Raw genomic sequence first — 72,089 nt, forward strand, 5'->3', positions numbered from 1 at the left:
AATCGGCGAGTTTTATAAAAAATGCCTTATAAACATGAATCCGAAACCACCTATTTTGAGAAGCCAGTTTAAGGTTCATAAAATTTCCCATCCCATCCGGCCGATCGTTGACAGTACCAAAAGTGCATACCACAAACTAGCTAGGTTCCTGCACCGTAAATTGAAAGAGAATTTTGTGTTTGAAAAAAATTTCTCCGTCAAAAATTCGGTGGACGTGGCCAACAAACTTAAAACTTTAGCCTGTTCTGACATCACAAAACTCGTATCATTTGATATTAAAAATTTATACACCAATGTGCCTGTTGAACAGACGATGGACATTATAGAAACCAATTTGCGATACCATAAAAAATTATCGGCCCCTGAGATCGATGAACTAATGGTTCTGTTACGCACCACCCTCAAGTACAATTATTTCTCTTTCAATAATAAAATATATTCGCAACCCTGTGGTCTAGCTATGGGCAGCCCGTTAGCTGGTATCATGTCAGATATTTTTATAAACTCAATAGAGCAGATGTTTTTTCGGAATTATCCAGATTTGGCAAATAATATAATATTCTATGCGAGATATGTAGATGACTTGCTGTTTGTGTTTGAAGGTTCCCATGAAGAGCTAGAACTGTTATTTACCACTTTCAATAACCTACATGAAAAAATCAGTTTCACACAAGAAAATCAGACAGCTGATAGGACCTTAGACTATCTCGATCTGACGCTATCCATTATTGGCAACAAAATAGATTTCAAAATTTTTCGGAAAGCAACCTATTCCGACATCATCATCCCAGCTGATTCCACCCATCCTCAGGCCCAAAAAATGGCCTTTTTTCACTCGAGTATCCATCGAGCTCTTTCCATTCCGCTTTCGCCAATCAACTTACAAAACGAATTAAAAGTCCTCGAAAACATCGCTCAGAATAATGGATATAATCCCAGTATAGTGAGACAGTTGTTCAATAAAAAAACACGAAAGAAGACTACCACCCTTTCCAGTTCAGATACTCACAATCAACACCAGGCAACGAAATACATATCAGTTCCCTTTATAGGTAATATATCCTATAAGGTAGGTCGTTTATTAAAAAACCTAGGGTGTAAAGTTTCATACTCTACCACTAACAACCTCAAAAAGAACCTAGTTCATTCTCTGGATAAAGGTAATGATAAATCATCGCTGTCAGGTGTATATAAAATCACGTGTGCTGAATGTCCTTCTTATTGCATTGGCCAGACAGGAAGGGCCCTGTCTTTTAGGTTTAAAGAGCACCTGCCGACAAAAAGCGGTGATGGAACTCGAGGATCTACATTTGCTGAACATCTGGTCCAAAAGGCGCATGCTCCTAAGCCTCTAAAAGACGCAGAGCTTTTGCATAATGAAGTAAAGGGATGCAGGCTAGACACCCTCGAAGAATTGCAAATTTTTAAACATCTTAGTATTGATAGGGACAACTTACTTAATGATCAGCTGCAATTAAAGAATAGAAGTTATTTCGAAGGATTTCAACCTTTACTTCAGTGAAGTTGACCCACAGTCTGCCTCGAATGGCCGATGCTGTTTCCCTATCTGCTTTGTCCCTTTATTATAATGTGATTGTACATGTGTGTCTTTGTATTTCCTTATATGCTTGGTAATGACACATAGTTGCTAAGGCCTTTTTATGTTAAAGACATTTTATGCTCAGCACGCATGGTTTTGACACTAATTGTTAGTTACTGTAGCGGGGCTACCCCCTCTTACTATAATATTTAAAAAAAAAAAAAAAAAATTATACCTTGGCTTTGTAGTTTGTTCTCAGGTAAATTGTTTAATGTTGCTATACCAATAGATAGGTATGTCCAATTGTAAGACAGCTTTCAGTTACATTTTGTTTATATGTATATTTGCTCTAAGTAATTTTGAGACAGTTTGTCTCTCGCGCTTGCGCTTGCGCATGCGCTTGGCCGCGGCCGAGCCTCGCCGCGTAACGGCTCACGACGCCTAGTTTTCGAGCCGCTTACGTGTGGTCCTGATTTATGGCCGGCGCAGCTCCGTCTACGTTCGCCCTAATGGTTTTAATTTTGACTGACATAATCTTATGATTATGCGTCTTTAATGTTTTAATTTTTAATCTGTGACATGGCCAGTGTTTGGCTCACAAAATAATTTCATTGTTGTAAGTATCACAATTTCTTCATTATTCAATCATTAGACTGATAATGCATTTTAGTGAGTAATATATGTCCATATGTGGTTTAATTTATAGGTTCTGAAGAAGATTCCATTACTGGAATCGAAACCTAGGTAAACGAATAAAATTACCTTGCAACTGAAGGCTGAAAATATTGTTTATTTGCTGAAAAATAATATACTGCACGCATGTCGCTGGAACTTTTACTAATACTCAAACTTCAACTGCCATACACTTTCGTCGATAAGTACGGCTTAAAATAAAAGGTACTCATCGCAGAAAGCTTGCTAGGAACAAATTTCCCTCTTTTGATCGAAGATAACCATTTCCTTCACGTATTCTCATCGACTGGAAATTTAAAAGTGCGAACCTTCTTCTTCTCGCCGTAATTACCGTCATAACCAGGAACACAACACTTATTCACTATGGAGATGATCACTTCTGAACTTCTACGGGAAGTATACATTTCAAAGAGCACAAAAGCAAACGTTTACACAAGGGAATTCAACTCAGTAACACTACGACTCCAAAACTGTTGCCGGCCGCGGTGGTCTAACGGTTCTAGGCGCTCAGTCCGGAACCGCGCGACTGCTACGGTCGCAGGTTCGAATCCTGCCTCGGGCATGGATGCGTGTGATGTCCTTAGATTAGTTAGGTTTCAGTAGTTCTAAGTTCTAGGGGACTGATGACCACAGATGTTAAGTCATATAGTGCTCAGAGCCGTTTGAACCATTTTTGAACCAAAACATTTGTTTACACGTTTCCACATAGCATTGCTACAGGCTGCTACCGGTAGGTGGCAATGAACTTGATGACATCACTCCTCTATTGGCAGAGAGCTGTAAGGCCTTGTGGTGGTGTTGATCCAGCTCACGCCGCTGGGCAGTCGGTGAACCATGGTGCAGAGCACGGCGTGCCATGCCAGCTAACCAGACAGACGCCACCAGAGAGAGGGCCACACCCACATGGTGCGCACCCAGTCTATGGCAGTATTCGGTCAAGGGCAGTACGGCCTCAAGGGCAGTACGGCCCCAAAGTACCGTTATCCAAGATGGCGGCGACGAAGTCAGCTGATGACACCATCCAAGATGGCGGCCATGACGTCAGCTGATGATGCAAATACTGTTATCAAAGTTGGCAGGAAAGTGCCACGCCCCACTGCCTCACTCACCCCAGCAGGAATTCAAATTCCATCAGGACAATGCAACCTCTACTAACCTAAGAAAATAGCGGCAAAGAAAGGTCACTTGGGCTACCTCCACTAAGCAAAGTTATCCAACCGCCACCTCTTCCTAGGAACTGGCACCAATTTGAATTTCGGCAGTAAGAAAGGTCAATTGGGCTATCCCTACTAAACTAAGAAAATGGCGGGAAAGAAAGGGCACTTGAACTACCTCCACTAACGTACATCACCTGACCACCACCTCATCCTAGGAAATTGTGGGGAGTTTGAATTTTGGCGGAAAAGATAGGTACTTGGGCTACCTCATCTAACCTAAGAAAATGGCGGCAAAGAAAAGGTACCTCCACTAACCTAAGTCACCCAACCGCCATCTCATCCTAGGAAGTGGCGGGCAATGGACTCGACCTGTGCTTGACATAAGTCTTTATTTTGCATGCACTGTTTATTTAAACAATTAGAGGCAGTGCCACCATCAAGTGTGATCAGCGTAAGGTCTGGGTCAAGTACACAGTACCACCACTAGAGGCCGCTCTCGTCCCTTCGGTGGCATAATCCAAGATGGTGGTCTGATGGTGGCGGGGAAAGGCATCGTAACAGGAAATTCAGGGGTATACTGTTTATTTATAAAAATAATCAGTTTGTAGGGGTTTGATTTCTGTTGCTCATCATTCTCCGCTGTTTGGAAACATGTAGATCTTGTAAGAAGTAATTACATGGAGCAAACATGATTCATAACCTAATGTTCGCCACTGTACTCTGGGTGTCTTAACCACATGTTGGGCCCTCTGTCGGCACTAACCTATTCTTCCGTTAACTGGTTTTCCATGTCAACACACATTTCCTGAAAGTATTCTACTGCCATTGATAGCAAATTAAGTAATTGGTTATGTCCTCCCATCATTTTCTGGTACACTTTCCGAATTTCACATGTTTTTGAATGCCAGTTCTGACGCTGTTTTTTTTTTTTTTTTGTCACCACCACCTTAAAATTTTGAACATCGCTTTACATAAAAATTATGCGGATTAACCTAGTGTTCTGCACATAACCTGCTGTTCTGCTACGTGTCACCCACTCATGTACACCCTCCCCTCAACTATTGTACCGCTAACAACACGTTGATATAAAAAATTTATGCAAATTTCGGGCAGAACGATTTGTACATGAGAACAAGTATGCGGCAGCATGAGGAACCCGACAAATTGTCGACATGCAAGCGAAGGGAATCAGGGAAGCAGCTATTTTTCTCCGTCGAGGTAGCATTACATTGTATGTCTATTGAGGAACCAGTGATACCCTCGAGTTGACTACTGTCTTTGATGGTTTTCAGGAAGACAGAACCATCTGCCTCTAAAATTGCTTGCATCTGTGTTAAAGGATAACAGAGACTGGAAGGGTTGATCTAATGAGATAGAGTTGTAACGAGGTACGATTTAGTGGTTGACTGATGATGCATTCTAGAGAGGGAGAAATTGCTGCAGGTCAATTTCTCCACTGTACTGTCAGGATGCATCAGTTGCGTGACATCACCTGCGTTCTACTCATATACATCCATGTGTTCTGTATGTGGTTTAAAGCACTGTCTACTTGCGGCCGTTAACGGTAAACCTGTCGGTCATCAGAGGACTTCCATCTCATGTGTGATGAAACGTGACACATTCCTCAAAATGAAATTTGATTTATGCAATGTACTCCATCCCTCTTTCGCATCTTGGGTGTAAAATCGAGACCTCCGCTTCATAACTAAGTTAGCGATAGCTGCTTGTGAGGCACTACAATCCCCATGCACACATTTACCCGGCAGATTTGTTGTTATAGAGTTAGTAATGGAATGACATATAATTTTTACACTTTTTATGCTATTGCTATGCGTTTACCTGTTTCCTTGTAAGAGGTATTTGCCATTACTAACGATCATTTTATATAGGGTAGATGCAGGCATAGTATTATTTCCGAACCGTGATCGGATGTGAACAGTGGGTGCCATACATCTCCGGAAAGCTATATTGTACTCGTATCACACAGAGCCAATGTTTCAAGGGTGTAGTTTTTTCATTCTACGGTTCGATAACATGGTTTATCGTAGAGAAACTGGAAGAAGGATGTATGTCAGCGCTTGAAACATATTTCTTACATTGGTATATGAACAGCGCTACATTCCATACGACTGATAGGTTGGAAACGCAAGTGATCTAACATTACAGCCCGTTTTATGTGTAGAACGTTGTAGCCTTAGGACTGTACATGTGTTTATGTTGTCTCTTACCAGTACCTTCCAGGTACTGATCCCAGACTCTAGAGTTGATAACTTGGTTGATTTACGTAAAAATGCGCCGAACTCCATCTGCTTGGAGCTCCATCGCGCATAAAAATCATCCGTTTCTGTTCTTCTTCTTAACTGTCAGCTATTACATCACTGCGTGAAGAGTTTGACAGAGCACTGAAAGACCTGAGTCGAAACAAGGCCCCCGGAGTAGACAACATTCCATTGGAACTACTGACGGCCTTGGGAGAGCCAATCCTGACAAAACTCTACCATCTGGTGAGCAAGATGTATGAAACAGGCGAAATACCCTCAGACTTCAAGAAGAATATAATAATTCCAATCCCAAAGAAAGCAGGTGTTGACAGATGTGAAAATTACCGAACAATCAGTTTAATAAGCCACAGCTGCAAAATACTAACGCGAATTCTTTACAGACGAATGGAAAAACTAGTAGAAGCTGACCTCGGTGATGATCAGTTTGGATTCCGTAGAAACACTGGAACACGTGAGACAATACTGACCTTACGACTTATCTTAGAAGAAAGATTAAGGAAAGGCAAACCTACGTTTCTAGCATTTGTAGACTTAGAGAAAGCTTTTGACAATGTTGACTGGAATACTCTCTTTCAAATTCTAAAGGTGGCAGGGGTAAAATACAGGGAGCGAAAGGCTATTTACAATTTGTACAGAAACCAGATGGCAGTTATAAGAGTCGAGGGACATGAAAGGGAAGCAGTGGTTAAGAAGGGAGTAAGACAGGGTTGTAGCCTCTCCCCGATGTTATTCAATCTGTATATTGAGCAAGCAGTAAAGGAAACAAAAGAAAAATTCGGCGTAGGTATTAAAATCCATGGAGAAGAAATAAAAACGTTGAGGTTCGCCGATGACATTGTAGTTCTGTCAGAGACAGCAAAGGACTTGGAAGAGCAGTTGAACGGAATGGATGGTGTCTTGAAGGGAGGATATAAGATGAACATCAACAAAAGCAAAACGAGGATAATGGAATGTAGTCGAATTAAGTCGGGTGATGCTGAGGGAATTAGATTAGGAACTGAGATACTTAAAGTAGTAAAGGAGTTTTGCTATTTGGGAAGCAAAATAACTGATGATGGTCGAAGTAGAGAGGATATAAAATGTAGACTGGCAATGGCAAGGAAAGCGTTTCTGAAGAAGAGAAATTTGTTAACATCGAGTATAGATTTAAGTGTCAGGAAGTCATTTCTGAAAGTATTTGTATGGAGTGTAGCCATGTATGGAAGTGAAACATGGACGGTAAATAGTTTGGATAAGAAGAGAATAGAAGCTTTCGAAATGTGGTGCTACAGATGAATGCTGAAGATTAGATGGGCAGATCACATAACTAATGAGGAAGTATTGAATAGGATTGGGGAGAAGAGAAGTTTGTGGCACAACTTGACCAGAAGAAGGGATCGGTTGGTAGGACATGTTCTGAGGCATCAAGGGATCACCAGTTTAACATTGGAGGGCAGTGTGGAGGGTAAAAATCGTAGGGGGAGACCAAGAGATGAATACACTAAGCAGTTTCAGAAGGATGTAGGTTGCAGTAGGTACTGGGAGATGAAGAAGCTTGGACAGGATAGAGTAGCATGGAGAGCTGCATCAAACCAGTCTCAGGACTGAAGACCATAAGAACAACAACATTACATGACGACACTCTCAGATCTGTTACCATACATCGTTAAAGAGTGCTAACCTCCTCGACATGGGCGAATCTCGAGAAATGTTGTGCACATGGATGGGTGAGGACTCGGTAAGCTCCATTCATTCGCGAGACGTGGAATGCAGCGGTCTGCTTCTGATCGGTTGCGGATTAAATCGGTGACGGTGCTGCAGGGCAGTGTGAGGAGGGTCTCTAATTTTACCCTAAGACAGCGAGAATTCTTTGTAACTCCCATACTCAGAGAGACAGATCGTAAATTAATCAGTATGCTCGATGTGTTAGAAATTTGTAGAGAGCTGTCTGATATACTTTGATTGTGTTTGTGTTCGAGAATTAACAACGAATGGACATACTGCACAGTCATCTATCCACGTTCGCAATGATACTCTCAAAGTGGAGAAGGGGTGGTTTAGCTACGATACTGAAATAAATTGGGAAACACGATGTCACATCATTGTTTGGTGCTGAAATTTGTGAAAAATTGCTCAAATTGTACACAGCACCAACTGTGATGCTTATTATTTCAGGATATCGGCGGTGTCTTTTCAATCCTATCCGTCCACTGGCACGCTGTTGGTTACGACATAATGATTGACTGACAGCTCTTGTTTGAGTTGGAGCAGGAGTTGTGTGGCAGGGTGACACCTTCTGGGGGTCGCTAGCACCGAAACAGTGAATGCATACATGACTGCAATATGAGAAATCAGTCGAAACGGAACGCAGAGCCATCAGACATTCGGTCATTGTGACAGATGAGTTTGAAAACCCACGCCAACGCTGTATACTCGTCCAATTTCCATATGTTGTTAATGACTTTTATTTAAAATCATTCAGTGTGTGCAGTGTGTTATGGTAACAGCAGTAATAATATGATTCGAAGAGTGCGACGTCTAGAGGTAGCTCAATTGACCTATCTTCCCTCCAAAATTCAAATTTCCCGTCTGGGGGGCGTTGCAAGGGGGTGTGGCACTTTCCGGTCACCTTTGGTAACGGTACTCGCGTCATTAGCTGGTGTTGAAGCAATCATCTTGAATGACGTCAATTGTGACACAGTGTGACTTCTTGGATTACTGTGTTTTGGGGTGATGTACTTGTTGACTGTGAGAGGCCATGGATCAGAACGTCTTAATGAATGACGTCAAATGCGTCATCAGCTGATGTCACAGCAGCTATCTTGAATGACGTCAATCGTGTCACTGTGTGACGTCTCGGATAACTGTACTTTGGGGTGACTTCCTGGTTGTCTGCGAGAGGCAATGGATTCGAACGTCTTAATGTCAGTTTAAAAGCTGACACAGACCTCTAAGTCATGGTAGAAAAACAAAATGTTTGGCAGTGTACAGAAGGTGTTAGAGCAGAAAAAAATAACGTTTCGAGCAACGAGACAGGGTCACAGGCAGCGTGTGATGCGGCTTACAGTATGGCCTGCGCGATACGATCATCCTCCTGCAGCACAGGCGATGGAACTGTAAACTGGTCTGTGCAGTGATCAACACCTGTATATTTAAGAGGTTCGTCACATGTGCTCGATGCCTGCACGCATGCGGTATTTGTTTTCGATATATGGGAGGAAGGAGATGCTGTAAAAATCTTATCTAGTTATCTGTTGGATAAGTTAGTTGAGCTTTTATAGTTCGTAATTTTTCTCTGATGTATGGTACAGAATAACGAAGATAGCGTGATGGGGAGATAGATATGAATGAACGTGAATCAGTAGTATTTGTATGTAGTTTGGAAAAGCACCACAATGCAGTAGCAAAATCCAAGTCCTTACCCCAGTTCCCGTACTGTCTTTTATACCACTTCGTGTTGCAGGAGGAGGATTCATTTCCCTCGGATGGTCAAAACACAGTTCTGTCACAGTAACTCAACTTCGCCTGTTTCTACGCCGATTGCAGGAGGTGGTAGATATAGTTTCCTCTGACACCTGCTCAGTTCCGACTTACACTACATCAATCACGTGCGCAAAGCTACAGCGATGGTAGCGTAAGGTCTGAGGGCAGTTACAGGATCTATAGGAGCTACCTAAAACGAGGCGGTAATTTTAATGGAGCAGATAGGTTCGAGAAAGTTGACTCGTTACGAGATATGTGAGTGCCAGAAATATAGTTCACTAGTGGCTGTGATCATTATTGGACTTGTTCCTAGGATCCATCACAGGTATGTGCTTGAATGGAAAGACTTGATTCCAAATCGCTGACAGCATTTCTAGCAGATAGTGTGGCATTAGAGATCTGAAAAGCTTGCGTACATTTCTTACGACCTCAATCATCAAACCCTCTAGTACTGTTTGTGATCCTAGTGGATATATCACCAACCCTCTGACATTGCATCGAGACAGAATGCGTTACAAATACTGGAGAAATATCTAGCGGCGGTGACGTGAAGGAGTTGCAAATACCGGTTTCACACCACGCTCCTTAGCCGAATCGCTTTCAAAATGTGGTAATTTTATTACGAGGTTGCACCGTCGGCGAGGTGTTGGTCTAATACTATACACTCCGGCGATCACCGTCTCGGTATTGTCTGGAAAAACCAATTCATTCGGAGGTAATGCCATACCTCGATATATACAGCTTTTACCGTGGATGCTTGCGTGCATATGTAGAGCCAAGACCGCTTGTGACAGGATCGGGTTTTTTAACATCTGGCAGTTTGTAACACGATTAAACATCTCTTTCTAAGACAGGGTTGTAACACTCGTATGAAAAACTTATGAGACATGTCCAACGATGACTGATTTTCAGTCAGTATTATTTCATATTGCCAACGATCAGTTACTGACGAAGTATTATAGTAGTAGGGGGTGCGCGTCAGGTTTATAATGTATGTGTTCACTGTCGAATTTCGTTGAACTGAGACCGTTGTTGTAAGTGCAGGGATAAAATATATATGTGACCGATTTCTTAGGATAAACATTCTACCTGTGCTTGCTTGGCCTGCGGCGCTGGTGACCTGTGCAGCGGTGATTCACGTTTCCCGTTAATGGTAGGAGCTGTCAGACAAGAGAGACCTGTTGGAATGTAGGAATGTAGATGAATTAACCGTGTTGCCCTCTAGACGACCGAATAGCGAACTAATACTTAGTATGTGTTGGATATCTTTCATGATTGCATGGAAATTTGAGAAGATTGAATATGGAGGCGCATTTGGGCTGCATCGTTATTCCGTCCCATATAAATGGTTCGGTTGACTGCTTATGCACATTTCGCGCTTTTATTTAGTTAAGAGAAGGTCGATTGTTGTGTGTGCAACTAGCACTTGGAAGACACTTTTGCTGGTTCACTAGACGTGGGAAACACTGTAGTTGAACTTGTAAATTATAGGGACGATTTGAAATCTACTACATCACCGACATCAGTATTCATGAGTGGAAATATCAGTTTTCTCTATTTTTTTTCGAGTTGCCGAGTAAATGTCTTCACAGACATGACAAGTTTCTAGTTCGTCAGTGTTTTACAGCATGCCCCACGTAGCTAAGGTTTCGGCTACCTAGAGAAATAATTTCCAGTCTATATCGTGGGAAATATGTTGCACCAGCGGATGCTGCTGAGAGCTTGATATATAGAAGCACCACGAAAATGGTATCCTATTATGGCAAACCATGGGAAAATACATGTGTTCTTGTAAACCTAGAGTCTGGAGATCGGTGCAGAAAAGCGAGCAAGCAAGAAAGCAGGTTCGGACCAGAAACAGTAATGTGTTTGTGCTGAGGGGAAATGAGCTCGAATTTGTAGAATAGTTCTGCAAGCGACTTCGGCCCACTGAGAGTGCTCTGGCCGCACATTGGGGGTGGATGATGTGTGATCGTTGGCTGCGGGAAAAAATCCAGTGCTGTGAGGAGTATACACAGTGCCGTCCATCTTCACGGTATGTGTACAAATGATGTAAAACGTATGATTTTGTTTGGTGCAGGATACGAATTGTATGTTTACTATATCGACACAGTATGTGGTGATACATTTCTGGGTTGGATATCGGTTTTGTGCACTAATATTCAAGCTACTGTCCTCAGTGGAAGAGCACTGTAATTGTGCAAGAGTCCTTCTGTATTTGACGATATCTAGGGGTATTTTATATGGTTTAATTGTCAGTGCAATATGGCGATCTGTGTAAAATAGATTTTTTTACCCGCTGAAAGTCTCCTCTGCATAACGCAGAAAAAAAGGCGATACCAGCAGCGTCAGTAATTCGGCGGGTAAATTCGATAAGAGCCAACCATAATGCTAGATTCATTCACAAGATACCCCTTCGTGCTGGGATATAGGAGTCTCTAAATAGCGGTGGGGATGTTTGCGTATGTTGAACCCAGGAAGGGTAACACGTGATGGATGGGATACCACGTTAGAAATGTGAGAAAGACTGCATTCAACGTTATTCTGCGCTATTTTCGTAAACAGGTTCTGTTAGGTCAAGAATTTCAGTACATATAAGCTGAGACATCAAGCAATCATTAACTACGAGGGCAGTTCAATAAGTAATGCAACACATTTTTTTCTGAAACAGGGGTTGTTTTATTCAGCATTGAAATACACCAGGTTATTCCCCAATCTTTTAGCTACACAACACTATTTTTCAATGTAATCTCCATTCAATGCTACGGCCTTACGCCACCTTGAAATGAGGGCCTGTATGCCTACACGGTACCATTCCACTGGTCGATGTCGGAGCCAACGTCGTACTGCATCAATAACTTCTTCATCATCCGCGTAGTGCCTCCCACGGATTGCGTCCTTCATTGGGCCAAACATATGGAAATCCGACGGTGCGAGATCGGGGCTGTAGGGTGCAAGAGGAAGAACAGTCCACTGAAGTTTTGTGAGCTCCTCTCGGGTGCGAAGACTTGTGTGAGGTCTTGCGTTGTCAGGAAGAAGGAGAAGTTCGTTCAGATTTTTGTGAACAATTGTGACAGCACTACCAACAGAGATGTCAAGTTGAGCACTGAGTTGTTTGATAGTGATCCGTCGATCATCTGGAACGAGTGTGTTCGCACGCTCCGCCATTGCAGGAGTCACAGCTGTGCACGGCCGGCCCGCACGCGGGAGATCAGACAGTCTTGCTTGACCTTGCGGCGATGATGACACACGCTTTGCCCAACGACTCACCGTGCTTTTGTCCACTGCCAGATCGCCGTAGACATTCTGCAAGCGCCTATGAATATCTGAGATGCCCTGGTTTTCCGCCAAAAGAAACTCGATCACTGCCCGTTGTTTGCAACGCACATCCGTTACAGACGCCATTTTGACAGCTCCGTACAGCGCTGCCACCTGTTGGAAGTCAATGAAACTATACGAGACGAAGCGGGAATGTTTGAAAATATTCCACAAGAAATTTCCGGTTTTTCAACCAAAATTGGCCGAGAAAAAAAATGTGTTGCATTACTTATTGAACTGCCCTCGTATTTCTGGGACACCATACAATTTCTGAGAGTTTGACTTGGCTCTTATTTTACATAACCATACGGCATCAGAATAACATTGAGAAGGTTTTAGATCGTGAGCCGCCACACGGACGTTTTGTGGCGAGGTGACAGCCATGCTGGGGCACGTATGCACGGCTGGACGCAGCTCGCATGTTTTGTTAGGGTCGCTAGGGAGAAAGGAGCCTGTGCTATTCTGGAACAGATTTCTATAGCACAGTATGTGACATCAGTATCCATAGGTATAGTGGCAACAACAGTAAACACAGGTGGCACCCGGAGGCTTTTCGCATTTGGGATTGGTATGAGTGCACCTTTGAGTTTTGTGGTGAGGTGGATAGGGGTGTGTGCTGTACCTCACGTGATCGGCGACGACGTGACGGCGGAGGAGGAGACACTGCGAAAAAGGCCCGCTGAGAGCAGCCCAGTTGCTGCATCTCTAACCCACTAGCCTGAGGGAGGGCGACCCATGGACGTCAGAGCGATGCTGCAGCAGCAGCAGCAGCAGCAGCAGTGGTTGCAGTGGCGGCTGGGGGGCTGCACATTCGGGCATCGAGTGGTGGGATGTGTTTTTTATTAGCGATCTTACGTTTAAACTGTATTCCAGCGATTTCACTGATTCATAAGATGCTGTGAATTAAAAAAAAAGCTACCCCATTCATGTGGAAAATATCGATTTAATTAATTTGCATCAATTTTTTTATATCAGAGTGGTGTTAGCTGTACAATAGTTAAGGGGAGGGTGTGCATGAATGGGTAACATGTAGCAGAACAACATGTTAACTGCAGAACACTGGGGTAATGTGCATAATGTTTGTGTAAAACGTTGTACAAAAGTTTAAGGGGATGGGTGACAAAGAAGAATGCGTCAGAAATGGCGTTCAAAACCATGTGCAATTCGAAAACTGTACCAGAAAATGTTGGGAGGACATAACTAATTACTTAACTTGCTATCAATGGCAGTAGAATAGTTTAAAAAAATGGGGAGTGATATGGAAATACACTTAACAGAACAATAGTTCAAGGGCTGACAAAGGACCCAAGATTAGCTTAAGACACATGGAGTACAGTGCCAAACATTAGGTTATGCATCATGTTTGCTCCATGTAATTACTTCTTACAAGACCTACATGTTTCCAAACAGCAGAGAACGGCGAGCAAGAGAAATCCAACCCCTACAAACTGATTCTTTTTATAAATAAACAAATCCTGTTATGATGCCCTTCCTCTCCACCATCAGACCGCCATCTTGGATTACATCAAGGAAGGGACGACAGCACACTCTAGTGGTGGTACTGTGTACTATACTCAGACCTCATGGTGAAAACACTTGATGATGGTACTGCCTCTAATTGTTTAAATAAATAGTGCATGTCAAGCACAGGCCGAGTCCTCTCCCCACCATTACCTAGTATGAGATGGCAGTCAGGTGATGTAGGTTAGTGGAGGTGCCTTGTCTTTCCTGCCATTTTCTTAGGTAGTGGAGGTAGCCTGAGTGACCTTTCTTTCCTGTCATTTTCTTAGGTTAGAAGAGGTTTCATTGTCCTGATGGAATTTAAACTTCCCGCTCGGCAGGCATGGCAGGGCGGTGTGGCAAGGTGGTGTGGTACTTTCTCACCATCTTGGATAACAGTACTTATGTCATCAGCTGACGTCACGGCCGCCATCTTGGATGACAATCAACTGACGTCACGGATGCCATCTTGGAAATGGTACTTTGGGGCCATATTGCCCTTGAGGCCATATGCCCTTGCTCCAATACTTATGGACTGGCTGCACATGTCAGGCATCCCAGTGTGTGGGGCCACGTGCACCAACAAACAGTATGTTCGCCATATGCGTACCTCAGCCGTCAGCTGAAGAAATGCCACATAAGAGCAAACCATGCCTCACATTGAACGTCATGTATAGCAACGCACATAACTACAGACTATTAGCTCATGGCAGGCACATGACTCCCTACTAAAGAAACTGACTGAAATTCGGATCAGACACAAGCACATTTCTGCCATTGTAGTATCACAGCCATGTCAGTTACACTGGGTGATAATTGGAATTCTGAAACTGTTTACGATAACAAAAACAATGTCAAATAAACGCCAATGTCATTTGAAGATGTCAGATTCAGACAATAACGAATTAGTCTTGACAGATTCTATGAATTTTGTGTTAATGCCTGGTATGGGGACTTTAAAGACAATGGCACAACCTCAAGTGGGCGCCATCATAGACACTGCCACAATCCAGTGAAGTGTTCCCCTGTAGTTAATCATCCAAGTCGCTTATAGAAGAATCAAGTCATTTCCAGCAATGCAACAATTTAAAAATTTCTTTTAAAAACGGCAATCCAGTCATAGCAACACAACAGTTTAAAATTTCTTTTTTTAAAAAACACAGAAGCTAACAGTACGGCAATAACAGCCTTTCAAAACACGCCGCTAACGGCAATCAAGTAATTTATAGCAATACAACAGTTTAAAAAAATTAAAGAACATTAGTAAACAGGCTACTAAAGTAAATACAGAACTTTTTTAATAAAGTACGGTGAGGTAGTGAAACTACCAACACCGCCATTAAAGAAATATCAAAGGTCTCAGAAAACACACGATTAGTGGCAATAAAGGAATGGAGGAATTTAAAAAAAGTTTTAAACAAAGTGTCCTGGAACATCATTAGAACATAACAGATATGACGGACTCGTGTAAGGCGGCCACAAATCACCCACTCAGGGATGCTCAGGCTAGGCAGAATACTGACCAATTTAAATACGCCCGTAAACACAATTGCCACTCTCAGGCTGGTCACTGCACCGACTTTTAGCCAGTGAAAACTTGTTATAAGATGGCTTAACTTGCTGACAGAATTAGAGCTAACCTCGTGTAAAGAAACATTGCACCACACAGTCCTGAATGAGCGACCACATGATTAACCAACAAGAAGCATGAATTTACTTATAACACACGACAGAATATCGAAACAAACTGCCAAATCTACACCTCCCATCGGGCAGTAACGAGAGGAGGAAAGATCACTGTCTTCAATTACACCGGTGCCGGGGACAGGAAACCCGATCGCCGGAGGCCACAAGGCAGAAGAGACACTGGTTACGCAAACTTATTACTTAATGATTAAACCTTCCACTAACTTAACTTGCAATTATACTCGAACAGGCAGTACACGACCTCCGATGGCAAGGATCCACACATCCGACCGCGCACGCGTCGCCAGTGTACCCAACACGCCACGGTCGCGCGACAACACGCTCTGTCACCGGAGTTCACGTCTTCTCTGCAACGTTGACGGGTAGTGACCGCTCCTTCATGTTAGGTGTCTTCTTTCAAACTCCAGTGTTGAAACGGAGGATTTTAAGAAGCTTGTTAAAGTCCCACCAAAGCAAAATGAATAGCAACTACTCGTGGAGCGATTCTGTATACATCCAACAGGTGGGGAGCTCTTCCGTCAACTCGACCCGCTCGTTACACACAACCGACGTACATCACGTGGCGACTCGGTACAGCCGAACACGCCCGGGCCGCGGTGGCGAGCCACACTGCCCTCCCGTGTCCACCACACTCTCTCTGAGCACCACGCCCCTACTTCCGCGCCACCACACAAAGTTACAACCCTTCAAACACCTCACTTCCTCCATAGCAGTTTTCAGGAAGCAAACGCAGATATCGATAGCAGAGGGAAAAGACAACCAAGCAGCCACTTAATGAAAGACAACATATCAAACAAACATGTCAGGGGAAGAAAAGGAAAACCAATGCAATCTAAATATAAGGTGTAGCACGATACACCTTAAAAATGTTGTGTCTAGACAAGACAGTCTAGACACAAGGCGAGGAAACCGAAAGGGCACGCGTCAACTCACGCCGACTGGCGTGAAGTCTGGAACAGGATACGTTATGAATGCTATAAAGAAAAGTACGTAGCTGCGGTTATACTTAACTTTAATCCATCATTTGTATACAGCATTCTTGATGATACAAGTGAGACTCTCTATAGAAATGGTTAATGGCGCCTTGCTAGGTCGTAGCCATGGACTTAGCTGAAGGCTATTCTAACTATCTCTCGGCAAATGAGAGAAAGGCTTCGTCAGTGTAGTCGCTAGCAAAGTCGTCGTACAACTGGGCGAGTGCTAGTACGTCTCTCTAGACCTGCCGTGTGGTGGCGCTCGGTCTGCAATTACTGACAGTGGCGACACGCGGGTCCGACATGTACTAATGGACCGCGGCCGATTTAAAGCTACCACCTAGCAAGTGTGGTGTCTAGCGGTGACACCACAGAAAACAGTGTTGATCACGATTTATTTATTAGGGTGACCGGTTTCTGTCACTACTGTGGTCATCTTCAGACCATTGAGTAGGAACCTCTTTCTGCTGGAGAAAGAGGTTCCTACTCAATGGTCTGTAGATGACCACACTAGTGACCGAAACCGGTCACCTTAACAAATAAATCGTGATCGAGACTGTTTTTAATAGTAAATATTTGTAACTCATTGATCACTGCTACTCCCATAATGTATTCAAAAGTAATTCGTTTTTTAGATGTTTCAGTGATCATTATTTAGGGACCGGTTATGATTTTTAGCCGAATTAATCGAATACAGAGTAACCTGAGAATGTGATTTCCGTTAGGTACGACCGCGCGGTCTATAAATTGAAATCTAAATCTCCGTTAAACTTAGTAAGAAATGTTACAACTTGCCTTTTACTATCGATGAACATTTTTAATTTACCTTGACAAGATATCGGAATGATTTATTCAAAATTTGTACCGGGGGCTCGTTTTGTGAGACGGGCCCGTTTCTTTACAAGCGCTGCACCCTAGGAATACGCCGCCATAAAATCCTGCTCGATGCTATCCATGAAGTACTAAAACAAAAAATCTTCTCACCAAAAAGCTGTCGGTATTTGCCTGCCTGTGTTGATTATTTAGTGCATGTGAATGTCTGTCGTTATAATAGGACAGTGACCACGTGCTCTCTAAAACTTTCCCTACCCCACAGGTTGAAGCCAACACGGCTTGTAATTCTCAGGTGAGATATTGTGAAACAGAATTTCGAAAGGTATCTGATCCCCTGTGAATAATATCACGAATGTTTGTCAGACTGTTAAATGCAAAAAGATTAAACAAAAATAAAAATAACTTGTAATTTGAAAACAACTTCCGTTTATCGCTACCTTATTTCAAACCGTGCCTGAAAAGAGTCACGTTAATAGCATTTATGATTAGGCTACCCAAATCTTAAGTTCTTGCCACAAGATTAGTACAGGTCAGCACGTAGTTTTCTCTGACTGCCCCAAAACTCCTATTGCTTTATGTGTTGCGACCCTATAAAATATCAGTAGGTGCAAAAGAGCACCCAGGAATAAATTTCAGTCGGTGATAGATTGTTCTCAAAATTTAGGTAAGCCAAATCGTTAGTCTATTAACGGGCATAATAGTCAGAGAAGGTTACGTCGGCGTGTTCCCAAGATCTTTTATAACACCAGGCCGTATTAAAACAACGAAAGAAATTCCTGCTCTCAAAAGTAAGCAACTCCCTTCTTAGCCTGCCATTATAAATTCAGTAATAATCAGTATATGTAGAACAGACAGGCAGAGTTAACGAAATGCAAACAAAACGAGTAGTGTCGTCATAAGGGGGCCAGCACCCTCTTGGCGTCCCAAGCCCGTTCTTCTTGCGGCCGGACGCCCTCGTGATCAACGCTGCCAGCTACCATGTACAGTGCTTACATTCCTGCCAAATCTCCTGCACTATCGCGGAAATAATGTTCAGCTTCTCGCGTGTATTGAGGTGTAGATAATGGCGTCTTTGTCGCTTTCGAGGCATTCTTCACAAACAAATCACGGCGTCCAATCTAAAAGGTGCAGCATTTATTTGCGTCCCCCTAGTGGCGCTATCAACGCCACGATTATGCGAATGACGTGAAATTTGAACAGACATCACTTTTCAGATGTACAAAAAGATCTACCAACTTCGTTTATGTTGCACAACTCCTTCTTGGTACTACGACCTTTTGCGTTAGTGTGGATATGTTATCAACGAATCTTAACACTAATATCTTTTCACTCTGAACTTTTGTTTTACTACATTCATTGGTTATTCGAAATGCAGGTTGTGGAGTAAAGTATTCCTGTATTGTGGCTTATCCAACTCGAGCGCTTTTCTTTTTTCTTTCATTGTCCCTCTCACCCCACATAAAAGCGTAACTCTCAGCAGCAACACAATTATTTTATAGCCAGTTACATTTATAATATTGTCACGTAGAAGAAGGTGTAATTAGACTAATGATGAATACTAACATCACTTAAGTGGGTTTATTCAGCACTTGCACATACAAGAGCGCGGAACGAACTGCCTCCGGCCAGAACACATACGGTATATAAACAGTTACAGAACATTCCACAGAACGTACTCGAACCGAATATAGAAATCAAAATCTTACAGTTCACGTGAGTTTTCAGCTCACGACCCTCCATGCAATAGTCTAGTATCTTAACCACTACACCACAGTGCTACTCAGCTTCTTCTGCGACATTGCTCCCTCCTTACGTAAACAGCGTGTCGGTGTTATGTCCTCCTAGTCGGGGAACGACTCATCGGTCCTGCATACTCCAACTCCCGATGATTGATGTTCGCCCTGGCCGTGATCTCAGAGTTTCCTTTGTCGCTACGTCCTTCGTCACCCTCCGCTTGTTTGCCTGTCGCTGGAGCTTCGAATGTACCCTGGGTTGCAGGATCCTTATAGGGCTTCATTCGAAGGACGTGGACCGTATCTTTGATCTTCCGTCGTCTTGTGTCGGGATCGAAATCTTCAACAACAGACAACATCTTTCAACCTTCCAAGGTACAAAGCAGCGCCTGAAGAGCTTCTCAGAGAGAACAACCTTCCGAACAGGAGGTGGTCACCAGGCTGGTAGACAACAGGGCGGTGGCTCGCGTCATACCTTCGGCGATCGTTTTCTTGAGCCTGCAGAGTGCGGAATCGAGCTAAGTGCCGAGCTTCCTCAGCTCTGGTCAATACCTGGTCGATGTAGTCGTCGTTCGCGTCATCGGGATGTAACGAAAACACAGTGTCCATCGTCGTAGTCGCCTCACGCCCACGCATCAGAAAAAAATGGCGTAAATCCTGTGGTGTGTTGTTTGGCGGTGTTGTAAGCAAAGGTCGCGAAAGGTAGCACCGTGCTCTGCTCAACATAGACGAACATTGATAGCATATCGCCCAAGGTCTTATTAAGGCGTTCAGTAAGCCCGTTAGTTTGCGGATGGTAGGCAGTCGTCATGTGATTTGTAATGTTGCACCGACGGTTTATCACTGTCACAAAATTCAACTGAAAAACTTTCTCTCCACCCGTAATTAACGACCTTGGGGCACCGTGTTTTAATAATACGATGTCTTCCACGATGAATTTGGCTACCTCGAATGCTTCGGCTGTTTCCACAGCTTTTGTAATGGCATACTGTGTCAGATAATCAGTGCAAACAATAATCCATCTATTACCACTATCATACGTTGGAAATCGTCCGAGGAGGTCAATCCCAATACCGTGGAAAGACGTTTCGGCAGGTATGAGTCGGCCAGGTGGCTTCTGAGGAACTGCCTTTCTCCTCTGGCACTATCGACAGCGCGACACATAGTAACGGATACTCCTAAATAAACCTGGCCAGAGAAATCTCTTGCGGATCCTATCGTATGTCTTCATAAATCTAAATGTCCGGCCTCAGGTTTGTCATGGAATTTTTGTAGAACATCTAAGTGCACTCACTGGTAAGCCATCTCTTTCCAAACGGATCAAAGTTTTTGATGCAAAGTAATCCATTAACTACCTCAAATTGTCCTTTCACATCCTCTGACCGATTTAAGGCAAGCATAATTTGACATATCTTGGCGTCCTTCTACCGCTCAGCAGAGAGATCTTGGAGTGCAGCGAGACAGTCACTATCTTCATCAACTTCTCGATGGTCTTGCACAGGGTTTCTCGAGAGACAGTCGGCATATTGGTGTTTTCTTCCACTTTTGTACACTATGGTAATGTCATACTCTTGAAGACGTAGTGCCCACCTGGCGAGTCGTCCTGCTGGATCCTTAAGACCTGTCAACCAACAGTGATGAGCCTTAACAACTGTGAATGGCCTTCCATAGAGATACTGTCGAATTTTCACATGGCACAGATCACAGCAACATATTCTCTTTTTGTAGTTGAGTAGTTTTTCTCGGCTTCTGTAAGTGTCCTAGAAGCATGGGCTATAGCCTTCTCTTTTCCATTCGAAATTTGCACCAGAGCAGCACCGATCCCATATCCACTGGCATCTGTGTGTAGTTCTGTAGGTGCTCTCTCATCATACAGACCAAGTACAGGGTCAGTCGTCAGAGCTTCTCGCAGCACATCGAAAGAATCTTGTTGAACACCGCCCCAGATAAATTTAGCATCTGCTTTTAACAAATCTTGGAGTGGCCTGGATTTGATACAAAAGTCTCTGATAAAAAGACGGTAATAGGAACACCGAGGCAGGTGACGCAGTGGTTAGCACATTGGACTCGCATTCGGGAGGACGACGGTTCAATCCCGCGACCGGCCATCCTGATTTAGGTTTTCCGCGATTTTCTAAATCGCTCCAGGCAAATGCCGGGATGGTTCCTTTGAAAGGGCACGGCCGATTTCCTTCCCTGCCCTTCCCTAATCCAATGAGAGCGATGACCTCGCTGTTTGGTCTCTTCCCCCAAACAACCAACCAACCAACAGTAATGGGAACATAATTCGAGGAAGCTTCTCACATCTCTAATACTATTAGGAATAGAAAATTCCGTTATAGATCTCACCTTTACTGGGTCTCGCCGCATACCTTCGTTTCACACAAGTGTCCAAGTATTTTAATTTCTTTTGCTCCAGAGAGACACTTTCTTGGATTAAGTTTCAGTCCGCCTTGTTGGAGACACTTAAGAACGGCCCTCAGTCTTTTTATGCGTTCATCAAATGTCTCTGAGAACACTATAACGTCATCTAAAAAACAAAGACACATCTTCCACTTCAGGTGCCTTAGAAGATTATCCATTTTCCATTCAAAAGCTGCTGGTGCATTGCACAAACCAAACGACATTACCTTAAATTGATACAGGCGCTCAGAGGTGATGAATGCAGTTTTCTCACGATCAGCCTCATCTACTTCGATTTGCCAGTATCCCGAGTACATGTCCATGGTTGAGAAAAACTTAGCCCCCTTCAGACAATATAGTGTATTGTCCATTCGTGGAAGAGATTAAACGTCATTTTTAGTTATCTTATTAAGCTTCCTGTAATCAACACAAAAGCGCCAACTGCCATTCTTCCCCTTATGGGAACCACTGGTGACGAACATGGGCTCTCCGAAGGCTGAACGATGTCATTACTCATCATTTTCTCCACCTCGTCGAGAATTATTGGACGTTCCTTTGCTGACACACGGTATGCTCTCTGTCTTATTGGTTGATGGTTTCCAGTGCTAATCCGGTGCTTCGCCGTCAATTTGTCTAATTTACTCCTCACCTGTGTACTGAAGCATTCAGAGAACTCTTGAAGAATGGCAAGTAACTTCTCCTGTTGTTCCTTAGTGAGATCTGGTGATAGTCGAGCTAGAAGATCCTGTCTGGTACTGGTAGCGCTAATTTCGCCCACACACTCGGCATGGGAGGTTTGTATGACGCTCAGCTGTTCTGCAATTACTGGCTCAGCGTTTGCTACACACATGCGTCTTGGAAGGATCTGCGGTCTCGGTGACAGTTAACAACCCACAATTCACCGAATCCATTCTTAAACGAGACGACAGAGGCTGGCATGAACAAGTTATTCTTCAGTGGTATGCTTCTCTTACATTCCACTATAAGATCCATGGGTTGGTGCATGGCACGACACATGACAGTTACCTTTCTAGCGCTGACTGTAGGAATGATCACTTCATCTAGCACACACAGTCTCCACACACTCGGATGCGCATCTTCCTGCCCACAGTATCTCATCTCGTCTAACATAATCTTCGAGCGACCGCAATCTGTAATTGCCTGAGAAGTTTTGAAAAAGTCCCATCCGAGAATGACGTCAGACTACACTCTTGTAAGACGATGAGTTCTAAGAACTGTGAATGGCCACTTATACCCACACGAATGACACATCTTCCTGTAGGTTTTGCATATTTCCCATTAGCCACCTTCAGCAGAGATGTTTTGCTATTGACGAATACGGTTTTCTGCAACTGTCGACGGTACTTCTCCGAAATGACTGAATATGATGCTCCAGAGTCTACAGGAGGTTGGGTTGGTCGGCCATCCATGAGGATATCGACGTAGTTTCCTGTGATTTTTGTAGTGATCGACGGCGGAGGATTTTTCTCGTCGGCGGCCTCACCTCCAAGGGAGGTCGCACCCTTTAGTTTTCCAGGTTGCGGCGGCTAGGTGATCAGCTGGAACTTCTAAACGGCGGTGGAGACCTTGATCGGCGTGTTGGGGAGCGTCCTCTCCAGCGGCTAGCCTGCGGCGATGGTGACCTACGTCGTCCTGCACCCACACCTTCGTCGTCCCAGAGTTGGCGTCGGCTAAGATCGGTCTGCTGTCTTCATCAAATATCCGCCGCCTTTCTCGACAATAGCGCACCACATGTCACAGTCGTCCGCAGTGGAAACATACTGGTTGGTTATCCTGGGTCCTCCAGCCGGCAGTCTTCCTTGGTGCCCAAACAGGTTCCTCATGCGGCATTGGAGGAACGTAACTGCACCTGGGTCTCGACTTTTTCACCGTTTTAAAGGCAAATGAAGGACGAGACATTGGGTTCAATGTCTGTTCCACTTCCTCCCTTATGACCTCTTGGAGCGACTCGGTTTTTTGCTCACTGTGCAATCCAAGTGCCTTCTGAAATTCCTCTCTCAAGTGTTCTCAATTGTGTAATCAGTTTCTCCCTCCATCACAGACATCGATAGGACGTTTGGAAGCCGTTCAAACTTCTTGCGTGTAATTCTGTTTTGATACATTGTCTCGATATACTGACACAATTTTATGAAGTCGTCTGCTGTCGAAACCTCCTTCAGGAGTAGGGCTTGATACATTTCCACAGCAACACCCTTCATGAGATGTGCTACCTTATCTTCCTCCTTCATCCTAGGATCCGCTATTTTACACAGCTCCAAGACGTCTTGAATGTAGGATGCTGTAGTTTCACCTGAATGCTGTGCCCTGCACTTTATCTTCCGTCTTGTACTGCTCTTGTTGTGTGTAGCCGAAATATTTGCGCAGTTCCGCCTGTAATACTTCCCAGCTTCTCCTCGTTATTTTCATACCATTACTTGGCAGTGCCCTCCAAGCAGAAAAATACGTTAGCCAAACACACGGTGTCATCCCATTTGTTAAATTTAGCTACACGCTCATATACCTTCAGCCACTTGTTTTGATCTTGGCCATCGCCAGCAGAGAACCTGGAAGGATGTCTCATGTGGTGGCACACAGTTGCTGTCATCGTAACGTCCTCTTCTTCCTCTGTCTCCGTTAGATTCCGATCTGTTGAATATGGCTCGAACTTGGGTTTCTCGCCACGTAAACGGCGGCTCTGTCGTGACCTGATGGGAGCCACTGTGCGCTATCACACGTGCGAATACCCGGCGCTTCCACCAGAATAATGTCACGTAGGAGGAGGTGTAAGTAGATGAATGACGAACACTAACTTCACTTAACGAAGGTTTATTCAGCACTTGCACATACAAAGTGCGGAGCGTACTGCCTCCGGCCAGAACAAAATGGTTCAAATAGCTCTGAGCACTGTGGGACTTAACTTCTGAGGTCATCAGTCCCCTAGAACTTAGAACTACTTAAACCTAACTAACCTAAAGACATCACACACATCCATGCACGAGCCAGGATTCGAACCTGCGACCGTAGTGGTCGCGCGGTTCCAGATTGAAGCGCCTAGAACCGCTCGGCCACTGCGGCCGGCCCGGCCAGAACACATATGGTGTATATACAGTTACAGAACATTCCAGAACAATGATTCTTGACATTTGTGGATGCTTCTAGGTTGTACTCGAACCGAATATAGAAATTAAAATTGTACATTCCAGGGGAGTTTTGAACTCACGACCCTCCATGCCAGACTATAATACCAAAACCACTACGCCAGGGTGACTGTGCTGCTCAGTTTCTTCTGCGACAATATAATAATGCGATCAAAAAAATGACACTGAAATGGTATAAGATAAAATATGATGAATCTGTGAATTTTTTCTAAAAAGGTAAAAGACAAAATTTTGATGAGTTCATTAATTAAACTAACATCTTCCACTGGTCTTTATCATTGGTGACGGTAGTGCATGGATTTTGAATGTTATGGAGTGGAGTGGATGGAAAACTGCGACAGGTTAATTTGAGAAAGAAGGGAGTATTTCTGGTGAGAGAGTTTGTGAAAGAATGTTTCGGATAGGATGTAGGTGGGACTTAATGAAGAAGAGGATTCGGAATGCAACAGTTGAGGAGAGAGAAAGAACCACGGGGAAGGAGGAATTCTAGGAAGGAGAGCAATAACAGAGTTGCTAGAAAGGACTGACACCACGATGAGGTATGGGAAGTTGCTCAAAATTTCCTTGGGACAGGATGTGGGCAGCATTCAATCCTACTTGTATAAGCTTCAGAGACTACGACAAACAATTAAGAAGGAGATTCAATATCAACTTAAACTGAAGCTCCTTTATTTATCGCTATTAATTAATGTCTCCATACATTTACTCACATCGAAATACAGTGTTAAGCTTAGTCTCAGTAACACCCTCAGATAGTTCGAGTCACTCCTGAAGGGCAGCTACCATAACAGAAAACCACGTGTCCTCCACTCTTCTACTGTACAGGATTCCTTCATCATTTGCATACAACTACAGTGAGTTCCCTTTGGTAATTTACCTTTCACAGCATCCACTGCAGCTGAACAATTGTTTCACCTAGATCTACATTGGTCTCCGCCATCATCCACAAAAACCAATCAGAACTACAGTTTGCAGCATTATTACTCTGTACTAGAACATTAATTGCAACAATCAAGTTTAAAGAAGTGTGTGTACTTACTGCCTCAAAAACTACTTTGTGCCTACTGCCACCTCAAAAGTCTAGTGTCATATTATAAGACAGCGGATCAAGATGCTGTCGTTAAGTTAAAGAATGAAAAACATGTAGCCCATCTATCAATGTATTATTTGCAGCTTTGCAGTACCAGTCAATGAAACATTTCTCCACTGCAGATAATCCAGTGAGCAGCCAAGCAGTGAGCTCACATGTCCGTCTCTGTCCCCAGGAACCTGCTACCAATTGCTTGCAACCTGCCACTTGCCACCAACCACTAGCCACCTGCCACTGACCACTTGCTGCCAGCCACCAACTGCCTGCTATGTGTTGGCTCCTACATGCCAATGGCTAGAACCAACCACCTCCCCTCTGGTTCCTGCTGCCAGCCACCGATTGCTTTTGCTGCCTGCCATTTGTAACCAACCACTAGCAACCCCACCACCTGCCAAATGGCATATGTCATGAGGTACCAGCCACCATCTGACTGCCGCTTTCTGCCAGCCACCACCTGGCTGTTGTTTGCCACTGTCATACAACATCAGCCACATGACATCTTCCACCTCCCATCTGCTTCCTTCTGCCAACCCCCAACTGCTTGCCTCCTGTCATCAACTGCCTGCCACAGGCTACCCATCCACCAATTACCACTTGTGTCTTGCTAGCAGCTAACTGCCAACTGTGATGCACTGTCAGCTTCCACCTGCCCACCACCTGCCACTTGCACCTGCCACCTGTCACCTGCTGTCCACACCAGCATATGGCAGCCATTGATGCACTGTCCTGAGCAGGAAGCAGGTGGTAGGCAGCTTGTGCAGGTGCTGGCAGTTGGTGGCACCTGGCTTGCAACAAATGGTATGCAGAAGGCAACAGGCAGTTGGCAGTTGGCAGGGAGCAGGAGCCTGTTGATGATGGGTGGCATACGGCAGGTGGCAGCTGGCAAGTGGCAAGCAGCAGGCAGCTGTTGGCTGGCAGAAAGTGGCAGGCAGTTGGTGGATGTTGGCTGGTAGCTGGTGGCAGGTGGCATGTGTCAGGTGGTAAGTCGTATGCAATAGGTTGCTGGTGGCAGGCTCCCATCATAGGCATAGCACCACCCACTATCCGCAGACAAGTAGCCGCCGAGATCGAAAGATCAAAACAAAAGAATGATCCTCGACACCCGATGCATATGCACCGAAAACAACGTGTCCGGCTGAAATCCCGCAGGAGTTTCATTGAAACTACTGAAGAGCTCGCCACCAAGCCCGCCGCAAGGCGGCTATCTCTTTGGGAAGAAATGGTGCCACACTCCACAATGGAACTACTTGAGGAGGGATCTGCAGGATTTCAACTACCTTTTACAACTTGGAGGTCATTAAACCGGCTGCGCACTGGAGTAACTGGGTGCAAATCAAACCTATTTAAATGGGGTTATAGTGATGGCGACAGGTGTGAATGCGGAGCAATACAGGACCTGGACCATCTACTGATCTGCCCAGATATGTCTATAACATGCACTAAAGATGATATTTTGAAAGTCAATGACAAAGCAATCTACGTTGCTAATTACTGGGAAGGGAAGATATAATTGGTGCATCCGGACACGGAAGAAGAAGAAGAAGTGGCAGGCGACTAGTGGCAGGCAGCAAAACGTTGCTAGCTGGCAGCAGGTGGCTGAGTTAGTATGGGACAATACAACTTCCCATTCCATTCATGCATCCATTGACTGGGAGAATATATTACATAGTACAGCGTACACAGTGTACAGATTTTGTGTGCAGATCTATCTTACAGCAAAAACACATGAAATACTGATAAGAGTTTTTTCAGAAAGCGTAATTGGAAATTTCCTGAAGACACACATCTGTTCAGCATACATCCACTTCGCCAGAGAATGATGTGTATGACACTCGTCGAAACACCGTTGTATCTTAATATTCCCACCCAGCTGGAAACCAGAGAGTTTTTCGTCATTGTTCTACATGTCTGTCAGTTGTAGGCTGCAGCAACGGGAGTACTTCACAACATAGTTCTCATGGAAGGATTATCATGCACGCCAAATCGTCATCACTCGCTTATACTCGTACCAACAGAACTGAAAGATTTTATTTTACACAACGCTACTGCCTACGAGACCAGCCCCTGTGCAGCGATGATATTATAAAATGAGAGTAACAATACGTGCAGGAGTGTCGCACATTCAGTGAAACAAGTGTAATTATAGTTACTGTCTCTAATTCGAGGACTAGAAGATGCCAGTTTTAACGTTAGTTCGGAACTCAGTGCTCCTTTGTTCCCACAACATTTTGTGTGCGAAACTTTGTTATCAGAGGTTTACAATTGTCTGATATGTCCTTAATAAATGTTCGTGCTAGTTTCAGACTGCAGCACAATCTTTTAGAAACACGTAATTGAAATGCATAGAAAATTTGGAAATAATGATTTTGTTGTAGGAGCAGGTCGTGCTTACAGATGTATGTCAAAGAAAGAATGAAAATAATTTAAAAAATAATTTGAAATATCTGAGGGTTCATAATTTCTGCCTATCTGAACTTTCCCTCTTTTCTCTCGCCTCCACCACCAAAAGCAAACTCCCCGCTTCCCCCTCCCCCCGCTGCCCCACCCTTCCTGTCTCACTCTCACTCTCTCTTTCTCTCCCTGTCTCTCTCAATCCTCTCTCTGTCTCTCTCTCTCTCTCTCTCTCTCTCTCTCTCTCTCTCTCTCTCTCTCTGTGTGTGTGTGTGTGTGTGTGTGTGTGCGTGACTAATTATAAATTTGATAGATGAAGTAGGCAAATATAATTCACACAGTTCTCTTGTAAGTTAAGCTATACTCTTAGCCGTACAACTTAGACATGCAACAGAGTCAACGTGACCTCCTTTAATTCCTTTCCTTTTCCAGAGTAAAGAAATTAGTGACTCGTATCGAATATAACGTTAAATAATAAACAGTTTACATGAAGTACGTGACAGAGGAAATTTAGAGTATGGCGAGAGAAGGCGAGATTTCTGAAATTCTTAAGTGTTGACAGGAACTCACGGCATCTCAAGCCCCAGCCCCGCATCCACCAGGAAGCTCGCAGGCAGTGAACACCCGCCCTCGAGGTTTACCTGTGAAAATGAATACTTGTCAGCACCAAGTTACCCAGGAAACAAGGCAGCAAAGAAAAGACAATGTTTCAGAAACACTACTGTATTTGGATTATACCTTCAGCTACATTTCCACATAATGTGCACCAAAGTTCACATACACTGGTGAGCAAAAATCACTCATAATCAACAAAAAAATTCATATTTCGTTAACAGATGAAGATATCGATGCTGTTTATGATCGCTTCAGAGCGTTGTACGCGGACGCGTTCCCCCTCCCCGCGGACAGGGGCGGCTCGGTGCCGACGGCCGCCCCCTCCCGTGAGGAGAGCGCCTTGGAAAGTCGCGCGTGAGTCTCCTACACGTCGTTCACCCCAGGGAAATGCTGGACGTGCAGGTGCCACCCACGAATTCATTGGAATGCCCGACATCATCGACATCATAAACAGAAAAAGACGCCCCATAATAAAAATTCTCTTAATTCTCATAACATTACTTCAGAGACATCTCGTTTAGAACCGCACATGCCTGGAAACAGAGGTCGTGGAATCGAATCACCGTCGAACAACGGACTTTCAACCTGGCATTCACCTCTCAACGACGTGAAATTCGCCGACATCAACAAGCGATTTGGATTCGACGTTAAACTGTAGGTTGTCTTTCCCCGGGTTGGATAACTCTGGTAGGTCAGGGACACCCGAGCAGCCTAAGTGGCGTCCAATGAGCGAGCTGTGCCAGGCCATTGAACCGTACGAAATTATTATTACCTCGTTTAGAACAGCCACTGGAGGTATAACGCTAGCTCCTGCACCCTCCACGAATAGTATTCAGCACTGATAGCTAGTCCAAACCACTCCATCATACTTCCCCGTGTCATCATCCCATCTTCCATCAGATAGTCCTCTCGGTCTCCTCTTGTTTACTGGAATTTAGCAAAGACTGCGTTGGTCCGCCCTTCGCTACAGGAAGCCTCCCTACATGAGCCAACTATACATCCTGTCTAACGAGTCACTGTGTTGCCTAATTCACTTGTTTGCTTTACATTCACTTTGAATAACCCCTTACTCCAAACAATGATAGCAAGTAACCCCCAGTTCTTCAACTGTTTACACAGAAAATCTCTACATCTCACAACTAATACTCAAAATTACGAATATAAATTGTAAATCTTTCATCTCCGACATATCGAGGGCGTTTTTACTTTTCTGCTTATATCTTTTCGTGCTGTCTTCAGCTGCCCTAAATACAAAAACCAGTCACCTTGTTGTAAAAATCAATTATTAATAATACATTGATTATACACTAGCTCACTTTTATTATCTTTCCCTCTACCAACTACCCCTATAACAAGTTCTTCCATTACTTCTTCAGGTAGGATCCATTAATAGGAATTCCTTTTTCGTTTAACTGTTTTACGAATTAGGATGTTTCCTCTGGGATTCCTGGAAGCAAATTTTTTACCGTAGGGAATACCCCTGCCGAAACTTTCTGTCTTGTAAATCCTATTGTGTTGAAGATTTATAATGAAGGCTGTAGCTCTGGTGCATATACTGCTCAGTAGTTGCAAAAGTCTATTTTACTAGGAACAGGGCAGATCCCGTGGCCTGTACTCGGCACGCGGAAACACGCAGCTGCTTGTGCTTCCAGAGACACGGGGGGCGCAGCACACTGCTCCACAATCTTGAAAACCTGGCCAAAATTTCAAATCGATTTTCATACTACAGTTGAAAAATTCAAAATGGTGGATCCAACACTGCGAAAAGAATCTGAAAAAAATCGTTTTCGGTGAACATTTATAATTTTCAAGCTAAAGTTTATTACAAAATTGCTTCTATTAGGGTCTCCATTACAAAAGATATTTATTAGTAACAAAAGTTGAAAGTTTTATAAGTCTTCATAATCTTCCTCCTCTTGTGTTTTTTGTGTTTCATCTTCATTTCCTTCATCTTCTTCCTCACCGACATTTGCATCCTCCTAATCATCCTCTGAATCTGGTCCTCGTAATCCTCTCAAGCACATACCAACGGAGCAACAGTTCCAAAAATAGGGCTTGCATTTTCCTGGTAGATAACTTACTCAAGGAAGAAATACAGCCGCGCGGGATTAGCCGAGCGGTCTGGGTGCTACAGTCATGGATCGTGCGGCTTGTCCCGGCGGAGGTTCGAGTCCTCCCTCGGGCATAGGTGTGTGTGTCTGTTCTTAGGATGATTTAGGTTAAGTAGTGTGTAAACTTACGGACGGATGACCTTAGCAGTTAAGTCCCATAAGATTTCACACACATTTATTTTGAAGAAATATAGGGATCGGTTCTTGACAGAAGTCTCCGGAACATATCCTCCACATTTTTCGCGTAGAGAAGACGTTGGACCAAAGCTGAGGCGATTTTGTCTTATTAAACTGTTTGTTGATTCCTGTGCAGCTTCCGACAGCTGATCGATTGGTAAAATTTTGGTAATTGTATTACCAATAACTTATTAACAATGTTATATATATTAGTTGTTTGATTGTGTGCGCATATGTGATTTATTTCCATTTTAGTAAAATATTCAATTTACCAAATTTTCACAGTGTAAAGCTGGAGTCGCGGCTGGCAGCTGGATTTCTAGGCTGATTCGAGTTGGTAATAGGATGAAATGAAACAGAAGGCGAAATGTCGTGAAATTTAAAACATCTCTCTTTTTCTCTTGCGTTATATAAATGATTTCCTTGAATTCCGGTAAGAACTTAGTTAAGAAAAACCTAGAGAACGTTTGCCACAGAAACGTCGGGAAGAACAAACTACAGCATTTGGTTTCACTCCCGATCATACTCGACTGTTACATGTTCCAAAAATGGGTAAAAGTGTAGTGCCACTGTTTCTACAATGTATCGTACATCAAACGGAATTGCTGGAGATGCTTCTAAGGCTGACGTAATGAAGTACTATAATAGGACGAAAGGTAAGCTGGGCACATTAGAACAGATGTCATATAGTTACTCTTGCAAAATAAAAAGAAGAAGACAGCCGCTGGGAGTATTCAGTTGACGTATGTGGCGATGCAGCACATGTGATAATTTTAAGAAAAACCTGACATATCGCGTAAAAAAGTGAGATCTAGGCGTCAGATTATTCTTGCTGAACTCGCTGAACAAGGCACAAACTAGCAGTCCATATATCAGTTCTTCATTCTAGGAAAATGTTGTGCATGATCCTCAAGACTCCAGTACAACAGTAAAAGAGAAAACTCCACTAAACAAATAGCGCTGTTACTTGTGGGACCCTAAAAAACGAAGAATGCAAAAAACTGTTTGTAGTAACTGCAGAAGAAAGGTATGTGGTGAGCATTCAATATCTGTAGTGAAGTGGAACAGACACAAAAACATAATTTTTTTCAGGAATAAAATCTGTGAATATGATATAAATTCCACGGTTGGGGCCTCATCACGCAAGTGATGATGTCATCAGCACCCGTACAAAGCCGCAATGTTTACACAGTCCAATGTTTACACAGTCCAATGTTTACACAGTCCAATGTTTACACAGTCCAATGTTTACACAGTCCAATGCTTACACAGTCCAATCCGGCCACTGTCACGAATGATGATGCCTATGAAATGATGAGGCCAACACAAGAATTCAGTCCCTGGCACACAAAATCTGTAATCCGGCCGGGATCGGACCCGTGACCCCGTGATCCAGAGGCAGCAACGCTGGCTGCGGACTGGACAGTGTGATGGCACCCAGTTGGGGGTCCACGGCAGCGTTACAGCGAACACATCCACATCAGTGAAGGTGAAAAGCTCGGAACGGTGGAACTAGTGGAAGAAGCAACACAAGAGCAAAGTCCACGGTGCGTCTGACTTGCAACAAGCGACAAAGTGGTCGGCGTCTGTTCTCCAGAGGTGCGGCTGGAAACATGATCCTCGGAGCTAACAACCCCGAGTAGAATCTTCAGGGGACTTGTTCCCCTAACTCAACAAGCAATCAACAGTGGAGATGAACTTTGTAAGAGATTTTACCCCAGGGAGCATCCCATCTCCCACTTCCCAGGAAAAGAAAAGTAGGCATTCGGATTCTGGAGCCTACAATATCATTCAAAGAATGAGTTGGAGCATTCTGAAACCTGCTTTAAACAACAAACCCATAAACTAAAACACTGAAACATAAATTTTAAACGCAAATTCACTCTTTAAAAAAAGGAAAACTTAAAACTTCAATAAAGTTTCTGAAGGAAAGAAATGTATTGATAACAGCACTGCAAGATACAAGCTTTGTTGATGAACATCCTTTCGATATAGGAGGATTAAGGGCATTTAAGGGAAGACCAGGAAAAAGATTTATGAAAAACGTACTCCAACTTGGAACAGGTTTCATTGTAAACAAAAATACGAGATTAAACTCAATAATAGAATTTAAATCAGTTAATGAGAGACTTTCCATACTAAAGTTTAAAAAATCAAACAAAGTTTACACTTTGTTAAATACGCATGCACCAATAAATGAGAAAAACAGAACACAGAAATACCAAAGAGAAATGTTTTGGAAACTGTGTCAAACATCTTAGATCACATTTCATAGAAAAACACAGAATTACTACTTGCAGACTTTAATGCACAAATTGGCCGAGAACGTCAGCAGAGATCAATAGCAAGAAAATTCCTGCACATATCAGGCGTAGAAGTATGTCACCGGAATCTGGTTGCAATAATTAAATGTTTGTTGTTTGAAACTGATAAACGATATATTGTTCAAAATAATTTCCATTGCCACTTATACATTTCTCATACCTATCCGGTATGCTACGAATGCCATGCCAAAAAAAAAAAAAAAAAAAAAAAAAAAAAAAAAAAAAAAAAAAAAAAAAGAAACAAAAAAAAAACAGTGCTTCTTTTGAAGTGGACCAGTCAGCGAGCCATTTTCGTATATTTTTCTACGAACTGAAGCGTTGTTCAGCAAGAGCGTACCCCAGTCATGCAAACAGATGATAATCGGACGGAGCCAAGTGTGGAGAATAAGCTGTATGCCCTAGTATTTCCCAACTGAACGCCTCGATCGTTTTCCTGACCCAATTTGTTGTGTATGATGGGACACTATCATGAAGCAATATGACTTTGTATTGCCTTTTTCCATATTCCCGTCCTTTTTCACATAATGCTCGATTTAAATCTATCATTTGCTGGCGGTAGCGATAAGTGTTAACAGTTTCGCCAGGTTTCGGCAGCTCATAATAGATGACACCCTTCTGATCCCATCAAACAAAGAGCATTGTCTTCTTTCCAGCAATTTTGTCTTGCGGTGGATGTCGATGGTTTGGCTGGATTCACCCATGACTTACGACGCTTAGGATTTTCAAAATATATCCATTTTTCATCACCTGTCACTATTCGACGGCGACTTTCTTTCCTATCTGGCGAGCAGCGTTTCACTAGTGGTCTTTCGATTTGATTGCTGCCTTTCATTCAGTTCATGCGGGACCCATTTTCCCACTTTCTGAACCTTTCCCATACCTTTCAACCGAAGAGAAACGGCTTTCTGCGTCACAATCAATTATTCCGTGGGTTCCTGTCGAGTTTGAGTATCATATTCATCCAATAACGCCTGCAATTCGTTGTCTTCGAACTTTTTCTGTGATTTCCCGCGCTCGTCGTTTCTCGCGCGAAAATCACCAATTTTAAATGTTTTGAACCACTCGAAACACTGTGTTTTCCCAAGAGGATGCTGTTCGCCGAAAGCTTCTAAAAGCATTCGATGCGATTCTGCAGCAGTTTTCTTCAAATGATAATAGGAAACTAATGCTATCCGCAAATCGTAGTTCGTAGTCACAAAACTCGACATTTTTACGGGACTGAAACAGATACGGATGTATGGAACTCGGGTTACTGTGTGTTGACATTCGTCGTCAGCCGTTACAGGCGCTGCACACGAGGTGTCACGCGCCCCACGCTAGCGGCTAGCACCGTCTACACGGAAATTCCGGTTTCACACTTCTACACCTGGTAAAAGAACCAACGCTAACGGAGAAAGACTCTTTAGGCTATGCTATCTACGTTCTCCAGAAAACTTCCTAGAAAACAAACTACGTTGGTGTAATCAAATCCGATTTTGGTGGAAAGCAACTCGATCACGATGCTGTAAGCAGACAGTCTGCAATGGAGACACTCAAAGTAAAAACTGGCAAGAGCGCCGGCTAAGATTCAGTCCAGTACATGTCTATCAGTAAATTCAGAGTCAGATCAATACTTAGAAAAACGTAGGAATACCAACCCAGAAAGTTTGACATACAGAAGTTATCTAGAGAAAATGATTACAAAATGTAGTTGGAAAAAAGAATTCCTAAATGTTGTGTGCAAACTAAAAAAGACGGTATTAAGACCGCAGAAGAAACGATCCCTTTTAAAAAGAAATAGAAACGTGGCTGGTGAAATCGTGATGGTGATGAGTTAATTACAAGTATAAAGAGACAACAACCTTGGAATACTTGGAATGCAAATAAAAATGATAATAAGAGGAAATATTTTATAGAAACAAGGAAACATGCGTCAAAACGTCTCAAAAAGTTGAGAGTACAGCATATAAAATGTCAACTAACGTCACTTGAGACAGTCTTTAAGCCGAACAACACAATGAACTTTTATAAATCATTAACAAATAGTTTAAAGAAGGATTTCATTTTTGTAATGTAATCCAAATACAACCAGACTCCAAGCCACCAACAATAGAGTAAATCAAAGAAATTGTAAAATAACTTAAAAATAACAAAGCATCAGGTGAAGAAAATGTACTTGCTTAATTGTGCAAACACTCTAGTGACAACATTATTCCATGTCTGGCAAAAATCATTAATGGAACCGTGACAACAAACAGCTCACCATCAGAATAGACATCGGCTTTAATACATCCACAACATCAAAAAGGAAAGAAAACTGATCTAAATAATTATACAGCGAGCTCCCTCTTACTAGTGACATATAAGATCTTCTCCATGACACTTTAAAGAGAACTGAATAAATACTCGACCCACAACTAGGAGAGTATCAAGCAGGATTTAGGAAGGGAAGGTGTCGTGCATAGTAAATGTTAAATCTAAAGAACATAGTAGGAAGACGAAAACTAGAAACCCGAAATACGTGATAACTTGAGTAAATTTAAAAAAGGGTATGATTCAACTGACAGAAATACATTGATCAACTTTTAAAAGAATTCGTATTCGGCAATAAAACAACAAAAATAATTAAAGGAACTTTAACAAACATATCAGCAAAAGTAAAATTTATGGGGGAACTGTCAAAACCTTTTGAAATAAAATCAGGAGTAAGATAGGGAAATGGTTTATCGTCCCTACTTTTTCACTACGCATTAGAGAAGGTACTGAAAGAATGGCGAACATCCATCAATACTAAGGGTGTTCAATTAGGAGGAAACTCAAATAAAATGTCAATAGATTGTCTAGTTTTTGCAAATGATATGACATTAATTACTGACTCACTGGATAGTGCTAAAGAACAAATCACACAACTACCGAAACAAGCATACAAAATAGGACTAAAAATGTCGTTTGAAAAAACAGACTTCATGGCAATATCAGTGATGCCCCTCCAAACCTTAAAATTCATAACAACACCCTAACAAAAACAAACTATTTAAAATACCTAGGAGAATGGATGAAAAACATCACAAAAGAAAAGATAGCCATAGAAAATAGAGTATATAAAATGGAAAGGTCATTCCAAATGATAAAAAACACGTATAACAATAAAACTTTGTCGTGGAACACAAAATTAAGACACTATCAAATAGTGGTAAAACCTGAAGTACTGTATGCAGCAGAAACACTTAAACTAACAAGATTTGGGGATCTTGAAAAATTGGAAAAAGTTTAACTAAAGGTTGAAACGGAAATCCTGGGACCTAGAAGTAATACTAATGTTGAATACAAATTAAGATCAAACAAAGAGCTCTATTGGAAAAGGGAAAAGCTAAGTGATGTAATGAGGAAAAGAAGAGTACAGTTCTGTGGCAACATTTACTGAATGGATAATAAAGACTAACCAGGCATATCTTCCATTTACTAAACAGTTACAAATCCAAACACCCGCGGTTCACCGAAATGGACAAATATATGAGAAACGCAGGAATTACAATGGACGTAATAGATAACGGATTAATTTTTAGACAAGCAACAAAAAAGACAGGATATCAGGAAAGACAGAAGTCTGCAAAAGGAAGAAATTGGACCCAGGAAGAAAAGTAACGACACTCACCGAGGGTGAAGGAAGTCTGGGAGCAACGAAAATTGAATACGGAGACCTCACTTAAAACTTCCAGGCTAATAAGCCGTTGTCCATGAATAAAACTTTCTCCTAATTTCCTAACGTTTCCTCTCCCACTGCGGGAAACACCTTCAGAAGTAACTGTCTAAAAACCCTACAACAACGAAGGTCAAAATTTAATAATGATTGTGGTGTTGCTCACGCTGCTAAATACTGCATTTTCGGGCAACAACAAAGTTATTATCTGGTATTTGTCATTAGAGCACAGTTAATAAAGTCATTTCATGTAATAATGAATAAACTAGGCACTCATCTTTTCGAGTTTCCCACGCTGGTCTCGTAGTAAAATCATGGCTCAATCGTCAAAAATCTAGGTGGTGATGATTCCAAGCTCGGATCGTCAAAGAGGCCTAGGTTTTATGCTGCTATATTCAAAAGTTTTATAGATGTGTTTCACAAACCATCCTTGAAGATTAAACCTTTGAAAGTTAGCACAATGGTGATGTAAAAAATAATCAGCACTCCGAATTTAAGTTACACTTCCTTTTTATTGCTTTTGTTGCAATGTCACGTAAAACACAAAACTTCACTTCACGATACAAAACATACTTGAAAACATCTTCCTCACTGTTAAAGTTCACATTTTATAAACTGGCTACAATATGCGTCTTTCCAACATGACGTTCAAGACATGACTTTCTCAAGGTCCGACTCTCTAACTAGCTAATAATCGCTTACGCGCCCAAAAATCAGAGTTACAAGTACGTCAAAGATCATAGTGACAAAAGAAAGAATACACGTAAGAATAATATCATTGCAATATAAACATATCGATGTATCAAAGTACCTCTACATTAATGAAATCAAATCTGAATGTTGTCTCAGAAATATGTTGACTACTTTACAGAAACACAGTAGAATATTGCTGGTATCGAGAGGTTCAGGTGAGCTGCCCTAATGGTTACGTAATTCAAGTACCATTACAACTGCAACCAGAACTCGAGGGAATGCGAGTATATGGGCAGTATAGAGGGCATCAACAGTCCGTCATGCGACGTCGGCTACGAGATTATCTTCGGTAGTGCCAACATTCTCGACTGAAAGCAATCGATCGGCATTCGTACGTTGCAGTGTTGACATCCAAATTTTATCTAATTTAACACCTTCCTTTTTTCTGCTGTAATTATTACGGTGTTTATAAATCTCAGTAGCCTCTCGATATATACACGGCTATTACGAATGATTGAAGCGATTTCATAAATTCACTGTAGCTCCATTCATTGACATATGGTCACGACACACTACAAAAAAATGGTTCAAATGGCTCTGAGCACTATGGGACTCAACATCTTAGGTCATAAGTCCCCTAGAACTTAGAACTACTTAAACCTAACTAACCTAAGGATATCACACACACCCATGCCCGAGGCAGGATTCGAACCTGCGACCGTAGCAGTCCCGCGGTTCCAGACTGCAGCGCCAGAACCGCTAGACCACCGCGGCCGGCGACACACTACAGATACGTAGAAAAACTCATAAAGTTTTGTTCGGCTGAAGCCGCACTTCAGGTTTCTGCCGCCAGAGCACTCGAGAGCGCAGTGAGACAAAATAGCGACAGGAGCCGAGAAAGCGTATGTCGTGCTTGAAATGTACTCACATCAGTCAGTCATAACAGTGCAATGACACTTCAGGACGAAGTTCAACAAAGATCCACCAACTGCTAACTCCATTCGGTGATGGTATGCGCAGTTTAAAGCTTCTGGATGCCTCTGTAAGGAGAAATCAACGGGTCGGCCTGCAGTGAGCGAAGAAACGGTTGAACGCGTGCGGGCAAGTTTCACGCGTAGCCCTCGGAAAATTGGCTCATGCCACAACTGGAGACCGACAGCGCCGACTTCATCTTTCAACAGGATGGTGCTCCACCGCACTTCCATCATGATGTTCGGCATTTCTTAAACAGGAGATTGGAAAACCGATGGATCGGTCGTAGTGGAGATCATGATCAGCAATTCATGTCATGGCCTCCACGCTCTCCCGACTTAACACCATGCGATTTCTTTCTGTGGGATTATGTGAAGGATTCAGTGTTTGTTTTCCTCTACCACGAAACGTGCCAGAACTGCGAGCTCGCATCAACGATGCTTTCGAACTCATTGATGGGGACATGCTGCGCCGAGTGTGGGAGGAACTTGATTGTCGGCTTGATGTCTGCCGAATCACTAAAGGGGCACATATCGAACATTTGTGAATGCCTAAAAAAACTTTTTGAGTTTTTGTATGTGTGTGCAAAGCATTGTGAAAATATCTCAAATAATAAAGTTATTGTAGAGCTGTGAAATCGCTTCAATCATTTGTAATAACTCTGTACTGGCGTGATGAAGCAGTGTTTTGATATGACATTTATTTCATGATCATCCTCCTGGTAAAGATGTTCCCCAATAGTCAATTTATCCTTAAGTCCCAGGGGGCAATTCCTCTTGTGCTCAACTATATGGGTGTTAACACATCTTTTTGTGGTACCTATGTAAACCAGACCACAACTACAAGGAATTTTGTATACACTCGGTGCAGGCAAAGGATGTCGGATACCTTTTGCCGATCTGCCAGTGGGTGTGAAGGTAGCTTCTACACCGTACTTTCTCGACACGGAAAGGAAACTTTCCGTTTGGGCGGCCGGCGTTCCTCGTAGATCCTGATTTGTTCCTAGGACCAAGTGCTCGATCGCTCCCCCTGTTCAAATAACCATTCTTGTTGAATATCGACAGTAGATGTTCAACTCATCTTTTAAATAAGGCTATTCGCAAATTTTGTTCGCCCTGTCCACCAAGGTTTTAATCACACCTCTCTTTTGTCTGGGGTGGTGGCTAGAATCTTTGTGCACGTAACGGTCAGTATGCATGGTTTGTCTGTGTGTTTGCGCGTGCCCACGTCCCGTCTCGTCGCTTAGTTACAGAGAAGAAATTCCGTTGGCTATGACCAAATTGTTCATGGAGAACTTTGAGCAATGGGCATTGCAGACTGCCAGTAAGACCAGCCAGGTGGTACTGCTACGTCAGTGACGCTTTCGTAGTATGGACAAATGGTGCCGAGGTGCTGGATCCCTTCTTGATACGTTTCACCAGCATCAATCCAAAAATACAATTTGCTATGGAGACAGAGAATAATGGCCGAGTGAATTTCTTATATGTGTCTATTATGGCTGATGGAGCCGTTCCCCACCCCAACGCCACTAGTCCCCACCATTCCTACGAGGAACCCCCAGGAAGCTAGGACGAATATCTTCTATGTCTATAACACAACGTATCACAGCGTTAGAGGGACTAGAGAGTGGGGTCATGCGGGCTTTCTGATCACGAACTATGCCTGAACTGTTCCAGCTCTTGCAGCAGTTGTGCCCATGGACGGATCCGATCGCCCTGCCTTTGATGGCTTGTGACAACTTCTTACAGTAAGAAGAGTCATGTACTGTTGTTCCGAACATGATTTAATCAATATCAGTCATACGCAGCGTATGGGACCTATCTCCAAGGTCTCAGCCGAAAATGAATTTGTTTGAGACATTCGAGCTTTTAAGAAATAGTATCCCACCCCACTCATTCGGAACATTGTAATTCGGCTCTCACCAGATAAACAGTATCACACCGAGGTGTTAGAACACGGGAAGAAGTCCTAGGCATTGCTCTCTCGTTGTATGTTTTGCAGGGGCTGCCACTGGCTTAGCACACGTCAAGACTCAACAGCAGTGCCGCACTCCCTCCTCATCTCGCTCCCCCCTCATCATCAAATGGCTCGACAGCTACGCACTGGTGCTTATTGCTTCCATTGTGCTTCAAAATGTACCAACGATTCAACGTCTCCCATTCGATAGAGGGTCCGAGGAAATTCTAACTGTGAAGTTCATCCTGCAGTGATGATTCAGAGCAGTTGCACCTGTTTACACGCACCAGGTCCCCATGGGGAACACATGCATATAAACAACAAAAATGCCACAGACAGGAGGCCCACTTAGCGATAACGTGACTGTTTGTGGACCTAACTGTAGGTTTGCGTTTTCAGGCTGACACAGGTGCATCTGCAACGCTAATCAGTCTGAACACATTTCATCATCTGGGGTCTCCGGCACTGTCACATCCTTCAAAGAATGTAATTGGATATAGCCTAAGGGAATGTTTTCAGCAGATGTCACTTATAAAAATGCCATTCAATGTTTGGACATCCTTATCGCATAGCAGTAAAGATTTTTTTTCGGGACGGTGGGGGGGGGGGGGGGGTCAACGCATATATTCAGCTTCTCAGTTTACTATCGCTAATGCAACGAAACCTAGTCGCGAACATGATTTCATTTCAGTCTGCAAAGGTTCTGTGCCCTGCGTGGTAGCCGCGCCGTCTAGGGGGTCTTGCCACGGTTCGCGCGGCTGCTCCCGTCGGAGGTTCGAGTTCTCCTTCGGGCATGGGTGTGTTGTCTTTAGCATAAGTTAGTTTCAGTCATATTAAGTAATGTGGAAGTCTAGGGATCGATGACCTTAGCTGTTTGGTCCCACAGGAACTTACCACCACCACAGAGGCTCTGTGTAAAGAATTTCGTGCAGTATTTTCATCCAGTTGGGACTGTGCAGTTAGCCAAGCAGTCCATATAATTTTAAAGTCATCGGCTGTCCCCCATTTCTTTCAGCACTGGCAGATTCAGTTCACATTAAACGAGGCAGCTAGGCAGATTTGGATCAGCTGCGCATTCTCTAACAATTACCTTCTAGTCAATGAGAAACTTTGTTAGTGACCACCAAAAAACCAAATGGGAACCGAAGCCTTTGCAGTCCTGAAGAGCCCTTAGCTGGCATTCTCAGAGATTGGCCTTGCAGACGCATACCTGCAGATTCCCTTTAACAATTCCCAAATGGTAGCTTTGGTTCTTACTCAACTTGATTTCTTCTAGTTTTGGTACCTGCCTTTCGGAATCGCCTTTACACCACTGCAGTCCCATCAGTATTGCTAAGAGATACATCTCATGCGTAACATATTTCGATGACATCAGGATCATCATGTGAGCTAATCAACAGGAAGATCTATCGGGAAACTGCAGGGAGCAGACTGCGCTGCAACTCGAACAAAATAAAACTATTCAAGGTAAAAATGGAATATTTGGGCAGCATACTAAACAAAAATGGCAGCCATCCTTTGGAGCATCATTTAGAAGTCATCGGCAAGCTGTGAATACCATCCGTCGTGGCATACCATCGATGAGACCATCAAGCCAGCCCAGGTCAAAATTGTCCCACCCTTTGATACTGATTTAATGTAACTCAGGCAGAGTAGGTGGCTGTTATCGACGTCCAAGGACAGCTCGTTACAATCGAGCCCACTCTGATTCGCTCACTTCCAAGGAACATCCACGGCACTCCATTCTGATTATCCTAGTATGCTGAATGAATACGTTTACGAGAAAAGCATGATGGGCACGCGAATGCCAAAATGTTGGCGATACGGTCCCATTGTTGGCTGCAGAATCCCGTTCCTGTACCACTGAGTAGCGAGACTGTCCTCAACACCTCAACAAAAAAAATGGTTCAAATGGCTTTGAGCACTATGCGACTTAACTTCTGAGGTCATCAGTCGCCTAACCAACACATCCATGCCCGAGGCAGGATTCGAACCTGCGACCGTAGCGGTCGCTCGGCTCCAGATTGTAGCGCCTAGAACCGCACGGCCACTCCGGCCGGCACCTCAACAACCAAGAGAAGTGTACAGTGGCCCCATGTAATTATACCCCTGAACATTACGACACCATCATATTGATGCACATGTGGGTCGCGATGTTTCAGACACTCGATATTACCCACATGTCTCCAGACACGTTGGCTGCGATTTTAGGGTACAAACAGATCCGCATTTTGTCCATAAACAACACCGACGCCAATCCTGGAACGTCCATCCTACATTTGTAACGGAGTCCACGGTGTTCTGGTGTGCGACATAGTGCTCGCCATGGTCGCCGGGAATGGAGACTCGCACCAGCCTACCGTCTCCTAACATTTCGTTGCGATGTATGGCGTCCTGTACTTTTCGAACGCCGAATTCATCTCTGCAGCACTCAGCCCACGCTTACTTTGTCTCAAAAGTCATAGATACAGATCAGCCTGTGCACCCGTAGAACGTGAATGGTATGTGCAGTGTAGATAAGTCCTACACATCAACGAAAATGAGCACGAGCGACAACTGTACAATAACATAATATTGACACGTAATACGTCAGATACGCTTACACACAATGTACGTAATTATGCACGTAGGTACTTTATACTTCATAATGCGGTACAGTTAATGGTTACATACAGCAACTAATGAGCACAGTGTTATGTTTCGTAGACAGTCACACAGATTGAAAAGTTAAAGCATAAAAGCTACAAAAGTTTCACTGGCACAAACCTTCAGAAAAGTTGCACTGGTAGCTTAGAAAGGTTGAAAACTTACACTAGACAATCAGACAGATAAGAAAAGTTATAAGGGTAGAAAAGTTACACATCACGAAAGGAATGAGCCGACTGTGGGTACAGCAGAAGTGGAAAACTGGAGTCGGAGAACGAAATTCGTTTCTGATTTTCTGAGTAACTCTAGCGGGTGGAAGGGGCAGATTTTAGCGGCCGAGGTAGGGCAAAAAGAAGGGAAGCCGCCGTGCAGCCGTGGTGGCCACCCGCTTCCGTTTCTGTGCGCAGCTAGAGCCTTCGGTGGGGAGCAGGGGGTGAGCAAGCCACGTGGCACTGGACAGACACGAGTCAACAGGCATACCATGTCTACTCCTGCTTCCGTGAGGGCCCGTTCAAAAGTTAAATCACTCAGTGTACGAAAACATACTGCAGTTAAAAAAATATACAACACCCTCAAGAACAGGCTAATTTTATTGACAAGTGAGGTGGCAGATATTCCATCAGGTTTTGGAAGTGCATCCGGGATATTTTATTTCGCGTTCCGATATTTCGACTGACAGCATTTCAGCCGCTCCCAAGGTCAGTCGCCTGCGAGTTTTCAATTCACTTTACACACTGTGGAAAAAACTCATATTCCTCATGAATCACACTTGCTGACAGGAGCGCCAGTCGCATTAAATTTGACGCGTTTAAGAGCAAGACGAAACAAGCGCAGAATCAGCTAATCCATAGTGCTTACAAAATTTGTTGTCGGTAATTACGGATGACATGAAGACCTAAAATATGTCATTTGAGAGAGCAGATGTGAAAAGAGGGGTTTCCATGACTACTGAATCCCAGTACCGGAAAGCTGTGACCAGCATCTTAACTTTACCGTAGTCTGGAATGGCCAGTGGGAAAGCGGTGTTAGGCTGTAGAAGACTCAGGTATTTCTTGCAAGTGTATCGGTCCGCCCTGTAACTTTATAAGTAGGCTGTTTATGTTTTCTTTATGTAAGTAGGCTGTTTAGGTTCTTATATTGGTAACGCCGCCACGTAGCGCTCTCTGTATGAAAATCACTGGCTGTGCTGTGTGCAGCCTGTGGCTAGTTTGCGTTGTTGTCTGCCATTGCAGTGTTGGGCAGCGGCAGCTGGATGTGAACAGCGCGTAGCGTTGCGCAGTTGGAGGTGAGCCGCCAGCAGTGGTGGATGTGAGGAGAGAGATGGCGGAGTTTTGAAATTACATATATTATGACTTTTGATGATATTAAGGTAAATACAGTGTTTGTTCTCTATTAAAATCTTTCATTTGCTAACTATCCCTATCATTAGTTAGTGCCTTCTGTAGTTTGAATCTTTTATTTAGCTGGCAATAGTGGCGCTCGCTGTATTGCAGTAGTTCGAGTAACGAAGATTTTTGTGAGGTAAGTGATTTGTGAAAGGTATAGGTTAAAGTTACTCAGGGCCATTCTTTTGCAAGGATCTTTGATAGTAAGACTGCGTTGCGCTAAAAACATTGTGTGTCAGTTTAAGCACAGTCTTGTATAAATTGTTCTAAGGGGACGTTTCATATGTCGACCCTTAGCCTAGAATACCTCACTGGAATCTTCTGATCTTTTACTGGTAGTTTGTGCAATTAGTGTAGCTATTGTTTATTTCTAGCGCGTAATTATAGAGAGAGTTACCTTTGTAGTTGCAGTCTTTCATTGTTGTACAGTACAAAAGGTGTGGCACGCATGTAGATTCGCACCAAGTATTTCGCAGCTGCAATTAACTAGATATTATTTTCAGTGCTATGTTAATGTGTTCTATTATTTTTGCTCTTCAAATTGTGCTTTTCTGTGTTGTCGTGTGAAATATTGTGACAATAATGGCGTGTGAAAAACGTAATACTAGGCTTCAAAGTAAACTGAGAAATTACAGTGAAGACGAAAACAGTGTGTTAGCGCCACCGAGTAATGAATTAACTAATATTGAAAGTAGTAATTTGGTAATTGTACATAGGGAAATGGAGCGGGCTGCAAACAATGGTGTAGACAGTGAAACAATTAGTGAACAGGGAAGCATTATCGATCGATCGGTCGGCAACAGCTCGCCTCAGAAATCCGAAATGACAGAACACAATATTGCAAATACTGTAGACTTGGGTTTTGGGTCCTCACCGTTTTCTCAAATGAGTCAAGACACATTTTCTGCTTGTCAAAATGTGAATGTTGCCGGTGCAAATGCACTGCCGAAAAGCATAAAGGAACAGATTCCAGACACTAATGCATTGTTATTACAATTAATGCAACAAATGGGACAAAATCTTCAAACGTTAGACACAATGGAACAAAATCTTAAAAAGTTAGACACAATGGAACAAAATCTTAAAAAGTTAGACACAATGGAACAAAATCTTCAAAAGTTAGACACCACACTTGAACAAACACGTGAAGATTTAACCACTGAGTTACATAACATCGAATCGAAATGTCAAAAGGTCTGTAATGACGTAAAAACACAAATTTGTGAGCATTTCCAACCTATTTTTTCGCGTCATGAAAATGCATTACAGAATCACGAAGCAGCCATAAAAGAACTGCAAACTATTGTTCGTGAAAATCATGAGACTTTGCAAGCTAAAATTGACTCAGTTGCATCTACCGATTCGGTTACGCAACTTGCAAAAATTCAGGAAAACTTAAAGGACACAGTAGATACTCTGAACATTGGTTCAGAAAGACACATGGAGGAAATTAGTTCATTATCAGAGAAAGTAGTTGAACTTTCGGATCAGCTAAATAATTTATCTGCGAAGGTAGATGATAATCTGAATGACACAAAACCGGTAGTCTTCAATGACACAGAAGAGTGCGAACAAATTAGGAAACTGAAACAAAATCTGAATCAAATTAATACGCAGCACCAAAGAGAAATCCGGGAAGTACAAGATCAGCTGACACAGGTAATACAAGAATTACGTATTTCAGAGGACACTCGCGCTCCAATACGGGAAGAGGGACATAGAAATACGGAACAGCCACAAAATAATAACACAGGGCATTTCGGAAGTTATGAAAGAAATTGGCAATGTGCACCGAATTTTGAGATCGAACCGCCGACACGACGTAACAATGACCGACATGCTACTCGCCGACACGATGATTTTGACTATAAGCTGTTCATTACTACACGTAAATTCAAAACGTTTAAGAATTCTGCCAACGACATTCATCCACAAGCGTGGCTTCATCAATTCTCTCATTGTTTTCCTCCCAACTGGTCATTGGAGCACAGGTTAGAATTTATGTGTGGCTACTTGGAGAATGAACCAGCTGTAAGAATGCGATCGGTCATTCACGATTGTCACAGTGAAGGAGATTTTTATCATGCCTTCCTCTCAGCATATTGGTCTCAAGCCACACAAGACCGAGTAAAACATGGCATCATAATGATGAAACATTTCGAACAATCTGAATTTTCCAGTCTTGTCAAATACACTCCTGGAAATTGAAATAAGAACACCGTGAATTCATTGTCCCAGGAAGGGGAAACTTTATTGACACATTCCTGGGGTCAGATACATCACATGATCACACTGACAGAACCACAGGCACATAGACACAGGCAACAGAGCATGCAGAATGTCGGCACTAGTACAGTGTATATCCACCTTTCGCAGCAATGCAGGCTGCTATTCTCCCATGGAGACGATCGTAGAGATGCTGGATGTAGTCCTGTGGAACGGCTTGCCATGCCATTTCCACCTGGCGCCTCAGTTGGACCAGCGTTCGTGCTGGACGTGCAGACCGCGTGAGACGACGCTTCATCCAGTCCCAAACATGCTCAATGGGGGACAAATCCGGAGATCTTGCTGCCCAGGGTAGTTGACTTACACCTTCTAGAGCACGTTGGGTGGCACGGGATACATGCGGACGTGCATTGTCCTGTTGGAACAGCAAGTTCCCTTGCCGGTCTAGGAATGGTAGAACGATGGGTTCGATGACGGTTTGGATGTACCGTGCACTATTCAGTGTCCCCTCGACGATCACCAGTGGTGTACGGCCAGTGTAGGAGATCGCTCCCCACACCATGATGCCGGGTGTTGGCCCTGTGTGCCTCGGTCATATGCAGTCCTGATTGTGGCGCTCACCTGCACGGCGCCAAACACGCATACGACCATCATTGGCACCAAGGCAGAAGCGACTCTCATCGCTGAAGACGACACGTCTCCATTCGTCCCTCCATTCACGCCTGTCGCGACACCACTGGAGGCGGGCTGCACGATGTTGGGGCGTGAGCGGAAGACGGCCTAACGGTGTGCGGCACCGTAGCCCAGCTTCATGGAGACAGTTGCGAATGGTCCTCGCCGATACCCCAGGAGCAACAGTGTCCCTTATTTGCTGGGAAGTGGCGGTGCGGTCCCCTACGGCACTGCGTAGGATCCTACGGTCTTCACGTGCATCCGTGCGTCGCTGCGGTCCGGTCCCAGGTCGACGGGCACGTGCACCTTCCGCCGACCACTGGCGACAACATCGATGTACTGTGGAGACCTAACGCCCCACGTGTTGAGCAATTCGGCGGTACGTCCACCCGGCCTCCCGCATGCCCACTATATGCCCTCACTCAAAGTCCGTCAACTGCACATACGGTTCACATCCACGCTGTCGCGACATGCTACCAGTGTTAAAGACTGCGATGGAGCTCCGTATGCCACGGCAAACTGGCTGACACTGACGGCGGCGGTGCACAAATGCTGCGCAGCTAGCGCCATTCGACGGCCAACACCGAGGTTCCTGGTGGGTCCGCTGTGCCGTGCGTGTGATCATTGCTTGTACAGCCCTCTTGCAGTGTACGGAGCAAGTATGGTGGGTCTGACACACCGGTGTCAATGTGTTCTTTTTTCCATTTCCAGGAGTGTATTTTGAAGACATGTTGCACAAGAATCAGTACCTGTCAAACCCATACAGCCCCTCAGAACTCATCCGCATTTGCTTAATCAAATTACCTGAACATTTACGACATATTATTTTGGCAGGACGTTGCAGAGACGACATTGAAGCTTTTCAGGGACTCTTACAAGAATTAGAAATTGACACAGACAGTCGCGGGATGCAAAAACAGGAAAACAATCACTACAGGTTACATCCGTCACAATTCCGTGACGACGGAAGCAATAACTGGACACGACAAGGCTATTCTTACAACGCAAATCGTGACCAAAACAGACACCACCCATATGACAACCACTGGCAGAGTAATAGTTACAGAGAAAGATCGCATTTCCGTAGTAATGAATATGACAGAGACAATCATAGAAACAGACAATTTGGCAACCAGAACAATTATTATCACGGGAGACAGAATAACTTCAGATGCAACGGTCCACTGTGCAGTGGTGATTCAGGGAGAAATTCTCCACCACATGATCGACAAACAAGAAACTATGTAAACTACCGACAAAGCGACAGACCTGAATTTCATCAGAACTGGCGGGATTTAAACAGAGCAGAGCACTCTCGACAACGTGAATTTGTGGAAGTTAGGTCTCCTAATCCCAATAACGACGCGCGCCAACAAAGAGACAGACAATGACTCGCACCGCCGCCGGCCACTTGCGCCCGCTGGCTCAGGGAAAAATAACATAGACACTAACCTTGAGCAAAATTCCAGTATTCTTTACCAACGTATACCACATGATAATTGCGTTAAAGTTGAAACTCTGCATACTAGGAAGAGCAAAGGGTTACACCACATTTCACATGTAAAACCATTTATTGACAGATAATCTGCTCTTTAACTTAGTCTTTGCAATTTTCACTTCACGCTACTTGTACAATTTGTCACACTGAGAAACTGTTAACATGCAACAGTATTTGAAGTTCAATATCCACTTAAGAACCAAGAGAACTTATTTAAACAGAAATTACGAATGCATTGTTATTGCGAACAGACGACACAGTGTTATTGTGTGTGTACATTCTTGCTTGTTAGTTGCACGATTACGTAACGATTATAAGGCTCACATACTTAGAACATTTACCAGTACTGCTAATGAGATTTTAATGCAACATTTTGGTTTACTTGAAAATACATTCTGAATTAAAGTACTTTCTGAGAGATACCAGATGACACAGTGGTTAGTTTATGTGACAGCTACACGATTATATCACGACGTTACTAATGAGTGACAATTTACAATGTTGCTTTTGCGGTGTATCTGTTTCATATCTGCACAGTTTTTCTGAATTCTTCTGGAAAGTAAAACATGTTTTAGTAGTAACTTTTGTGGTATAGCTACAATGAGACAGCCTTTTCCGTAGCACAACAATACGTTACAGCACAGTAATTTCTTCATCACAACAATAAGCGTAATAACTAAGAAATCTATATGCAAAGCATTTCACTTTTGTTTATCATGAGGTAAGTACATTGGCTTCTGCTGAACTTAGCTTTCAGAGGACGATAACTACGACACTCCCACAGAGATTATCTTACAGCAAGACGCACATTTAGCGCTACAGGACATGTATTTGAGTGATTAATTTTGTACTTAAAACATTTATTTTTAAAGATTTTTGAATTACAAAGAAAGTTTTCCGTGATACATTTCATTCCATTGCTGTAATCTGTAACACCTGAGGGTATAATTACATTAATCCTCAGGGGGGTACATGCTTACTTTGTGTACCATGTGTTTGGCAAGCACAAGGAACCCTAGCTAATATGGTATTTGCTTATACAACTTTACACATTGGTACCATATTTCTCTAAAACATAAATTACACTGCTATCTAATCATTTAACTGAGAGATAAACATGTTTTTTACTACGTCAGGGACACATGTTTACGTAATTACACTGTTGGGTAACTTCACACTTACGAAATTGTATTTTGTCTGTACTGTGTGAACTCTTCATATTTTTTCGGAACCATTGTGATACTATGAGAGCTTTGAATGATGTATTTGGTATGAGATCATGATTTTTAAAGTACGTTTGAGGCAGATGACACTATTGAAATGAGCAGAGAATATTTTTTGTGGTTTGAAATTATTGCAGAAAGCTACGACTTTTTTGAGATTTGACTGAGGTGTTACGATGTTATTTTTACGACGATGATATGTATTATGCTGTTGAGGTATGTTTATGTCAATAAGATGATGCTACCACATATGAGGAATGTGATTACGTGTTTATATGTATATGAATAATGAATAGAAGTTAGGGACTCTTGACTTGTGAAAAAAGGATGTTGGAAACCAAGAATCGTACTTTAATAAGAGTTATGAAACGTGTGTAAATGCGTGAATGTATCACAATGCCGACGAAATTTTTTTTGGACACTGTTATATCAATAGGATTTTGTTTCTACAGATTTGTAACGCAAATTCTTGACCTGTGAAATTTTTTATATGAGACTGTCACTGTAGCGGAAACTGCTGTCGTAAATATTTCCGTAAGAAAGTTAAGTGACCACCTGCACATAATGCGTCGTGGGCACTCAGGTGTGTCAGACACCTGGAGAACAAGCCATTAGTGTGAGTGCCTCGTCAGAAGCACAGGTAGAAAAAAAGAAAGGGGAGGCCATTATCCTCACTATTGACATTTCCTTGTTGAAAGCATACTGCGGAGCTCGTAATTTATGATATTTACTAAAATGCCTAATGAAATGATTAGAAACATTTTACATCTATTGTCTTTGTAGTTACGAGATTGCTCATTTTGTTTAATATCTGGTTTCCAACTGTGTTGCAGCATTAGTTTTATAAAATAAAATGCATTTGCTAATGTGAACACTTTCTGTCAACAGATCTATTAAATAATAATTTTGTAATCCACATTCTTAAAAAAAAAAGGAGCACTTGGAAAGGAAAGAACAATAAGAAGGGACTAGTAACAATACCTGAACACATAATTTTCTTTTCAAGTACATGGTAATATTTCTTTTTACAATAAGTTGTTGTGGTGCACCAGTTTAATTACATAGACATTAAGATGTGAATATGCATTTCCCTTGTCTGCATTGTTGTCTTTAGTGTAATGTTTTTTTGCTTGAGCTATGTCATGTTTAGATATAAGTTGCTGCTGCTGTTTGCCAGGCATAGTGTTATTGAATTTGACTTTGTATTATTCTGTTAAGCCAGTTTTACTAATGATTTATTTTTATTATTTGCTGCACATTGCCTTAGATTAGTTGTAATATTACAATTGCTTTGCTAATTTCTTAATGCTGCTTGCTTCGCAAATATGCGTTTTTTTCATTGCTGTTTATATTAATTGTTTTATGTGATGCTGCATTGCCTCGTCCCTTGGTATATATATCTGAGCTCAGTAGATTTAAGTTAGCTTAAGAGGGGTAGACTATATAAGAAACTAACTATGATGACTTGGAAGAAATGTATTGAGAAGCTATATGAAAAGTTGTAATATTGCAATTGCTTTGCCAATTTGAATTTTTTTGTCATTGATGTTTGTGTTAATCGTTTTGCGCTGCTGCATTGCCTCGTCCCTTAGTTTAGCATCTGAGCTCAGTAGATTTAAGTTAGCTTAAGAAGGGGTAGACTATATAAGAAACTAACTATGATGAATTGGAAGAAATGCATTAAGAAGCTATAAGAAAATAGTTTGGCCAAAAAAAAAGTAGTGCACAGTGGAGAAAAACTATTTTTGAAAGAGGATGTGAACAGAATACAGACAGCATGCTTGGATAGGATTTTTTTGGTGGAAACAAATGTTGAAATAAGACGAAAGATCTATCGAATGAAGTTGTGGGGTGGACTGCAGTACCTATTGTTACACTGAAAACAAACCCTGTCCTTTCCTTTTGTGTTATCCCACTATGTGTTTGTGTACCCTTGTGTATTTGTTTTCTTCCTGTCTCTGTGTAGTTTCATAGAATTTTTTCTTCTTTTAATATTAAGCTACATTCACTATGATGAGGAATAATTCCTGTAACACTGATGTATATGTTTATTTCTATTCATTTGTAAAGCTTGTACTACAAATGTTATCTGTATTGTTATGTTTTTAATGATGTATTTTGTACCTTTGTAATTGTATTCTTATGTTATAAAATTCATATTATTAACTTGTAAGTTACATTTCACTGCACACGGTTCTGTTGGTAATAGTATATGGACAATATGTGAGAAGTAGGGAGTGTTAGTGTTTGCACGTGTGTTGATAATTCAGCAAGGGACTGGATAACAGCATTGCTGGTTCTAAGGACAATTCCAAAAACTTTGTGAGTGCACAAGTGGTGGTTATGAACTTGCTATATTCTCTACAAGACTCTTCGATGGTGATTGTGCACCTGCACAGTTGCAACAGATGGCTGCTGGCCGTCTCTACAAGGACTACAGTGGGTCTGCACCTCTGGTGGCCCACCAATACCGTAATCTCTACCAGGACTACAGTGGGTCTACTCTGTGATGACCTACCTACCAATCTTCTTCAAACTGTCGAATGACTCTGCTGTGGGTTTGCTCTGTTCTGGCCCATTACCTGTCTGCATGTCAAGAGTCAGCACTGTCTTTCCGTTGGAAGGACAACACTACTTGTTCAAGACTGCATGGAAATCCACTACTTCCATGTGCATTGTTTTTTACTGCTCAGACTTTGAAAAAAAAAACACTGAAATTTTACTGTGATGAACAATCTGGACTGTCTTTATGGACTGTGAGAAAATTTTAGCTTTTGACCAACATTGTATCAATAAGTGTGTGCATTTGATATCTTTGTTATTGTAATTATGAAAAAATTTTTCAAATCATTATTGGCCACTGCCCAAAAATATTTTGTAAAATTTTTTGTGGGGAGCATGGGGGCTATGTAAGTAGGCTGTTTATGTTTTCTTTATGTAAGTAGGCTGTTTAGGTTCTTATATTGGTAACGCCGCCACGTAGCGCTCTCTGTATGAAAATCACTGGCTGTGCTGTGTGCAGCCTGTGGCTAGTTTGCATTGTTGTCTGCCATTGTAGTGTTGGGCAGCGGCAGCTGGATGTGAACAGCGCGTAGCGTTGCGCAGTTGGAGGTGAGCCGCCAGCAGTGGTGGATGTGAGGAGAGAGATGGCGGAGTTTTGAAATTACATATATTATGACTTTTGATGATATTAAGGTAAATACATTGTTTGTTCTCTATTAAAATCTTTCGTTTGCTAACTATCCCTATCAGTAGTTAGTGCCTTCTGTATTTTTTTTTTTTTTTGTGGTTTTAGGGCGCAAAACTTCTATGGTCATTAGCGCCGGTGTGCCTTCTGTAGTTTGAATCTTTTATTTAGCTGGCAATAGTGGCGCTCGCTGTATTGCAGTAGTTCGAGTAACGAAGATTTTTGTGAGGTAAGTGATTTGTGAAAGGTATAGGTTAAAGTTACTCAGGGACATTCTTTTGCAGGGATCTTTGATAGTAAGATTGCGTTGCGCTAAAAACATTGTGTGTCAGTTTAAGCACAGTCTTGTATAAATTGTTCTAAGGGGACGTTTCAACTTGTCAGCGTCGGACTCCACCTACTCCCCATGTACTAAAGCTCTAAGTACACTCACTGTCTGTGAAAGATGGTGCCACCTAGACGCCTACAACTATAAAACGGTATGAGTTGGCACTGCAAACTAAAAACCCATCTTCCTTACATCGAAGAAATACAGCCATAAAGGTAACCAGCCATTCATTTCTCGTCCCATTGAAAATTTGATATCATCGTGAACGAAGTTTAAATGGATCTTGACATATTTTTAGTATCTGTTAACTACTGACTTCACAGCTTTCTGTTCAAATCGAGCTTTGAATTTTCGGGTTACCCGGCACAGTTATAGATCTTTGTTCCTTCGGTATTCAAACTGCATTTCACATTAACTTTCACGAAGTGCTCACTCGCGCTAGTTCCGTGTTTGCCTGCGAAATGTAATGTTCGGGAAGGAACAGGCTCACTGTACGCATATAAACTGTAACTGTGATGCTGCCACTTTCCAGGACAATATACACTGAAGTGCCAAAGCAACTGGTATAGACATGCGTATTCAAATACAAAAGATATTTAAACAGGCAGAATACTGCGCTACGGTCGGCAACGCCTGCATACGACAACTAGTGGCTGGCGCAGTTTTAGATGGTTACTGCAGCTGCGATGGCAGCTTATCAGGATTTAAGGGGCTCCGGAACGCCCTATACTTGCAATGTTAAAATAACGCTTATAAATTACATCTTTCCTCACAAAGTATTTGAGGTAGGAAGTTGAACTTTTTACAGATTATTTATTGGAATATGGGCTACAACTTAACATAAGGATTTTACAAAATTTTAGATCAGTTATTAAAGATGATTTTTTTTCAATTGTAATGAAAATTCACAACATTTTTTTTGCAATTTTTTATTTATATATTCAAAAATATACAGTTTTTTGGAAAAAGGCTGTGTTAAATTATGCAGAAGGTACTGTGTAACATTTACTGAAAGTTTGAAACAAATATGTTTGGAAGATCCTTAGAAAACATGTAATTAGTATGAGAAAATAAAAGTTTTGTGTATCGAGCGACAAAGATTGGATTAACTTTTTAGTGCATTCCAGGTCCATAGGATGGATTATCTTCATCCTCTGCAAACTCCTCCTCCAGCTTCTTGTTGTTCCTCCTCCTGTTTACTCTTGCTTGTATTTCTAGACTCTTTACAGCCCTGTCTGCAGCCCGAAGGCATTCCTTGTCTAAAGCAAGCATCGCTCGTACCATGTTAGAACCTATCTTCATTCCCATATTTCTAAATACCTTGCACCTTACAATGTTGCCATCATTGAAAGTCGCAACAGCATCATACACACCAAAGTGAAGTGTTTCTATTCCAACAAATACACTATTTACACTTTCATTGGGGTTTTGAGTTTTTCCGTGAATACACTTTTTCAACAGTTCAGGTGCTGCTAAGTCTCTGAAAATAGGTTAGCCACAACACATACTTTATCTCACATCACTAAAATGTACCTGATGAACACGGACGTTATTAATAACATCATTTGACAGCAGTTTAACAGCGCCACAGTGGGTCACGCCCATGTAGAACACATTTCAAAAAAAAAAATTTAAAAATAGTTGTAGTCTTCGGAATTGAATAAATTATATATCTATTAAAAGGTAATAGTCTGCAGATTCAGAAAACGCAAAAAAGTAAAAATTGAACTTTTCATGATTTTGAGCCTTTCCGGAGCCCCTTAAGTATGTAAGTTTGAACATGGTCCTACAGTCGTCGCATGAGCGATGGGACACAGTATTACCGAGGTAGCGATGAAGTGAGGATTTTCCAGTATGTATTTCACGAGTGTACCGAGACTATCAGGAATCCTGTAAAGCATCAAATCTCCGACATCGCTGCGGCCGACAAAAGATCCTACAAGAACGGGACCAACGACGACTAAAGAGCATCGTCCTACGTGACAGAAGCGCGACCCTTCTGCAAATTGCTTCAGATTTCAATGCTGGGCAATCAACAAGTGTTAGCGTGCGAACCATTCGACGAAAGATGATCGATACGGGCTTTCGAAGCCGGAGGCCCACTCGCGTACCCTTGATGGCTGCGCGACACAAAGCTTTACGCCCCGCCTGGGCGGGGTAGACTGTTGATGACTGGAAACATGTTGGCTGGTCGGACGCCTCGTTTCAGATTGTATATGGAGATGGTGGAAGCTCTGTAATGGTGTTGGGCATAGGCAGTTGGAGTGGTATGGCACATCTGATACGTCTAGATACGACTCTGACAGGTGACACGTACGTATGCTGTCTGATTACCTGCATCCATTCATGTGCATTGTGCATTCCGACGCACTTTTGTAATGCCAGCAGGACAATGCGACACCCCACGCGTCAGATTTGCTACACAGTGGCTCCAAGAACACTGTTCTGAGTTTAAACACTTCCGCTGCCCACCAAACTCCCCAGACATGAGCATATCTGGGATCCCTTGCACCGTGCTGTTCAGAAGACATCTCCACCCCCTCGTACTCTTGCGTATTTATGGACAGCCAGTAGGGTTCATGGTGTCAGATCCTTCCAGCACTACTTCAGGTATTTGTCGAGTCCATGCCACGATGCGGCACTTCGGCGTGCTCGCGGCGGCCCTACACGATAGGCTGGTGTACCGGTTTCTTTGGCTATTCAGTGTATGAAATTCGATTGTAAGCTATTTTATTTCTTGACAGTGACTTGGATGTACAACTTAATAGGACATGACTGAAACGGAAGTAGCCAAGCTAGATTATTATTACTTGTATTGTCTTGTTTGTGTTTTGTATTGGGCAGTTTTAGAGACTCTCATACGATTATTCTGATGGTGGACGCGTAAATACGGATTTTCTTTTTTTTTTCACTGAAAATATGTGGTTGAACCGACGATTTAACATTGATCGAAGGAGCATATGAGAACAAATACAGGTCAAATGAAAGAGACATGTCACAGTAAAGGATGGCCAAACAGTCGCATCGATACACAGTCTCTCTCCATCCGGCCGGAACGAGGGCGTGTATTCCCACACGCGAACGATCATAAAGATGAAAAAAAAGTATTCGGACTTGGCAATATGATTAGACTTCAGCTGCGCATTATACCGGGTGATCAAAAAGTCAGCATAAATTTGAAAACTTAATAAGCCACCGAATAATGTAGATAGAGGCGTAAAAATTGACACACATGCTTGGAATGACATGGGGTCTTATTAGAACAAAAAAAAATAAATAAATAAAGTTCACAAAATGACCGACAGATGGCGCTGGACAGCAAAACGTCAGTGACTGCACATGACAATCGTGTATAAAAGGAGCTGTAATGAGAGAGAGAGAGAATCAGATGCGCCAGCAGTCGCAGCATGTTCACGTTACCTTAAAAGGCGGTTTTAGTGAAGCTGCACTATCAGAATGGGAAATGTGCCAGTTCAGCGTTACGATCCTATCGCCATGTTGTTGTTGTTGTGGTCTTCAGTCCTGAGACTGGTTTGATGCAGCTCTCCATGCTAATCTATCCTGTGCAAGCTCCTTCATCTCCCACTACCTACTGCAACCTACATCCTTCTGAATCTGCTTAGTGTATTCATCTCTTGGTCTCCCTCTACGATTTTTACCCTCCACGCTGCCCTCAAATGCTAAATTTGTGATCCCTTGATGCCTCAGGACATGTCCTACCAACCAATCCCTTCTTCTAGTCAAGTTGTGCCACAAACTTCTCTTCTCCCCAATTCTATTCAATACCTCCTCATTAGTTACGTGATCTACCCACCTAAGCATCAACATTCTTCTGTAGCACCACATTTCGAAAGCTTCTATTCTCTTCTTGTCCAAACTATTTATCGTCCATGTTTCACTTCCATACATGGCTACACTCCATACAAATACTTTCAGAAACGACTTCCTGACACTTAAATCTATACTCGATGTTAACAAATTTCTCTTCTTCAGAAACGCTTTCCTTGCCATTGCCAGTCTACATTTTATATCCTCTCTACTTCGACCATCATCAGTTCTTTTGCTCCCCAAATAGCAAGACTCCTTGACTACTTTAACTGTCTCATTTCCTAATCTAATTCCCTCAGCATCACCCGACTTAATTCGACTACATTCCATTATTCTCGTTTTGTTTTTGTTGATGTTCATCTTATATCCTCCCTTCAAGACACCATCCATTCCGTTCAACTGCTCTTCCAAGTCCTTTGCTGTCTCTGAAAGAATTACAATGTCATCGGCGAACCTCAACGTTTTTATTTCTTCTCCATGGATTTTAATACCTACCCCGAATTTTTCTTCTGTTTCCTTTACTGCTTGCTCAATATACAGATTGAATAACATCGGGGAGAGGCTACAACCCTGTCTCACTCCCTTCCCAACCACTGCTTCCCTTTCATGTCCCTCGACTCTTATAACTGCCATCTGGTTTCTGTACAAATTGTAAATAGCCTTTCGCTCCCTGTATTTTACCCCTGCCACCTTTAGAATTTGAAAGAGAGTATTCCAGTCAGCATTGTCAAAAGCTTTCTCTAAGTCTACAAATGCTAGAAACGTAGGTTTGCCTTTCCTTAATCTTTCTTCTAAGATAAGTCGTAAGGTCACTATTGCCTCACGTGTTCCCACATTTGTACGGAATCCAAACTGATCTTCCCCGAGGTCGGCTTCTACCAGTTTTTCCATTCGTCTGTAAATAATTCGTGTTAGTATTTTGCAGCTGTGACTTATTAAACTGATAGTTCGGTAATTTTCACATCTGTCAACACCTGCTTTCTTTGGGATTGGAATTATTATATTCTTCTTGAAGTCTGAGGGTATTTCACCTGTCTCGTACATCTTGCTCACCAGATGGTAGAGTTTTGGCAGGACTGGCTCTCCCAAGGCCATCAGTAGTTCTAATGGAATGTTGTCTACTCCCGGGGCCTTGTTTCGACTCAGGTCTTTCAGTGGTCTGTCAAACTCTTCATGCACTATCGTATCTCCCATTTCATCTTCATCTACATCCTCTTCCATTTCCATAATATTGTCCTCAAGTACATGCCCTTGTATAGACCCACTATATACTCCTTCCACCTTTCTGCTTTCCCCTCTTTGCTTAGAACTGGGTTTCCGTCTGAGCTCTTGATATTCATACAAGTGGCTCTCTTTTCTCCAAAGGTCTCTTTAATTTTCCTGTGGGCTGTATCTATCTTACCCCTAGTGATATAAGCCTCCACATCCTTACATTTGTCCTCTAGCCATGCCTGTCTAGCCATTTTGCACTTCCTGTCGATCTCTTTTTTAAGACGTTTGTATTCCTTTTTGCCTGCTTCACTTACTGCATTTTTGTATTTTCTCCTTTCATCAATTAAATTCAATATTTCTTCTGTTACCCAAGGATTTCTACTAGCCCTCGTCTTTTTACCTACTTGATCCTCTGCTGCCTTCACTACTTCATCCCTCAGAGCTACCCATTCTTCTTCTACTGTATTTCTTTCCCACATTCCTGTCAATCGTTCCCTAATGCTCTCCCTGAAACTCTGTACAACCTCTGGTTCTTTCAGTTTATCCAGGTCCCATCTCCTTAAATTCCCACCTTCTTGCAATTTCTTCAGTTTTAATGTACAGTTCATAACCAATAGATTGTGGTCAGAGTCCACATCTGCACCTGGAAATGTCCTACAATTTAAAACCTGGTTCCTAAATCTCTGTCTTACCATTATATATTCTATCTGATACCTTTTAGTATCTCCAGGATTCTTCCATGTATACAACCTTCTTTTATGATTCTTGAACCAAGTGTTAGCTATGATTAAGTTATGCTCTGTGCAAAATTCTAACAGACGGCTTCCTCTTTCATTTCTTAGTCCCAATCCATATTCACCTACTATGTTTCCTTCTCTCCCTTTTCCTACTGTCGAGTTCCAGTCACCCATGACTATTAAATTTTCGTCTCCCTTCACTACCTGAATAATTTCTTTTATCTCATCATACATTTCTTCGTCATCTGCAGAGCTAGTTGGCATATAAACTTGTACTACTGTAGTAGACGTTATCTTCGTGTCTATCTTGGCCACAATAATGCGTTCACTATGCTGTCTGTAGTAGCTTACCCGCACTTCTATTTTTTTATTCATTATTAAACCTACTCCTGCATTACCCCTATTTGATTTTGTATTTGTAACCCTGTATTCATCTGACCAGAAGTCTTGTTCCCCTGCCACCGGACTTCACTAGTTCCCACTATATCTAACTTTAACGTATACATTTCCCTTTTTAAATTTCTAACCTACCTGCCCGATCAAGGGATCTGACATTCCACGCTCCGATCCGAAGAACGCCAGTTTTCTTTCTCCTGATAACGACGTCCTCTTGAGTAATCCCCGCCCGGAGATCCGAATGGGGGACTATTTTACCTCCGGAATATTTTACCCAAGAGGATACCATCATCATTTAACCATACAGTAAAGCTGCATGCCCTCGGGAAAAATTACGGCTGCAGTTTCCCCTTGCTTTCAGCCGTTCGCAGTACCACAACAGCAAGGCCGTTTTGGTTAATGTTACAAGGCCAGATCAGTCAATCATTCAGACTGTTGCCCCTGCAACTACTGAAAAGGCTGCTGCCCCTCTTCAGGAGCCACACGTTTGTCTGGCCTCTCAACAGATGCCCCTCCGTTGTGGTTGCACCTACGGTACGGCTATCTGTATCGCTGAGGCACGCAAGCCTCCCCACCAACGGCAAGGTCCATGGTTCATGGGAGGGGATTTGAACGGGTAAATGTCCGTTAACAAATGCACCTGTGGCGAGAATGATTTCGAAGTTCGAAGCCACGGGTTGTTTAGACGATAGACCCCGTAGTGGCCGACCGAGCACAAGGCGTAATGCTGCTGAGACAGTTCAGGAAGAAATGGAGACTGTAGCGGGTTCGTCTATGCACGGGGCAGTCAGCGCTCGTACAGTCGAACGTCGCACCGCCATTCCATACACTACTGTTTGGTTGCCACTGAGACATACCCTCTGATGCTATCCGTACAAAATCCATCGGCATCATGAACTGTTACCTGGCGATTTAGTGAAGCGAAGGGCATTTGCGGTGTGGGCGATTCAAAAGATAGCGGAAGATGACGATTGGTTGAGTAACGTGTTGTGGACCGACGAAGCTCATTTCATGCTCCGAGGGTCTGTCAACGACCACAACTGCAGAATTTGGGCTACCGAAAATCCTAGAACGGTCGTGGAAACTCCATTGCACGACGAGAAAGTGACGGTGTGGGTTGGATTTACCACATCTACCGTAATCGGGCGTTTTTTCTTCGAAGAAATGCGTGATTCTGGTTTTATAACTGCTACCGTGACGTGTGAGAGGTACGCCGATATGTTACAGAATCGCATCATCCCCAGCCTGGCTGATAAACACTTGCTGGAACGTACGATGCTTATGCAGGATGGCGCTCCACCCCATATTGCTAGACTCGTGAAATATCTCTTGCGCACTTCGTTCGCTGATGATCGTGTGCTCAGCTGCCACTTTCGTCAAGCTTGGACTCCCAGGTCCCCAGACCTCAGTACATGCGATTATTGGCTTTGGGGTTACCTGATGTCGCAAGTGTAACGTGATCGACCGACATCTCTAGGGATGCTGAAAGACAACATCCGACGCCAATGCCTCGCCAATAACTCCGGACATGCTTTACAGTGCTGTTCACAACATTATTCCTCGACTACAGCTATTGTTGAGGAATAATGGTGGGCACATTGAGCATTTCCTGTAAGGAACATCATCTTTGCTTTGTCTTACTTTATTATGCTAATTATTGCTATTCTGATCAGATGAACCGCCATCTGTCGGACATTTTTGAACCTTTGTACTTTTTTTGGTTCTAATAAAATCCCATGTCATTCCAAGCATGTGTGTCAATTTGTATCTCTCTATCTACATTATTCCGTGATTTACTCAGTTTTCAAATTTACATTGACTTTTTGATCACCCGGTATTAGTGACCAGTGAAAATTTCTGCCAGCCCGGGAATCGAATCCGGATTTTCTACCAAAGGCGAGTGGTCGCCTTTACCCACGGCCTGCCAGAAATTCTGCGCACGTGCGGAGCTGGTGCAAATGTCCAACTTTCTGGTCACAGTGTGCACACTTACCAGACGTGTAAACAGTGGAACGGAACCGTCGTCGCTCATTCAGTGTATATCTCTAAGCACAGATGTAGCCGCTTCGCTTTAGCCACTAGCTGGGATACACTCTCACAGTCTCACAGACTGCAGGGCAGTGTGTTCATGGGAAGGTATCGTGTTATTCAATCGCCCTGTCAACAAACGCCAAGGATCTAAAGCAAAACATAAAAACGAATGGTGCACAAATATGCCAGATCGGTTTGACTTCCACGTTAAATACCTAAATACTGTTCATAGCAAGGGTATCACACACGTGTCTCAGTAATTAAGGGATAATTTTCTAGTATATAAGTATACCTTTAACAAGCGGATTAATACCATTTTTTTCAGATAACAATGTTAGCCTATGTAACACGGAGCAGGATGAGGTACAGTTAGTAAACAACAATTTAAAATTAAGAAAAGAAAGGAATCTGAAACATGATTACCACTGGTGATGACAAACGGTAAAGTTATTGTCTCGCATAAAAGAACGGCGCACTGATAAAACACAAGCAGTTGCGAAGATTTTCGTCACTAACACTCGATCGAAACCTCGATTTATTCATTTTCATTACTGTGGTATCCCGGTGCGACAACTTGGAGAGCCCGCCAGGAGACATGGACGTAGACGACGGACGCCGCCCGCCGCCACGGTGCACGCCCCTCGCACTCCGCCCGCGCCTATGGAGCCGCAGCGCAGCGGCTCGAGGGTCAGTGGCGTTCCAGCTGCTCTCTCCTGCCCACCGTCGCTCGCTTCCCTATCTTGCGACGTCCAGGCTCTCGATTTGGTTCTCTCTTCGGACTTGCCGTTCTGTCGTATCTGTCCATAGCTCTCGTTGTCGTCTTCGGTGTTGTCCGCAGCTGCTGTCTTCCTCCCACCGTCGACGCCCTCGGCCAGTCGTTCTGCGTCCTTCGGTCGTGTCGAATTCCTGGTATCAGAACTATGGAGAAAAATCATCCAGTGCAGATCCGAACGTGGACAGCTTCGCGATACAGGCACGGAAATTCTCGCTGTGGGAAGTTTTCATAAAATTCTTTTGTATTCGAACTGCGAAGAACTTCTCTTTCAGCCGTGTATAGTTCAAATGGCTCTGAGCACTATACGACTTAACTTCTGAGGTCATCAGTCGCCTAGAACTTAGAGCTAATTAAACCTAAGTAACCTAAGGACATCACTCACATCCACGCCCGAGGCAGGATTCGAACCTGCGACCGTAGCGGTCGCGCGGTTCCAGACTGCAGCCGTGTATTGCAGTGCGGGTCGATCAGCTCCATCCTTATATGATTCGGAGAGTATTCAGCTGATGCTGAAAACGGCCGTGGAAAGCAACGATTGATAGCAGACACACTCGTAACATCCACAAATTGTGCTGGAAATTCCTCCTTAATTTTTGCAATTATTGAAACGTTTTCTTGAAATCTAGCACTTACGTCGACCAAAGAAAGGGTAGGAAAATCTGCAGTTTTTTCAGAAAATTGGTGGCTCTCGCAAAGAGCAAGCTTCCTTTGAAAAGTATTTCCTTCTTCCGACATGACAGAAATCGAATTATTGTCACCTTCCAAACCGACGCTCAGGCTGTTCCTGTAAGACACGATTTCCACAAGAAATGCGAGGTCTGGTATCTGTAGTGTTGGCAGAAGAGCCAACACTGTGTTGCAAGAGGAGGCCGAAATGCACGCGTCAACTCACGCAGGTTTGCGTTAAGTCTGAAACAGGATACGTAATGAATGCTATAAAGAAAAGTACGTAGCTGCTGGAATACTTAACTTTAATCCATCATTTGTATACAGCATTCTTGATGATACAAGTGAGACTCACTCTAGAAATGGTTAATGGCGCCTTGCTAGGTCGTAGCCACGGACTTGGCATAAGGCTATTCTGTCTCTCGGCAAATGAGAGAAAGGCTTGGTCAGTATAGTCGCTAGCAAACTCGTCGTACAACTGGGCGAGTGCTAGTACGTCTCTCTAGACCTGCCGTGTGGTGGCGCTCGGTCTGCGATCACTGACAGTGGCGACACGCGGGTCCGACATGTACTAATGGACCGCGGCCGATTTAAAGCTACCACCTAGCAAGTGTGGTGTCTGGCGGTGACACTACAGTATCCAGCAAAGGTCTTCTAATTTCCGTTCACTGTCTCCCTTCTCGTGTAAGAAATGTACTACGGCGGAACGTAAATCGGAAAACCTTTTCAGCATTTTAACTCGACTGAGCCAATGCGCTTCACTGTAGTGAGGTACTACTCCTCTCCTAATTCCTCGATGAATTGCGGAAACTGGCGCGATGCGTAAGCCCACGTGTTTTCGGAGAGTTTACAGTACGGGCAACAATATTTGTACGACTTTTCTAACGTTACTGATTTTGCACAGAGCGCCTCTCGATGTAGAATGCAGTGACTTCCGTACAACGTCTCCTGATTGCGTCCCAGCTTCTTGCGCATCAGTACTGTGGGTCCTCTCTGATGGCCTCCCATTGCCGGTGCGTCATCCGTGGCCACTGAGATTAACCGCTTTCAATCCATACCGACACCATCCATCTCTTGCTCGACAGCTCGGAGTAAAGACTACACCTTTAGTAGTCCCTTTCCAAGGCACTAAGCCCAAAACGTTATCTGCTACAAGCGGAGCGTTGTCGACAATTGGCTTGCGTATCACTATCTGAGATGCATGTGTAACATCTGTTGCTTCATCCAATGCAACAGAGAAAGCAGCAAAGTCCTTAGCCTCATTTATTAACTGCCAGTACGCATCGGCGGCCGTAATACTTATACGTCACGTCACTGTTTGTTTGGAAAGGCCTATTTCTTAAAAGCTTGTGACGTTCGAGGGAAACAAAAAATTCTGCAGCATTCTGCACTTTTTCACAAACTCCCTTCGGAAAACTGGTTCCCCGGATCTTGCTGTTCTTAATGCATGTTTGAAACTTGCTCGCAGTGCAGACGTACTGTGAGTGTCATTCTGAAAAATTGGATACAGTACGTTGTAGAGTAAAATACAGACGAATGTAACACAAGAAACGAAGAGTTCAAGAGATATCAATTACTGTGACTTACTAGTCTGTCACTGTGCCTTACCCATTTTCTTAATACCACTCAATTTGGGTTGCCGTTCTCCACTGTTCTGTACACTACACTCGTCATTATGTAATGAGGTGTAGTGTCTTTCAATCGCGAACTTGCGTTGCCGCCTATTGTTCGACGATGCAGCAAACAGTGTGAGTTTTTAGCCACTGCTGTAAAAAAGAACTGCAGTTCCCAGTCGTGATTAAATGACTGAGAACACAGATCTCCGTTCTTTGCATTTTTGCAATAACCGCCATTTATCAGTACGTCTCATGCGAGGCCACAGTCGCCAGAGTGAAGCAAGGCTGGGTGTGGTTCCGTCCTCCCGAGGAGTGGCAAGCGTCGCAGCTCATTCGGTATGTGTGTCTGGTCCCAGATGCGGCTGTTCTGCTTTGCCCGCACTTCCGCACTGGTCACAGCGTGCAGCACTTGGCCGGCCCCGTCTAAATCACTTCTACATCTACATCTACATCTACATCCATACTCCGCAAGCCACCTGAAGGTGTGTGGCGGAGGTTACCTTGAGTACCTCTATCGGTTCTCCCTTCTATTCCAGTCTCATATTGTTCGTGGAAAGAAGGATTGTCGGTATGCCTCTGTGTGGGCTCTAATCTCTCTGATTTTATCCTCATGTTCTCTTCGCGAGATATACGTAGGAGGGAGCAATATACTGCTTGACTCTTCGGTGAAGGTATGTTCTCGAAACTTCAACAAAAGCCCGTACCGAGCTACTGAGCGTCTCTCCTGCAGAGTCTTCCACTGGAGTTTATCTATCATCTCCGTAACGCTTTCGTGATTACTAAATGATCCTGCAACGAAGCGCGCTGCTCTCCGTTGGATCTTCTCTATATCTTCTATCAACCCTATCTGGTACGGATCCCACACTGCTGAGCAGTATTCAAGCAGTGGGCGAACAAGCGTACTGTAACCTACTTCCTTTGTTTTCGGATTGCATTTCCTTAGGATTCTTCCAATGAATCTCAGTCTGGCATCTGCTTTACCGACGATCAACATTATATGATCATTCCATTTTAAATCACTCCTAATGCGTACTCCCAGATAATTTATGGTATTAACTGCTTCCAGTTGCTGACCTGCTATTTTGTAGCTAAATGATAAAGGATCTATCTTTCTGTGTATTCGCAGCACATTACACTTGTCTACATTGAGATTCAATTGCCATTCCCTGCACCATGCGTCAATTCGCTGCAGATCCACCTGCATTTCAGTACAATTTTCCATTGTTACAACCTCTCGATACACCACAGCATCATCTGCAAAAAGCCTCAGTGAACTTCCGATGTCATCCACCAGGTCATTTATATATATTGTGAATAGCAACGGTCCTATGACACTGCCCTGCGGCACACCTGAAATCACTCTTACTTCGGAGGACTTCTCTCCATTGAGAATGACATGCTGCGTCCTGTTATCTAGGAACTCCTCAATCCAATCACACAATTGCTCTGATAGTCCATATGCTCTTACTTTGTTCATTAAACGACTGTGGGGAACTGTATCGAACGCCTTGCGGAAGTCAAGAAACACGGCATCTACCTGTGAACCCGTGTCTACGGCCCTCTGAGTCTCGTGGACGAATAGCGCGAGCTGGGTTTCACATGACCGTCTTTTTCGAAACCCATGCTGATTCCTACAGAGTAGATTTCTAGTCTCCAGAAAAGTCATTATACTCGAATACAATACGTGTTCCAAAATTCTACAACTGATCGACGTTTGAGATATAGGTCTATAGTTCTGCACATCTGTTCTACGTCCCTTCTTGAAAACGGGGATGACCTGTGCCCTTTTCCAATCCTTTGGAACGCTACGCCCTTCTAGAGACCTACGGTACACCGCTGCAAGAAGGGGGGCAAGTTCCTTCGCGTACTCTGTGTAAAATTGAACTGGTATCCCATCAGGTCCAGAGGCCTTTCCTCTTTTGAGCGATTTTAACTTCGGGTGTCGCAGCTCGCCTCCAGGCCTGACTCGACCGCGGTATGTCACTGAGTGTCCACGTCTTGTACTCGCGCTTGCTGTGGCTTTAGTATTAATGTCGCGATCTGTCTAGGCGTAAATGCTGTATTCAGTGTCTGTCTATGCAGTATCCTTCAGGCATGCAAGCACAGTATACTGTGAAACACAGACAGTGCAAACGGGATCGTAAAGGTGCATTCTCTCTCAGTTCGGCAGTGCTTCTCGTACGCCCTGAGGAACGAGCAGGTTGCCGACTCGGCTGACGGGTGATCCCACCCACGGGGGCAGTTATTGTAAACCACGAACAGCAAGTCGCGTCGCAGCAGCCGTACGTGCACGAGCACCGTCCTGCTGAAAACACACATCGCCTTCCTGTCGAGAGAACGGAAATAGCACGAGGACGTCCGTGCACCGTAGGGGCCACTGTAGAAACACCAGTGTGACCGCGGCACGGCGCAAAACGAAGCCTCAGGTGGAGCCTGCCTCGTGTGAGAACCCACTCTGTAACACGCAGCTCACCGGGTCCACGCCGCGACGTGTGCGTTCATCACTCGGCGTACAGGCAGAGGCCGCTCTCAGTCGGCACTTTGTAGCCTGGCCAGGAGCGGGCAAACGTTGCACGCGGCTCATGAGCACACAGCGCTGCACGTGTGCTGCTCGCGTGCAATCGTCGACAGGGGCAGTGGCGACAGCCTGCAGGTTGCGGCAGTGTAGTACCAGGCTAAGCTGCGGACGTTGAAGCGAAGCGACCAATACGTAGTGAACGTTGTATTTCAAGAACCGGAAAATGCAGAGTGAATCGAGGAAACGGAGAATTGGAGATTTGCTATCTTTTAAAAAGGAATGGGAGAATCATTTGTTCTCTGTGGAAAAACGTGAAAATTGGAAATGTATAATATGTGACAGTATTCTCGCTGGTGAGCGAAAGTTTAATATTGAACGCCATTATAATAAATTTAAGTATGTTTCCGTTCTTAGTGCAATAAAAGAGGAATTTCTCAAGCGATTTGGGGATATATCTTACGTATCCCAAGATTTTGAATAGTTCTCGAGAGAATCTGGTTTCTGTAGATGATATTCATCTCAGTTTGCAAATGGAATTAATAGATCTACAGTGTAATTCTCGTCTGAGAGACAAGTTCCTTTTGGCAAGACGTGTAATAGATCTTTATCACGGCTTTACACAGCTAGAGTTTCATCGTCTCCATCGTGAAGCCATGAAGATACTCAATGTTGGGCTCGACATACTTTTGTGAGACATTTTTTTCTGTTATGAAAATTAATAACTCTCGGTTAAGAGCAAACATCAGTAATGAAAATTTACGTAACTGTTTGCGTTTGTGTGTATGCAGAAATTTTGTTCCAGACATTAAACGTATTGTAAACTCCACCTGTGATAATTAAACAAAACGTATCGTAGGTAATAGGTACTCTTTCAAACCATGATTACTTTCAAACACTCCTACTAACCTTAATCCTTCATTTAATAAAGCAGGCCAGGAAACAAAACGCATTACGGGGAAAGAAGCGGAGACACGGTATGGAGGGGAGGGGTGAGAAGCGGGTGGCCAGCTTGCCCCTGTGTGCACGCAGAACACCTGTTAACTGCACACGTGCATGTGCACCGCACACGTGCAGAATTCCTGCTCGCCCCTGTCTTAAAAGCAGGCGGTTGCCAGCGGTCCCTGGTGACGCAGCACGTGCCCGCACCCCGTCGCTGGACGAGGTTTTCGACGGCGCCTGCACTACGCGGACATCAGAACGTGGCCTACAGATGTGAGAATGTTCCACAGACGACGCACCGACGATACACTGTCCCCAATAGGTGCAGCACACCTTCCCGAGGGCCCACAACGCGACTCCGTGAAATGGCTGAAACTGTTCGACAGTCGTGCGTGCACGTCGGTGGGTCACGGTTGCATACTAGCACGAATGTCACGCAAACTGTTCACCTCTAGCGTCAGCACAGCTAATGGCTGCAGAGTCAAACCAGAGACTGCACATACAGGCCTCGTAAGCGTCACCTGATCGCCGATGACCGTGACAAACGAATGGCTATCACGGCATCACCTCAGTATACACATGCTGGTGCCACTGAAAACAGTACCTGACAGCGTGGCATTTTTTTTCTCGCTGTGTGTATTAGAGCAGAATACTCACGACTATCAGATAAAACTGTTTTTTCACTATCATTATGTGACACAGAATTATTTAAATTTGTTGGTGCTGAACAATTCAGCAAAATTTCATTTAGAACGAACGTAGAACTGTAGAGCGTGTTTAAATTAGCTTCTTGTAATGTTTACGTGTCTAAAACCAGTGTCGATCTGAGAGCGAATGACGGTCTTCTGTATACAGCTGCCGCATTCAAAATGACGCTGTACAACTACACAGTGTGGAGTGATTTCATTGCAGTTCACAGTTGTTCCACAGTGTCAGTTCTTTACATTACGCGTTACGTTGTGACCAGTTGTGGAATCTCTTAACGAACGTTAGAGGGCTGACTTCAGTTATGATGTCTTTCAAATGGAATTATAAGTCTTCTTTTGGTGAGTTTAATTTCAAAGAGCGTCTCTATCATCTGGTCTACACGCTAGTGGCATAGACGAATTTTAACAGACCACACTCGTTATTGTTGAGTTTATAACGAGTCTCAGGACTTGTTCTGCTACGAACCACCACCTTGCTTAACATTCGGATGTTCTAAGCACGCTTATGACTGTCTCAACAAGGTCTGTATAATACCAACGATCCACTGATTCAACTTACATTAGTAGGCTGAAGTGTATACAGGTTTCTTCGGAAGTACCTGTGCGATCAGAAAAGGACCGCGCCAGTTCTGCAGTACATACAAAATAATGTAGTCAAGTTAGTGGATAGGGCAGGGCAGCTCTTCAACACGCGCCTTAGCGTAGTTGCAGGGGGAGGGACAGGCGGGCCACCACATGGCGAATACTAGACCGATGCGTGCACTTTGTTACCTTGAATTCTCGAAATGTGTACATCTATGTACACCTGTATGATTACTCTGCAGTTCAGAATTACGCGCCCGGCAGAGGGTTCCTCGAATAAACTTCAGGCTATCTTTGTACCGTTCCACCCTAGACCTGCTCACAGCAAAAACGAACATTTAAATCTTTCCACGCGAACTCTGATTTGTCTTATTTATTATCATTATTATTATTATTATTATTATTATACAAATTTGGCCGTTAAAGACCGTGAAAACAGTTATTTCTTGAGCTTCTGGGAAGTCTTCTTTCTCTCAGACCACACTTCTTTCATTCTTGCGCTGAAGGCGGCTTTTCTCTCTTCAGACCATTTAGTTCCACAAGTCTTCTTAATTTTCACACCGAAACTCGTGAATGAATTCAGTTTTTTTCTACAAAGGTTTCTGTTAAATATTATTTCCTGATCTATGTCCATTTCTTTTAGATCTCTTTCTGTGTTGATAAACCATAAATTTTTATTTTTTAGATTTGCGATGTACGAAAATATTTGTTTTGTAAGCCTATTCGGGTTCATCCTCATGATGTGAGCATAAAAGGAGCATCTTCTTTTTCTAATTTCGTCTGTAATTTTGCTGCACTTCGTATACACTTCTTTGTTGCTTTTTAGTCTGTATACAGGCTTGCCTTGATCATCTGTTATTTTCCTGTGTCCAAGAATTGTCCTCACAATTCTTCTTTCACGATTTTCTATCTGTTCTGCGTATGTAAAATTTGCCAGTGTTTCTGAGGCTTATAGTATCTGCGGTCTAATGACAGTCTGGTAATGTCTGAGTTTAATGTTTTTGGATATACATTTTTTTTAATACATTTGTCTACAGTAGTGAGTTGCTGTCTCTAGTTTTAGTATTCTAGCCCTGCAGGCTGGATGACCTTTTGCCAAGATATTTAAAATGATTAGATACCTGTATTTTTCCGTATTTCGTAGTTATTTTCTTTGGTGGATTTTTGATATTTGCAATGATTTCTGTCTTTTCAAATGAAATTTGCAAGCCTGCTTTTTCAGCAGTTTCTTTAAGTAATTCTATTTGTTTTATTGCGTCTTTCTGTGTGTAAGCTAAACAGGCGAGATCGTCAGCGAAGGCAAAACAGTTGGTTTCAATGGCTTTGTAGCACTTCCCTCCAATTTGGACTTTCTCAACTCCATGTTTTTGCGTGAGTTTTCTCCATTCTGCTATGAATTTATCCAGAACACAGTTGAAGAGTACCGGGGACAGCGCATCTCCTTGTCTGACGCCGGTTTTGACCTCGAAATGCCGTGAAATTTCTCCTTGGAATTTTACTTTTGATGTTGTATTTGTTAATGTTTCTTTGATTATGGTGATTGTTGTTTCATCTACGTATTTCATATTCTCGAAGTGTTTTGATGAGTGTGTCCTTATCGATTGAGTCATAAGCTCTTTTGAAATCAATGAATGTTATGAAATATTTTTTGCTCCTTGTAGATAAATATTTAATTGTTGTTTTGAGGTTAAAAATTTGTTCGGCGCAGGATCTTCCTGGTCTGAAGCCAGCTTGCTATTCTCCAAGTTTTCCCTCTATAATTGGTGATACACGATTGAGCACGGCTTTTGATAGAATTTTGTATGGGACTGGAAGAAGCGATATTCCACGATAGTTGTTAATATCCCTTTTGTCACCTTTTTTAAACAAAGGGTGAATTAGGGCAGTTTTCCAGTGACTTGGGATTTTCTTGGTTTCCCATACTTGTTCAAGTTCTTTGTGTAGTGCTTCTACTGATGTTTCTCCCCCAAGCTTGAGCATTTCTGCTGTAATTGTGTCTTCTCCACATGCTTTCCAGTTTTTGAGATTTTTGATTATGTTTGTGATTTCCTCTCGTGTCGGAGGTTTGAATGTGTTGGTAATGTTTCTGGTTGCGTAAAACTGAGAGTCTGGATGGGTGTTTGGCAGTTTAGGAGTGTCTCAAAATAT

This window comes from Schistocerca cancellata, chromosome 3, assembly GCF_023864275.1.
Source record: "Schistocerca cancellata isolate TAMUIC-IGC-003103 chromosome 3, iqSchCanc2.1, whole genome shotgun sequence".
NCBI lineage: Eukaryota > Metazoa > Arthropoda > Insecta > Orthoptera > Acrididae > Schistocerca > Schistocerca cancellata.